Genomic DNA, 72,089 nt, shown 5'->3' with positions numbered 1-72,089 from the left:
TTTGAACTAATATTATATTGAGAACCATTCGACCACGTCTGTTTATTTTTATTTTTATTTTTATTTTTCGTAAGCGAAGTTTGGGCTTCATGTTTCCTTCAGGGTTTGGTAGTGAAATGACTTCGTGAAGGAGACAGCTGCTATTCACGAAGCTGCAGAAGAGATAGCGGTCCAAGTCTTCCGTTTTTTTTTTTTTTTTTTTTTTTTTGATAACAAGTCTTCCGTATTTTTTGAGTTTTTTTCTTCTTTGTGTTATATATAGGTTGATTCTACGTTAAATCAAAGTTAGATTTATATTTTGGATTAAATTGTAATTTACACTCTTAAAGTTTCAAATTATTTAAATTTTGTCTCACTAAAATTTCAAAAATTCGATCCGTACCCCCTAATGTTACCTAACATTTGTGGGGGGGGGGGGGGGGGGAATCCTTCCATGGCTATACCGTTAACAAGTTGGCTAGTTTTAACACTAATATTACAGTTATTTTGAGCCCATTAAAGCCTCGTCCAATTAAAATATATTTATTTAAAATACACACCTATAAATAAATAAAAATTAGCATTTATCAAAAAAGAGAAGGAAAAAAAACCCAAAAAAAAAAAAATTCATTCTCTCTCATTTTACTCGTGCAGCAATGTTAAGAGAGTGAAGCATGAATTATGCAACAGCAAATGACAATAGAATGGGGTGAATAGGCTCCATTGTGAAAAGAGGTTGAATTCAACTAGAAATGAGGTTTTTTTATTTATATTTTGAGCTTGAATTGGTGCTAGCTAGGTTGTTATGGTTTGGTTTTTAAGGTATTTTCATGGTTGAAACTCATTTATTGATTTTAGAGGATGAAAGTATGTTCAACCATGTGAGATTCATGGAGATGAGCCTTTTTGTTTTTGTTTCTCTTTTTTTTTTGTTTTTTTTTTTTTTTTTTTTTAATATGAGTTTTAGGTATGTGAGCAAATACTTGTTTGATTTTCTTGGAAATGAGATAAAAAAAAAAAAATTTACAAGAAAATAAAATAAAATGTTGAATTATTTTTTTATTGATTGGGACAAAATGACATGGTGTACATTAAAACTACATCGTTTTGGGATGAGTTAGCATTTGATGGAGAACTCATCAATGGATATGAACAGAAGGATATACTTCCCAACGATAGGTAATTTTTGGGCTATGAATCAAAAAATTAACATTTTAAGAGGAAAATTCAAAATTACCCCAAATTTCAAGAGTGTAAATTTCAATTTAGACTAATTTTTGCTTATATTGTAATTTTTTTATTACATATTTCTCTAGACCAAAATGATGGTATAGGCCATAAGCCTCATAGCCTAGTGGCATTATGCTTTTTGTTATGAGAAAAACTAGGGTTTGAATCCTCTTCCCTATTATTCTAACTATCAAATATATATATATATATATATATTTAAATGATGATATAGGATCGATCTAGTCTAAGTATATCCATATGGCATATATGAGTACAAAATCTTGAAAGCATAATTGAATTATGTAAACTCTACTTATTTCAAATAAGTCAAACTTTTAGAAGGGATAGTATTGAAACTTAAAAAAAAAAAAAAAAAAAAAAAAAAAAAAAAAAACCAAGATATAATACTATCTAAAAATAAAAATAAAAACAAACTAGTAATTTATGAAGAAATTATATAATCCTCATGGTAGATCATGTCACTTGTCTATCATTCTATTAAAAAACTCTCACATGCTTAAATTTGTTAAGTCAACTTATGATAAATAAATAAAAAAATTAGATCGTTTTAGCAATTTTAAACAAATGAGAATCTTTTAATAAAATGGTAAACAAATAATGTGGTCCATCATGAGAACCATATAATTTTTCTAATTTATGAAAGACTTGTAAGGTTGTCGATAAGAGACTTGATTCAAATTTTACCCTTATTAAAATGAACCTCATTTGGTGCTTTGGCCTAAAACTAAAAAAAATAAATAAATAAAAAACTTGGCCTTCTTTAGAGATTGATCAGCTTAATTAATAGTACAATAAAACATATTTAAGTATGATTAAAAACAGGGACGGAGTCAGGACTTGGAGTTAGGGGGGGCGACTCTGCTGCTAGTTTTGTGCGGTAGTTTCAGTCTTTGAGTCTACTACTTTACTACTAAGGATTTTTGTTTAAAATTTTTTAAATGACCAAGTTGCTTGTTTTGGGTAAAATAGATTGATTGGACTTAACTTTTTTAGTTTTATTATAGGTGATTTTTGTTATTGGGCTAATTTTTTTGGGTTTGTATATTTTGTTTTAGATTTAATCTATTAATTTTTTATGTCCTTTAAAAGGTGAAAAATGCTAAAATTGCAAAAATTTTACAAATTGCTAATGTGGTGAGTAGTTATTGATAAGTAAAAAGTGATGCAAGTGTACAAACCAATAAGAATTTGCTACCTCAATAGTTTGTATAAACATTGTAAAAATGTTTGTGACTATAACATTACTTTCAAAAGAATTGATGGTATTATTAAGGGAGGCAAAGTGTAATTTTGTTGAACAAAATTGTTAAAGTTAATACCTATTAATATAGTAATATTAAAAAAAAAAATTGGGGGGGGGGGGGGGGGGGCAATAGCCCAATNCACAAAGTCTGCCGTATCTGCTCAATAATTTATTCTAAAAATATCATATCTTCAAAATAGACCAAGTTTGACTACATATGTATTGCTTCCGCTAAAAAGATTAACTAAATTACATATTTTAAAAATCTAACTATTTTTTACAATTAGTTAACTGTTTTGGATTTTCTAGAAATTTTGTAAATATAAAAATATAAAAATAAAATGTAATTCAATAATAAATTTGTTAAAATTCACATAAAAAAAAATATTGAGTGAAGTTGTAATTTTATACTACAACTAAGTTTGTAATTAAACTTTGTCCCTTGAAAATTATATGTGTGTATATTTTAATTAAAATCATCTTTTAAACTAATGAGTTTACATTATTAATTATATAAAATCATGTTATAAAAGTATAATTTCTTTATTCTACCAAACTTAAAATTGTATCTAAAAAACGGTTTTAGAAGTACATGACATTCTCAAACGACTTCAACACTTTATTGTTTGTTACTAAGTTTTTTTTTTTTTTTTTAAGAAGATTTTTTGCTACTAAGTTAATTAGTTCCTGACTTTTTATAAAATATAAAATAAGTTAATAATAATAATAATAATAATAATAATAATAATAATAATAATAAGGCAAAAGTCTCAGTTTGCTCCTAATAACAAAACGTGAAGAGACGTGCATGCATATTCATTTTTGCCCAAATACACTAAAAAATTGGTGGCGTTTACCCCATCCAGAGGTTGTAAAGCCAGGGATGAACTACAAGAGTACAGTTGTATAATAGCTTGTCCAGCACTTTAGGATTCTTTTTTTCTTCTTTGTGTTATATATAGGTTGATTCTACGTTAAATCAAAGTTAGATTTATATTTTGGATTAAATTGTAATTTACACTCTTAAAGTTTCAAATTATTTAAATTTTGTCTCACTAAAATTTCAAAAATTCGATCCGTACCCCCTAATGTTACCTAACATTTGTGGGGGGGGGGGGGGGGGGGAATCCTTCCATGGCTATACCCGTTAACAAGTTGGCTAGTTTTAACACTAATATTACAGTTATTTTGAGCCCATTAAAGCCTCGTCCAATTAAAATATATTTATTTAAAATACACACCTATAAATAAATAAAAATTAGCATTTATCAAAAAAGAGAAGAAAAAAAACCCAAAAAAAAAAAAATTCATTCTCTCTCATTTTACTCGTGCAGCAATGTTAAGAGAGTGAAGCATGAATTATGCAACAGCAAATGACAATAGAATGGGGTGAATAGGCTCCATTGTGAAAAGAGGTTGAATTCAACTAGAAATGAGGTTTTTTTATTTATATTTTGAGCTTGAATTGGTGCTAGCTAGGTTGTTATGGTTTGGTTTTTAAGGTATTTTCATGGTTGAAACTCATTTATTGATTTTAGAGGATGAAAGTATGTTCAACCATGTGAGATTCATGGAGATGAGCCTTTTTTTTTTTTTTCTCTTTTTTTTTTGTTTTTTTTTTTTTTTTTTTTTAATATGAGTTTTAGGTATGTGAGCAAATACTTGTTTGATTTTCTTGGAACATGAGATAAAAAAAAAAATTTACAAGAAAATAAAATAAAATGTTGAATTATTTTTTTATTGATTGGGACAAAATGACATGGTGTACATTGGGGGGGGGGTGGCAATAGCCCAATAACAGCTCCGTCAATGATTGAAAAGAAAAATATTATGATAATTATGGGATCCTTACCCTAAAAAATGAAAATATACCATAGAATTCTTTTTATAAAAAAAAAAAATTACATAAATATAGGTAAGGTTCAAGTTATACATGATATAACTTTAAAAATTGTTACCTTACTCAATATATATTTTATTAGATATGAATTTTGAAAATTTTCTTCTTATATCAATATTGTTTGCAAAATTTCAATATGATCAGAAATCACTAACCTTTTTAGCCATAAATTTCAAGTTTTGGTTTTTTGTTTTTAAACTATGCATAAAAGATGACTTAATAAATCGAATAGTAAATAATATTTAATTGGCACAAGATTCAATATGTGTGTTAAGAACAAATAAAGCATGCAATCTAATGAGGGAATTTTCAAAATATTAATTCAGCAAAAAGTATTACCATGGTATAGTACTGTATTACTTAGTTGTTAGTATTTTTTTCATGAATATTGTGTGTGTATATATATAAACACAAACTATATAATTTATATTTAAAAAATTATTAATGGATTAAATTATTATTTTATTTGTAGAAACTTCTATAAATATTAAATGATCATTAGAAAGGTTTTCAAGTGCTAACTGCTAAGCAGGTTCTCTATAAGAATATAATGAACGGCATTAACTAAAGAGACGGAAAATATATTTTTTTCCAAATTAGGTGAATCTTTGATTTGTCTAAAATTTGAACACTGTTCAATAATTATAGAGACGGCAAAGTATAATTTATTTGCCGGTGTGCTACCGAACTCCATTTTTGGAGAAAATCTAGAAAGAAACTGATGTTTGAGAAGAGTGCCGATTAAGGTCTTCTTTAGGATTCAAAAGTCAAAATTATACAAAAGTTGGTGAATAGAACAATAGCCTCAAAACAAAGAAATTTGTAGAAAATAAGAAAATCAATTTTGTGGTGAAAGAACAAGTCAAGACAGACATATATATATATAAGGAGTGAAAGAGAAACAAAGTGTAAACAAAAGAAGAAAAAAAAAAATGAAATGCGTGACTTTCACATGTAGCTTTCATTTCTCTTTTTTTAATGTTCTTATATTTTTTTGGTGAAGTATTTTGTGGGGTTAAGACCTATCCAGTATGCTGATATGAAAGACTCTTAAGAAGCTTCTATTTGGAAGTGAATTTTAGATTTCTCAAGTCCTTGACAAATGGCTCTTTATCTTTTACACTTAGAGTTTTAAGAAAACCAAAGGGTTCTTTTTCAATACACTATTGAAACTACACATCCTCTTGGAGACATTATAATTTCTATTCCAAGGATCTCTCCTTAACGAATCCTCTGATTCCTTCTTATTTTTAATTGGATGTGCGATACATGAATTTTATTTATTTATTTATTTAAATGTCACATATGACATATCTTACATTTAAATAAAAATTAAGGGATTTAATTAGAGGAGATATTATTCCAAAAAGATATTATCTTCTTTTTTTTTTTTTTTTTTTGAATGGTCCAAAAAGATATTATCAACTTGCACTCAAAGTTAATGTACATTATAAATTTAAAAATTTTTACTTAAGAGTTAAAGACCATAAACTTTTTAAACCAATTCTGTGGGGGGAAAAGGGTCCAGTACAACATAATGGGCCGAGAGCCCATGTGAGAGCTATTTTGCGACCGAGAAGAAGGAGATGGTAAGGGCAGGGCTCATCTGGAAGTGGGACCCTTAGAAGGAAGAATTATTTCAATCCGAAGAGGATATCTCCTGTCCGAAGAGGTTGTAATCCTCTGACACAAATATTATAAATCAATTGAGGGTGTAAAGGGTCAAAATGACCTTCTGAGGACTCCACCCGATCAAGATAAGTTCTAAGTATGCTGGGAAACGATAAGATGGAGAAATATCTAAAGGGAAAGCTGCTACCACCGTATTTAATAATCTGCAGCAACTTTTCTGGCCGCATTTATGTGGAGAAGACTCCTGAACAGTGCATCCTAACCTACCGCCACTCACACAAAGCTAAAAGAAGATGTTTGATGTGACGCATACTGAAGTAAACTCAGGGATGAGGAACAAGTGGACAATGGAGATGAAGAGAAGGAGGGCTATATAAAGGAAGGAGGCTCCTAACGAAAAAAAAAAAAAAGTGGAGAGAACTTGACTGTAACCCTAAGATCTTTGTTCATCATATAATCAATAACATAGCTCTTCGGATATTCACTCTTTACGTGTAGTTCCATGTTAGCTTGTGCTTGAAAGCTGTGATTTGTTGTTGTTAATCCCATATTTAACCTAGCTCTTTCACCCATACTCTACAAGTTTATTGTTTTGGGCTTGGGCCACAAATCCAAACCCTACAATTTCAATTCATGAGCTAAGCAAGTCACAACTCACAATTAACTTAGATCTACGATGTCCATTCTTAATGATAACTCTTTATCATTAAATCAAGACATCAATCAATTTTTGATGTAGGCAAGGATTGAACCTAGATCTTTTATTTAACCATAAAAATTTTTATTAGTTGAGTTAACTAAAATCACACTCTGATATTATTTAAAAATAATCATTTAATTGTTTTCAATTTTCACTGCAAAAGTAACTAATAGTAATAAAATTAATATTATAGAAGTTCATATCCAAATCATATCTTATCATTATACTATAAAATAAACATTGTACTGTGCTACTGGCTGTGATTGCACCAAAGCATTCAAACATCTTCTCTCTCTTTCTTCTTTTTTTTTCTTTTTTTTTTTTATCCTATATCATGTTGCACAGTATAAATACACTAAAATAATAAACATAGCTACTCTAAATGAAACTCTATAGTAAATATTTCAGTTTAAGAATACTAATCTGATTAAAATTTCATCACCAAGAGTTTCTAGCTATTTTTCAACCAAAAATATATCATTATTTAATTTATACTCTTTTAATAATCCACTTGTAAGGACTAGGAAAACTGGCGGCCCAGGCCCACTTAGAATAGTGGCTAGATTAGTTCAACCACGGCCCAAAAAAATGAATTTGTAAGAGAGGGAAATAAACAACAAGAGGGAGGATTTGCCTAAGGATAAAAATAAGGAAGAAAAAGAAGATATAAATAAATAGATAAGCTGATTTCTCAATATAAGCTGGCTCGAGGAGGCCACAATTATACAAGAAATGTTACTGTTCCCTCTCTTCTCTCAGTGTTCTTCTTTTATATATCTTGATACTTGTGTCTGGATGCCTCTTCTCTATAAACCCTCTTTCTCTTATATATTTTTTCTTCCCTCATATCTCAACCTTCCATCTTTACCTAACAAACATCCCCTCCTAACACTTGTCTCTTTTTACATCTAAAGAAGGTGGTGGAAGGAGTTTGCTTAGCTGTGACTTATACTGTTCAAGTTACTTTCTCATCAATGCAACTAATAAAGTTGTTCTCCACCATTTAATGCGAAGGCAATAGGCTACTCCAAACTAGAAACTTCTTCTATGATCACTGATTCTCTCTCATTAAATCCCTCTTCCCATTTGGAACGTCTCAGAGTCCTTTTGACTCATCCCTCCCTCTTCTCGGGCCTGTGGCTCGTGGCATCCCCACACCAATACTGCAACTCTTCAACTTCATCATCGGTCCTCGGGCACCCACACCACTATAATTTTTTTAATAATAAAATTGATCTTGCACAATGTGCATTCATCATATAACTTAATCTTCTTCTTCTTTTTTATTATGTAATTTTATTTTATTTTTTTTTATTTTTTTTTTTTTGCCATTGTATTATACATTGTACAACATATTTTTTTTGCCATTGGACACACCATAAGTGTGTTAATAGTATAGACATAATTTGTTCTAAGTAAAATGTTATCTAAAATTTTTTGAGTTTAAAATATTATCGTTATTCAAATTCAAGTAAAGTTATCTCAACTGGTAAAGTTTCCGATAGTTAAATAAAAGATTTGGGATTCAATCCTTGCCTACACCAAAAGCCGATTGGTGTCTTGGTTTAATAATAAAAAGCTATTATTAAGAGCATACGTCATAGGTTGAAACTCTCTTTCTCTCTAAAATTTAAAAAAAATAAAATAAAATAAAATAAAAAAAGTAAAGTTTTCAAGAAATGTAAAATAAATGTATTTTTTTTTTTATTTAGTATTTAGTATTTACTACCTATCTTATATTGTTCAGTTTCAATTATATTATCAATATAAATTTTTTAGTTTAGCATAATTCTAGCTCTTTCTAAACTTTCCTATCATGGACTCATGGTCATGAGCACGACCGATTTCAGACCTGCCTGTGTCGGCATAGCTCGGTCTGTAATTACTTTCTTGGCGGAGCTATAGTCTTTTCCGATTAAAAGCAAAGAGAGAAATAAATACATAATAAGTGAACTATTTTCCAACTTCTAGAATTACTGTTTCGTTTGATTCATCGAAAGTTGTTTGTTGTGATTGTCTTACCTTGAAGCTTCGTTTCAATAATGCAATCCTATGCATCACGTGTTGGACATATATTACAGTCATATGGTTTAGCTTATTCAGTTGCCAACACAGTGAGTCATTAATTGTTGTCAATTGTCAAAGTGGGTATGCCATATGGCCATAATGAGAAGATGAGAGATCGATGCAAAAGTCAAACACGACAATGTTTTAGCCAACTTGATATAATTGCTACATTTTTTTTTTGAAAACGAAACAGAATTTTTATAATCCTAATAATAAATGAGCCAGATCAAAATACAAAGTCTCCATAGCAGGAAGTGAAGAATCCTCAATCCAAAATACATCAAAAGGAACATGTTTAGCATAACGAGTTAGAATATGAGCCACAAAGTTGGCATCAAGTCAAACACTAAATATGGAGAACTAATAGAAATTGACAATCAATGTCTAGATGCACATGCTCATTAAATGTAGTTGAAATTATACCAAAATGGTATTGTCAGAAAAATATGAAATATGAGAAAGATGCATATGAGGATGGGTTATGTTTTTGCCACAACTCGCCCACGTGGCGAGTTGTGAATGGTAGAGGGGTGTCCCCACATGGGCGAATTGTGTCACCTCTCTACCATTCACAACTAGGGATGGCAATTTAAGCCCAACCCACAAGTACCCGACCCAATCCGACCGTAATGGGTCGGGTTTTACCCGGTCCGATAAAGAATAGGCTGGGTTTGGGTTTAAAAAAAAAAACTCGAAACAGGTCCAAGTTTTTGCAAAAACCCAGCCTGAACCTGGACCCGACTTAACCCGATTAGCTTAAATATAAAATTACAAAAAAACCTACCTATATATATATATCACAACCCTAACCTAAAACTTATTTCTCTCAACTCAATCGTCTCTCTCCTTTCTCTCTCAACTCAGCTGCCTCCCTCACTGACTCTCACTCTTTAATCAGCTCCACCAAGACTCTCAAAGTCACAAATCAAGTTCAAACACTCACATCTCATCCACACCCTTAGTTTTCCATGGATTTTCTTCCATCTCACGTGTGACTTGTTAAAGTTAGAAATACTGAATAATTGTATTGTATTTCTCAGTGAAAGAATATACATGAGTGTCTTTATATAGGAGGCATATGAGTGCAGTACAAGTAAGAGCGTAGTACAAAAATGTGTGATATACAAGTAATCTAGTTGGGCCTAAAACCCACAACACTATACACGTTAACAGCCCCCCTCAAACTCAAGGTGGATGTGAGACCAATTTGAGGTTGTCAACCAAAGTACGAAGGCGTCCCTTAGGATGTGACTTGGTGAAGATATCTGCAAGTTAATCTTTAGAGGAGACTGAAATCAGCTTGAGAGCACCATGGACAAGATGATAACGGATAAAATGACAATAAATCTCGATGTGTTTAGTCCGTTCATGGAAGACATCATTGTGAACAATATGAATGGCACTCTGGTTGTCACAATAAAGAGGAGTAACAGATGATGTAGACACACTTAAATCTTTGAGAAGCCATCGTAGTCAAAGGAGCTCAAATGTGGTATCAGCAAGGGCACGATATTCTGCTTCAATATTGGAATGGGCCACATGAGTTTGTTTCTTACTTCGCCAAGAAACCAGAAAAGAACCAAGAAGAAAGCAATAACCAGTGGTGGGCCTGCGATCAGTGGGATCTCCTGCCCAATCAGCATCAGAAAATGCACGGAGAATAAGAGGAGACTGAGTAAAGTAGAAAAAACCATGGAAGATAGTGCCCTTTAGGTATCAAAGAATGCGCAGAATAGTAGCATAGTGAGTCGATCGTGGAGCAGACAGATACTGGCTCACCTGATGAACAATATAGGAAATTTCTGGACAAGTGACAGTGAGATAAACTAGGCTGCCAACCAAGCGTCTGTAAAGAGAGGGATTAGACAATGGTTTCCCCCCTGAGGGAGTCAGATGCGCATTAAGCTCAACTAGAGTGTCAACAGTCTTGCTATCAGTGAGTCCAGCTCGAGACAAGAGTTTAGAGGCATATTTGGCTTGAGTAATATAAAGTTCATCTATAGAATGAGTGATTTCAAGACCCAAGAAGTAGCTAAGATGTCCAAGATCTTTCATCTCAAACTGCTGACTGAGAAAAGTCTTAAGTTCTTTAATGCCACTAAGGTCATCACCAGTTATGATCATATCATCCACATACAGGAGAAGTAAAATAGTGCCTTTGTCAGTGCAACGAAGAAACTCAAGCGAGAGATAATAGAGCTGAATTTGGCAAACCAAGCTCGTGGAGCTTGTTTAAGGCCATAAAATGCATGTCGAAGGTAACAAACCTTGTTTGAGTCAACAGAGAGACTAGGAGGAGGTTGCATATACACTTCTTGACTTAAATCCCCATTAAGGAATGCATTTTTGACATCCATCTGAAAAATGTTCCATTTACTGGCAGCAACAACAGCTAAGAGGGCACGAACATATGAGATACGAGTAACCAGAGCAAAGGTCTCTTTATAATCAATCTCATACTCCTGTATAAAACATTTTGCAACAAGACGAGCTTTGTAGTGCTTAATGGACCCATCAGAGCGAGTCTTAATCTTGTAGATCCACTTACAACCAACCACAGATTTCCCCGGGATGAGTGTCACCAAATCTCAAGTATGGTTTTTAGATAATGCATCAAGTTCCTTTTTCATTGCAATTTGCCACAAAAGGTCAGTGGAAGCCTCATGATAAGTGTAAGGCTCGTGTAGTGTAGCAAAGGCAGTGTAACAATGATAGTCAAGTAAATGTGCAGGAATAAATCTTAACCGAGTTGAGTGAGGAGGTGGAATATCTTGTGCAAGATCTTCAAGCAGAGCAGGAGTAGGGGACCCAAGCTCAAGGTTGGGGTTGGGTAACTCGTCTTCAACCTGTTTACCTTCCACGTATTCATTAAACGGTGAACTAGGAAAAGGATCAATGATATCTGGTGGTTGGACAGAGCCACTGCTCTAACCTTTTCTTAGCAGTCTTGTCTTTATTGGTGTCACTATATTCTCAACATCGCTTTTGCCGTCACAACCGCTGCCGCAGCCTTTCACTGTAGAACCTCTGACGCCTTTCCGCCGTCATCCTTGGGTTCTAGACCTGCAGCCACCATCGTTGAGGAGCCTCGCACCACACAAACCACTGCACTTATCGTCTTCGCCGTGCATCTTGCTCCGATAAGTATTTTTCAAGTACCACAGTGATTGTCTCGGCCCAATCTACTCAATCGTGGAAACCTCACTGTCATCAGAGCTTGCACGCGCCTTCACATGCCTCACAAAGATTTTGTGGACAAGATCATGCGCTCCACACACTAACATGTGCCAACAGTCTTATTCACGCGCCACCACGCATCGCCAATCCTCTTCACATGCCGCCACACACCTACATGCACTTATACGTGCCAATTCTGCACCTGCTAACGTCAACCCTAGGTGACGTCATCTCTGCCACGTTATCTGTTGACATCATCGTCCACTCATCTGTTGACGTCACCCGCCACGTCAGCTGACGTCATTGTTGACCAAGCCATTTACCTATGTTGACCGATTGTTGACTTTGACCAAACGTTGACTTTAACCGTTGAGTTTTTCCAGGGTTGACCTTTGCAGTCCAGGTGCTCATTATCGAGTTTTTTGCGTAGATTTTATTTTTACAGTCCATTTTTGCATATTTTTCTTCTAAATGAAGAATAAGGATATTTCTTCTTCTTGTTGCAATAATCGTAGCCGACAATCCATCAAACATTTTTGCAAACGTTTTGGCCACAATATTGAGGCTTGCAATCGTCACAACTAATTAGTTGTTTCAATTTCTACTACTACTGTTGCTAACACTGAGAGTGCCCAGCCAATGGCTCCCGTCTCTGCATTGTCTAAATCTTCATGACGCACTTTCACCATGTCCACAAATGACCTTAAAAACATCATCGTCAATGTCATTCGTATGGTTGGTAATGCATCTTATTCCTCTTCTCTCTCAACTTTATCTGGTATGTCTCCTTCCTCTTGGCTTATGGATTCCGCTTGTTGCAATCACATGACACCTCACTCGTCATTATTTTCTGAACTCAAACCTACACCACACCCTCTTAATATTCGCACAGCAAATGGTTCACAATGTCTGGTCAAAATATAGGTTCTGTTTCAACCTCCAACCTTTCGGTTCCTAGGGACTTTAATATTCCTGACCTTTCTTACAATTTATTTTCTATGGGACAATTAGCTAAGTTGCGTTATCGCATTATATTTGATTATTCTAGGTGTATTGTGCAGGATCTAAGAACGAGATAGGAGCTTGGGACTGGTCCCAGAGTTGGGCGTATGTTTCCCATGAACAACCTTCGTCTTCCACTTGTTGCTCCTGTTTCTATTGCTGCAACTACTACAGTTTCTTCAATTCCTTCTCTTGCACTTTGGCATGCTCGACTTAGTCACGCATCTTCCTCTCGGGTACAACAATTGGCTTCTAGAGGTTTGTTAGGTTCAGTGTTTACAGAAAATTTTGATTGTGTTTCATGTCAGTTAGGAAAACAACCAGTGTTTCCTTTCAATACTAGTGAATCAATATCCACTGATATCTTTGACCTTATTCGTTCTGATGTTTGGGGGCCTTCATCTGTCTCTAGTATTGGTGAGTCTCGATATTTTGTTGTCTTTATTAATTATTACTTTCACTATAGCTGGATTTTTAATATGAAACATCGTTTGGAATTATTGGAAGTATATTCTAATTTTGCAAAAATGGTTGAAAATCAATTTTTCAAACGCATCAAAATTTTTCGATCTGATAATGCTCTTGAATACACTTAATATGCTTTCCAAGCTGTTTTGCATTCCTATGGCACTGTTCATCAACTAAATTGTCTAGGTACCTCTTAGTAAAATGGTAAAACCGAACGAAAACTTCGTCATATTCTTGACGCTCTTCGTGCTCTCCTTCTCTCTGCTAAAGTTCCTGCTCCTTTTTGAGTTGAAGTTGTTCTTCATGCTATTCATACTATTAATCGCATTTCGAGTCCTGTTATCCAAAATCAAACTCCATACGAGTGCCTTTTTGGGTCACCTCTAGACTATCACCACCTTCGCTCTTTCGGTTCTACTTGTTTCATTCTTCTTCAGCCACATGAGCATAACAAACTTGAGCCTTGGTCAAGATTTTGTTGTTTTCTTGGCTATGGCGAAACTCAAAAGGGGTATCAGTGTTATGATCCTGTCTCTCATCGTCTTCGTATCTCTCGCAATGTTGTCTTTTAGGAACATCACCTCTTTGTCGAGCTCTCTCACTTCCGTGCCTCCCTGTCTTCTTCCTTTGTCTTAAATCTTTTTTCAGATAAGCCACATATTCCTTCTATAGTTGCTTCTGATCCTCTTGTAGTTGCTCCTGATTCCCTTGTAGACTTCTCTGTCCAACCACCAAATATCACTGATCCCTTTCCTAGTTTACCCTTTAATGAACATGTGGAAGATGAATAGGTTGAAGACGAGCTACCCAACCCCTACCTTGAGCTTGGGTCCCCTACTCCTGCTCCGCTTGAAGATCTTGCACAAGACATTCCACCTCGTCACTCAACTCTGGTAAAATCTATTCCTACACATTTACTTGACTATCATTGTTACACTGCCCTTATTACATCACACGAGCCTCACACCTATCATGAGGCTTCCACTGACCCTTTATGGCAGATTGCAATGAAAGAGGAACTTGGTGCATTATCTAAAAACCATACTTGGGATTTGGTGACACTCCCCCTTGGAAAATCTGTGGTTGGTTGTAAGTGGATCTATAAGATTAAGACTCGCTCTGATGGGTCCATTGAGTGCTACAAAGTTCGTCTTGTTGCAAAAGGTTTTACACAGGAGTATGAGATTTATTATGAAGAGACCTTTACTCCGGTTGCTCGTATCTCATCTATTTATACCCTCTTAGTTGTTGTTGCTGCCAATAAATGAGACATTTTTCAGATGGATGTCAAAAATGCATTCCTTAATGGGGATTTAAGTGAAGAAGTGTATATGCAACCTCCTCCTGATCTCTCTGTTGACTCAAACAAGGTTTGTCACATTCGACGCGCACTTTATGGCCTTAAACAAGCTCCACGAGCTTGGTTTGCCAAATTCAGCTCTACCATCTCTCGCACTGACAAATGCACTATTTTACTTTTCCTGTATGTAAATGATATAATCATAACTAGTGATGACCTTAGTGGCATTCAAGAACTCAAGGATTTTCTCAGTCAACAGTTTGAGATGAAAGATCTTGGACATCTCAGCTACTTCTTGGGTCTTGAAATCACTCATTCTACACTCAAGCCAAGTATGCCTCTGAACTCTTGTCTCGAGCTGGACTCACTGATAGTAAGACTATTGACATTCCAGTTGAACTTAATGCACATCTGACTCCCTCAAGAGGAAAACCATTGTCTAATCCCTCTCTTTACAAATGCTTGGTTGGCAGCTTAGTTTATCTCACTATCACTCGTCCAGACATTTCCTGTGCTGTTCACCAGGTGAGCTAGTATCTGTCTGCACCACAATCGGCTCACTATGCTGCTGTTCAGTGCATTCTTCGATACCTAAAGGGTACTCTCTTCCATGATCTTTTCTACTCTGATCAGTCTCCTCTTATTCTCTGTGCATTTTCTGATGCTAATTGGGCAGGAGATCCCACTGATCACAGGTCCACCACTAGTTATTGCTTTCTTCTTGGTTCTTCTTTGATTTCTTGGCGAAGCAAGAATCAAACCCATGTGGCCCGCTCCAGTACTGAAGCAAAATATCGTGCCCTTGTTGATACACATCTGAGCTCCTTTGGCTACAATGACTTCTCAAAAACTTAGGTGTGTCTACATCCTCTGCTACTTCTCTTTATTGTGACAACTAGAGTGTCATTTATATTGCTCACAATGATGTCTTTCATGAATGGACTAAACACATCGAAATCGATTGTCATTTTATCCGTTATCATCTTATCCATAGTGCTCTTAAGCTGATCTCAATCTCCTCTAAAGATCAACTTGCAAATATCTTCACCAAGTCACATCCTAAAGGACACCTTCGTACTTTGGTTGACAACCTCAAGTTGGTCTCACATCCACCTTGAGTTTGAGGGGGGCTGTTAACGTATATAGTGTTGTGGGCTTTAACATGGTATCAGAGTAACTACAAGAGGATCAGAAGTAGCTACAGAAGGAATATGTGCCTCATCTGGAAAAAGTTCTAAGATAGAAGAGGAAGACAAGGAGGCACGGAAGTGAGAGAGCTCGAAAAAGAGGCGATGTTCCCAAAATACAACATTGTGGGAGATACGAAGACAATAAGAGACAGGATCATAGCACCGATACCCCTTTTGAGTTTTGCCATAGCCAAGAAAACAACAAAGCCTTGACCAAGGCTCAAGTTTGTTATGCTCATGTGGCTAAAGAAGAACGAAACAAGCAGAACCGAAGGAATGAATGTCGTGATAGTCTAGAGGTGACCCAAAAAGGCGCTCTATGGAGTTTGATTTTGGATAACAGGACTCAAAATGCGATTAATAGTATGAACAACATGAAGAGTAGCTTCACCCCAAAAAGGAGCAGGAACTTTGGCAGAGAGAAGGAGAGCACGAACAGTGTCAAGAATATGACGAAGTTTTCGTTCGGCTCTACCATTTTGCTGAGAGATACCTAGACAAGTTAGTTGATGAACAGTGCCATAGGAATGCAAAACAGCTTGGAAAGCATAATGAGTGTATTCAAGAGCATTATCAGAACAAAAAATTTTGATGCGTCTGGAAAACTTAGTTTCAACCATTTTTGCAAAATTAGAATATACTTCCAATAATACAAAACGATATTTCATATTAAAAATCCAGATATAGCGAGAGTAATCATCAACAAAGACAACAAAATATCGAAACCCACCAATACTAGAGACAGAAGAATGCCTCCAAACATCAAAATAAATAAGGTCAAAGATATCAATGGATATGAATTCACTAATATTGAAAGACAACGCTGGTTGTTTTCCTAACTGACATGAAATACAATCAAAATTTTCTGTAGACACCAAATCTAACAAACCTCTAGAGGCCAATTGTTATACCTGAGAGGAAGATGCGTGACCAAGTCGGGCATGCCAAAGTGCAAGGGAAGGAATTGAAGAAACTGTAGCAGTTGCAGCAATAGAAACAGGAGCAATAAGTGGAAGACAAAGGTTGTCCATGAGAAACATACGCCCAACTCTGGGACCGGTCCCAAGCTCCTGTCCCATCCTCGGATCCTGCACAATACACCCAGAATAATCAAATATAATGTGATAACCCAACTCAACTAATTGTCCCACAGAAAATAAATTGTAAGAAGGGTCAGGAACATTAAAGACCTCAAGAACTGAGAGGTTGGAGGTCGAAACAGAACCTATATTATTGCCAGACATTGTGGAATCATTTGCTGTGCAAATATTAAGAGGGTGTAGTACAGGTTTGAGTTCAAAAAATGAGGACGAGTGAGGTGTCATGTGATTGCAACAAGCGGAATCCATAAGCCAAGAGGAAGGAGATATTCCAGATAAAGCTGGGAGAGAAGAGAAATAAGATGCATTACCAACCATACGAATGACATTGGCGATGATATTTTTAAGGTCATCTATGGACATGGTGAAAAAGCGTCCTGAAGATTTAGACTGTGTAGAGACGGGAGCCATTGGTTGGACACTCTCAATGTTAGCAATAGTAGCAGCAGAAATTGAAACAGCTGATTTGTTGTGACGATAGCAAGTCTCAATATTGTGGCAAAAACATTTGCAAAAATTGCAAAAACATTTGTTGCATTGTCAGCTACTATTATTGCAACAAGAAGAAGACATGTCCTTATTCTTCATTTAGAAGTAAAATATGCAAAAACGAACTGCAAAAATGAAATCTACGTCAAAAACTGGGTAAGGAGTACCTGGACTACCAAAAAAAAAAGTCAACTCTAGCAAAGTCAACGGTCAAAGTCAACAGTCAACGGTGCGGTCAACTAACTAGGATGACGTCAGCAAGATTACGTAAGCAACTGATGTTTTCTGACATAAGAGGCTAACTGGTGATAACGTGGATTGATGACGTAAGCAATGACGTAGAGTGATGATGTCAACTAGGGCTAATGTGGCAGTGATGACGTCAGCGATGACATCAACAGGTGACCCAGTGGCGCGTGGATAAATATGCGAAAACTTTGGCCGGTGCATGAGGGCGCTTGGGGCCTCTGATGGTGGTCTGGTTTTCACTGAATGGTAGATTGGCGGAGGACGATCTTAGTGATGCCTGCAAAAACAGAATCGAAGCAGGGATCACGACGGCAATGGTATAGCAATGGTCTTGAGACTCTAAATGATAACGGCTGCAAGTCCGAACTAGAGATGATGATTGAGATGCGTCAGAGGTTTAACGGCGAATGGCTGCAACAGCAGTTGTAACAGCAGAAGCAATTGCGAGTCTGGAATAACACCAATAGAGACAAGACTGCAATGAACAAGTAAGAGCGATGGCTTTGATACCAAGTTAGAAATACTGAATAATTCTATTGTATTTCTCACTGAAAGAATATACATGAGTGCCTTTATATAGGAGGCATATAAGGGCAGTAAAAGTAAGAGTGTAGTACAAAAATGTGTACTATACAAGTAATCTAGTTAGGCCTAAAGCCCACAACACTATACACATTAACAGTTGAACAGTGTCATTGGTTTTGTTTCTAAAAGGAGAACTTGTAGAATCTTGTGGTGGTTGCCATTTTTGTCACAGAGGAGGCCATGATTGTTAGATCGAAGAAAGATCTAGTGGTCTGAGTTCTTTTTTTTTTTTTTTTGTGAGGTTTAACGGCGAATGGCTGCAACAGCAGTTGTAACAGCAGAAGCAATTGCGAGTCTGGAATAACACCAATAGAGACAAGACTGCAATGAACAAGTAAGAGCGATGGCTTTGATACCAAGTTAGAAATACTGAATAATTCTATTGTATTTCTCACTGAAAGAATATACATGAGTGCCTTTATATAGGAGGCATATAAGGGCAGTAAAAGTAAGAGTGTAGTACAAAAATGTGTACTATACAAGTAATCTAGTTAGGCCTAAAGCCCACAACACTATACACATTAACAGTTGAACAGTGTCATTGGTTTTGTTTCTAAAAGGAGAACTTGTAGAATCTTGTGGTGGTTGCCATTTTTGTCACAGAGGAGGCCATGATTGTTAGATCGAAGAAAGATCTAGTGGTCTGAGTTCTTTTTTTTTTTTTTTTGGTTCATTTCCTCTCTTAGTAGTTTTTGTTTTTGGATATTTGTTTGAGGATTTAATATGTAAAAATCTGTCCATAAATGATAAATGGAGTTTTTTTCCTCTCTCAATAGTTTTTGTTTTTGGGTATTTTTTTGAGGATTCAATATGTGAAAGTCGAAGTGAATGTTGTGTTGATGTAAACATTTGTCCTTAAATGTAAAAATTGGAGTTTTGTTTCTTCCATAAATGATAAATGGAGTTTGAGGATTTAACTGATAACAATGTTGATTGATTTGTGTTTTTATTATTATTATTATTATTATTATTATTATTATTATTATTAAATAAGATTGGGTTGGATTGGGCTGCTATAGAATAGGCCTAAAAGTGGCTGGACAGGCCTGCAGGGCCCACGGAGATCCGACAGGCCGGGTTTGGGGCTAAAAAAAAGACATGTTTATTAAACGGGCCAGGTCTAGGTAACAAGGGAGGACCTGTGGGTCGAGTCTGAGTATCTAAAAACCCAACCCAAACTCAATCCGTTGCCATTCCTATTCACAACTCCTCATGTGGGTGAGTTGTGCCACTTTATGTGGCACAAACAATTCTCTATGAGGATAGCGAATAAATTATGATTGATGCTCTTGTAGAGTGACTCGCAATGATGATGAGATCGAGAGAATCTTGATCTAACCAATTTAAGGATATCAACTAATAGAGGCCACATGAGCGTGTGATGAGTCAGGATATTCTAATGGCGTTGAGGGTGCTCTTCAGAATTTTTTTTCTTCTTATAATGAGGGGTTTAGTGCGACAAGGAGGGAGGCACAGAAGATAAGATAAAATGAAGTATGTGGAAGACTTGGCGAAAACACATGGTGCAAAGATCTTGCACTATATATGTAAATAATAGACTAGTGCATGTATCTACAAATAGGAGCTGCAGACAAAGATGCTCAACAATTTATATATATATATATATATATATATATATTTGCCATAAAACCCTGAAGCATGACTCTAACCATGCAATAATACCATTACATATAGCATAACATTAGTGGCTAAATAAACCCCTAGTTACATCTGTGGGGATCTCAAATTGTTTTTGCATCTTTTCATCACATAAACCAAGTAATCCACCAATTTCTTATGGAGTCATCACGATCGACCTCTTCACCTTTTTAGATCATGCTTCTCCCCGGCCAGCAACTCCCACATCCTTGCACCATTAGTTGCCTACCAATAAATAAGGTAGACCGTAGACCAATTATGCTTTTTTTTTTTTTGGTGCGAATGTAACCGAGTACTGTCTTGGTATTGTGAGGAAATAAATAAACCTATATATTTTTAAAATTATGAGAAGAGAAGAAAATATGTGATGATTGGTAGGATTTGTTTGGTTTTTAATACCATGTTAAAATATAATTTAAAAAATAATAATAATGTAGACTAACAAAGCAATAGATTTGGCTTGATGGCTTACATTTACATAGCTATATCTTTATTATTTTTTTTTTTGGGTTGCCTGCCACGGTATCCGGGGCTTCGCCCCGACTAATCCGTTGGTCGACCCGGGTCGCACACCTGGCTGTGGTGGGTGAGTCTCCCAACAGGGTATTCTGCATACACAAGGTCTCGAACCCGAGACCTTGCTTAAGCGACACAAGCTGCTTACCACTTGAGCCAACCCATGTTGGTATATCTTTATTATTAAGCCCCATATGTTATAATGAATCCATTGCGGGTATTTATGGAAGCCTAATTCTAAAAATACAAGGTTACAACACTTGCAACTCAAGCAGGACCATGATTGGGCCTTGGGCCTTAATATCTTTAATAATGGCTTTACTAAAATTTGACAAATCTAATGCTACTGTTAATGATAGTGGGTCAAAGGTATATTTTTATAAACGGGTGATGTTAGAAGGATGGAACTATATACAGTAAAGATGTCTGGTGAATCTGAACATATAGTTCTAGCCAAAGGTCCAGATATCTGCCAAAAGAAGAAAAAACTTTCAGCATAACCAAGGCTAACCAAGAAGGTTGACCAAAGGTGCTCTAATGGTTAAGTTAATATAAGGGAATTGAGTATGTAAAATAACCAGGAAACAGTAGCCAAAGATGGAATACCTTGGTCAGTAGGGGGATGTGTTGTTTATAGAGTATGAGGGCTTTTGGTTGGCTTGGCTGAGAGGTGAGTGCGACTCAAGACAAGGGCTCACCAAACTACTAGTGTGAGGGGATTGGTTTAATCAGGCCCACGACTGAAGAATTCCTAGAAATATGACAACTGTATATAGCCCATTTAATCAGGCCTACCGATCATGGTAACTGTAAGAGAATCTCCAACAACTATTCAATCCCCTTTTTCCCCCCTAAATTCACCTGGCTTTTCTCCAAAACTCTTTTCAAACTTGCTAAATAGAGGCTAATTATTATATAAAAAAGCATAATAGAAAAGTCAAATGTGGCTAGCCATTGTTACTTCAACAACATATTTCTCATTATTTTATATGTTCTTCTATCTATCATACACACTCAAGCAAGAAACGAGAAAAATATTTAAATGGCATAGAGAGTTGGTTTAGGAGTGTATTTGAAAAATGAAAATATGGTTAAAGATTTGAAGATTTTTCAGAGATGTTCCAAGCTTGTCATGTGCAATTGTGCATCCATTTTTTGTTATTATCTTTGGAGAGAAAGAGAGAGATGCCGCACACTACCAATACGTTTGAAAATTTAGAGTGAAAGGAGAATAATGGGTAGGGAGAAGACAATAAAAGGAAAGGATTCCTCTTATTTGTATGTTTTAAAAATTAAGCAAGAGGAAGGGAAATAAATATACCTTCCATTTGTGCATGTTTAAAAAAATTAAGGGGAGAAGAGAAAAGGAGAATGGTCATATAAATTGACAATTATGATTAGTATTAGCTAATTTTGAATAAATTGACGTTATAAAGACAAATTGGCACTTTTAATTTTATTAATATACGTGCAACTCCTCCCCTCGGCATTCTAGTTTCCCCCTCTTAGGTAAATAAATTGAAGGGTTTAGAAGGGAAAGATACCCTTCAAATCACCCCAAACCTTTCTTTTTCCTTTAAAATATTCCAAATAAGGTTCATTAAACTCTCCTCATCATTTTTCTTTAATCCCCTATCCTCTCCCTCCATCCAAATGCATTGTATACAATTTTACATTTCTTTCCTAGCATGAATCGTGGTTCAATCGTGCAAGATTGGGACAACCTTAAGCTAGGCAAGTTGTACCCATGAACCCATGCAAAATTTACAAAAATAATATTATTTTAATAATTATTATTTAAATTGACATTGTTTTGAAATTTTTAGGAAACTAAACCTTTTTTTCTTTTTCTTTTTCTTTTTTTAATTAGTGTTTTGGAAACATGATCTTGAAATTGTATTTTCAAAACATAATTTCACTTAAAATTTTGATGAAATCTTGTTTTTAAAACACAATTAAAAAAATATATTGGACATTCAAATAACTTTAAAACAGTGTCAACTTAAATAATTAATTTTAAATATATAATATTTTATAAATTTTACCCAGAAGCCCAACTTAAAAATATTCTATCCAACCCAGAAAGTCTTCTTCCACCCGAGTAGCACGTGGCCCTATAGTTTCTCTCACTCCTGACTAAATTCCTCATTTTCTTGAAAAATGTGCCAAAAATGGCCTATGCCATGCATGATGCGGCAAGCCTTGTAACAAGCCAGAGTAATTTGTGGCCTAGTTTTCCTTATCTTCTCCCCCCATCCAAACATATGGTACACAATCTGACATTTCTTTCCTAGCATGTATCGTGGTTCGATCCTGCAAGATTGGGACAACCTTAAGCAGGGACGGACCTAGCTTAGGGCTCCCCCAAGATTTTTGAAAAATTATAAATAGTATATATATCTCTACAAAAATTTTTAAATTTTGCCCCTGAAATATATATTCTTGCCCCTCCACCCTCAAAAAGTTTACATTATAGTGACCCATAAAAGCCAAAAATATTATCTGGCATCCCTTTTGTCCAAGTGCCCAAAAACATTATAAAAATAAAAATAAATAAACCTTTAGACTATCCAACATATCAAAAAAATAATTCACGTATCTAGAATTCAAGATAACAAGAAAAACCATTAGACAAAGCAAAAATACCAACTAAAAAAATAAAAAATCCGGTCAATAACAAAAACAAAATACTAACAAGACAATTACAAATCACTAATCCCTAGCAAAATAAATTTCAAAACCCTTTTCCACCAAAAAATAAATAAAATAAATTTCAAAACCCCATTGAATTTTTACCCAATTTTTCTCTTAGTCGAGTGGTCTCTATCTCTCTCAACTCTCATCTCTTCCTCCATGGCTTCACTCCACCAACACCCAATCACCGCCTCTACCATTGAACACTCCACACACCCTCATCAATTTGTTCCACTGTCCAAACTCACACATGAATTGAAATCGGCTAAGGCATGGTCTCTCTCCCGCTCTTTCTTTCTCTCTCTCATTGTTGTGGAGTGTATTATTTTGTTTTATTAATTAAGTTGTCTTTTGTTTTTTCTTTTTAACACAAGTTGTGGCATTTTTTTCTATTAATTGCTAAAATGATGGTAAAAAAGTTTATTTCTGGCTCTTGTTAAATTGATGGAAATTTTTTTTTTTTTTTATTCAAACAACTTGCCCAATTTATTTTTTCAAACTTGCAACATTTGAAGAATCTCACCTCTTATACATTTCACCAATAGATGTTAATGTCTCACCGTTTTTTTTTTTTTGCTAAACATTAATGCTTCATCGTTAATTAGCCATTATTTTAGTGGTTGTATAAATTTAGTAGTTGACATGGGTTTAAATTTTTACCTATTGTTATTGATAGAATATAGCAGTATCAAGAATTGTGTATAGAATAGTTTGAATAGAACAAATAAATTGATCTAAAATTTTTAATGTGGAAACAATAACGCCAAATATTTATGAATTTATAATATTAATTAAATGCTTATAATATTTATGATGTCTTTGATTCAATCATCGTTCTGTAGATCTTGGTCGGACCAAAAAACATAAAAAGAAATCTCTTTTTTTATTCTTTATCCAATTTGATTTTAAAAACCATGATAAATCTCTTTAATAAATATAATTTGAAAATTATGGGAAAGTCAACTACAACATTTAAATTTTTTCAAAAGAAAAAAATATAAATGCCTACTTCTAACTTCTAAACTAATTTTAAAAAATACTTAGACACAAAACTTTGGCCCCTAAGTTTGAATTCTAGTTATATCCCTGCCTTAAGCTAGGCAAGATGTACCCATGAACCCAAGCAAAATTTACAAAAAAATATTATTTAATAATAATTATTTAAATTGGCATTGATTTGAAATTTTTTGAAATCTATCTTTTTTTCCTCTTTTTTAATCGTGTTTTAGAAACACAGTCTTTAAGTTGAAATTGTGATTTCAAAACACGATTTCATTTAAAATTTTGTCGAACTCTTGTTTTGAAAGCACAAATTTTAAGTGTTCAAATCATATTTTTAAAACACAATTAAAATATAATTAATACCGTGCCAACTTAATTTTATATAAATATATATATATATATATATTATACAAGATAAAAATTTTTTTTAAAACACAATTAAAATATAATTAATACCGTGCCAACTTAATTTTATATAAATATATATATATATATATATTATACAAGATAAAAATTCTACTCTAGCATAATCTAAGTGTATATTTGTGTGAAACTTCCTCCTAGAGATTTGAACATTGACCCTTACCCCCCATACCTTACAAGCACTTATACTAATTAATATTAAAAATAAGGTCATGTTAACAGATATCATTAACCCTCGTTTGAGAAGAGGGAATGAAATGGAAAGGAAATGAATGAAAAAAAATAATTTTATAATATTCTTCCCTTCCTTTGTTTGAGAGTTCTAATGGAGTGAATAGAAAGTCAATTCCCTTATTTGGGAGTTTAAGTGAGAGGGGATGGAATAGGTAAGAGGGAACAAAATCAGTAGGAAGGAACACGCATTCCTCTCTATTTTCTTAAATGACAAAATTTAGTTACAAAATTGGTTATAGCATTAAGCTACAACCTAACTTAATAAAATAAACATTACTATATATTTTGAAAATCTAACTTTTGAATTTCATATTCTTTACGCTATTAATACACATATCAAATTTTGTGTCAATCGGATATTATTTACTATATGATCTATAAGTTCATATTTTATGCATAACTTTAAACAACAAAAACTTGTAATTTAAACAATTTATTAATGACATAGCTATTGATCTTTAATTTTCTAGAAATGTTTCAAGTATGAAAAATATAAGAAGAATATGTCATCCAATGATGAATTTGTCAAAATTCACCTCTTATAAAAAGATATTGAATAAGGTTGTAACCTAAGACTACAACCAATTTTGTAACTAAACTTTGTCCTTCCTTAAAAACTCAAATTTTTATTTTCCCGAAAATTGAGAAGAATGGAAGAGAATGGAATTAGATTGGATGAATTTTTTACTAAAACTCCCAAAATACCCCTATATATTCAACCATTTATTTTAAAATAGGGGTCTAATAGTAATATTGTTATAAAATAATTTCATTCCATTCCCTCTATGTTACTTCCAAACAAAATTGCTTACATTCCATTCATTTTCATTCTTTTATTTTAAAACATCCAATCAAAGTTACTTAATTCTATTTTATTCCATTCTTTTCCATTTATTTCCCTTACTTAAATACATTTCATTCCATTTCATTCACTTATGAACTTTCAAACGAAACCTTAGGGCAATTGTTAATAAACTATAATAAGAAAGTTTGAATACCACTTTCATGGAAAATTTAAAAAACTATCAACAACATTTCTTATTTTATCATTCTCCTCATAAAATGTTTTCTTAAAATAGCTCCTAAATCAATGTCCTTAAGGCATTGGTTAACATTTCCTTTTAAAATAAGGGTCAAGTTAATATGTACCCTAAAGCATACATTAATCATTCATTTTTAAAAAGTTTTTATTAAAAATTAAAAAAAAAAAAAGGGTCAAAAAAAAAAAGTTAATCTAAGTTAATATGTACCCTAAAGCATACATTAATCATTCATTTTTAAAAAGTTTTTATTAAAAATTAAAAAAAAAAAAAGGGTCAAAAAAAAAAAGTTAATCACTTTTTATTTTTCTATAAAAAAACTTTATAAAATAGTTTACAAACGTCAGCATTATTAGTAAAATCCAAAATATAATATTTAATAAATTTTACCCATGAGGCCAAGACCATAAGATATTCTATCCAACCTAGGAAGTCTCCCTTTGAGCACATGAGTAGCGCGTGGCCCTATGAATTCTCTCACTCCTGTCTAAATTCCCTGTTTTCTTGAAAAATGTACCAAAATGGCCTATACCATGCATGATGCGGCAAGCCTCGCACCAAGGCCGACCAATTTGTAGTTTATTTTTTTTTTTTTTTTATATAGATTATAGACAGCTTTGTTTGTTGAAGTTAAAAGGTGTGACAAGAATAGAAATTTGACTAGTTCCCTCAAATCGTAGAAAGTGCTGTCTAGTGGTCTTTTCTTTTTTTGTTGCTAATATGCTGTCTAGTAGTGTTTGTCTTCCTAGTTCCAGTTGGTATCATAACCATAATAAAACTATTATTCCATGCCAATTCCTAGGGTTACTTGGAATATTTTATGTTAACGTATACACGTGTGTGTTGAGTGATTAGATCCCACCTCAAGTTATAATTACAAGACTTATTAGTAATTGATATGATATTGTTAAGTTGAAATCCATGAAGTTTATTCTCACCATAACGTGGGTGACACTGACAACTTGAATAAATGCACTAGGACAATTTGAAGTAAAGTCATTGTATATCTCACTATTTCATCATTTTTTTTCATTGTATAAACACTCCTCATCCAAATATAAAAATTTCTCTAAAGTGATTGAATCCCAAAAATGCACCAAGAGGCCTTCTGTCTGTGTTATTTGTTGTATCAAATGCTATTATATCACCAAATCTCTAGTCAGTGATCATCCTTTTATATTCAACCCCTCACTATCCAACTGAACAACATAAAAACATGAAGGATTTTCCTTTAATTGATGATTAAAATATCTTTTCAAGTTAGCAACTCATATCTTTCGTAAATAATTCTTGTAATCTTTCTTGGTAAAACCAAGGATGTCATATCCACCAACTTGCTCACCCATAAGTTGATAAGACTCCTCTAATTTTAATCTTGATTCATATGCCAAATTCATTTCAATAGCTTGATTTATAGACACTTTCCATTGTGATGGCATCATGTGTATGAATTTGGATCCTCTCCATTTCACAAGAGGGTTCGAATCCCTTGCAGGATAGATGCTTCTTGGCACTTGAGTAAAGCCTCATAAGGAAACAAGAACTCAAACAGTTGATGTGGTGATTAATTAATAACTTCAACTGCACTCAAAAATATTTACAACCCTTGGTGCCCATATAAGGCCTTCAAAAGGAACAGAACTTCAGCAACTTATGTGATAATTAATAATTTCAAGATGAAGACTTAGACCTTGAGAACAAACAAATATTGAGAAAGTCCACTAATCATTCCAAGACTCGCAATTAAAGGATATACGGCCCTAGGAATGATTTAGAACTAACATATTTATATTTGAGCAGTTGACAAAGCTCTATGTAGAGAAAAGTATCTTTTACATGATTCTTCTTGAGAGTGGCAAATGGCTTAATCATGAAAGGTTTGGCAGGCCACAACCTATAAAGAATAACATAACAAACGAATCCATTAGAGAAAGAGTCGTGTTAAACAGGCTTCTATAATATAGTATGACCATGTAAGTCAACAAGCTTGCAAATTATGTAACGAGGAGATTAGCGAAGTACTATATACATCTATGTGTGTTTATTACTCCCTTATTCGTTAGCAGCTGGGGACTTTAGACCTAATCACACTGATGGGAAAAGCAGGCAGATGGATTAGAAACATTTTGGAGGGCAAAAGGGTGGAGAAATACAATGATGAAACTTCTTTTCCTATTGAGTGTTTGAATACCAAATCAAGGAGCCAACCAGGGACCTCTAAAGTGAAGCAAAGATGGCCTTTGGGAAAAGCAGCTAACAAAGAGGCATCCCAAAAATTTTCTATATCACTTGACTCTATTGACACTAACAAATTGGAGAAATGCAAGAAGAATGATCTTCCTTTTTCTGTTGAGTGCATGGCTACCAAATCAAGGAGTCAACCAGGAACACCTAGAATGAAGAGAAGATGGAGTTTGGGAAAAGTAGCAGCTAACAACCATAAAGTTTCTAAATCACCTGACTCAATTGACACCACCAAACTTCCAACGCAGGCCATGGCAGAAGATGAGAGTCGGCAAAATCATGCCAATGCAGAATCTGTGGTACAGCAGTATTGGGCCATGGCAATGGCAGTTAAAGATGCTGAGAATGCAGCTGCCACAAAGATTCAAGCCGTCTTTCGCTCTTATTTGGTATAAGCTTCCAGCCACAACCTTTATATTTTCAATTCTAACAACATTGCCAGCGCATAAAAGCTCTAGTTAATCCTAATGTTGGCTTGACATCATAAATAAAATTTATACCGTCCATGCTGAAAGAAATAATTGAATATAAAAATGGGAATCACTATGTTCATTTTCATGATCTGCCTATGTTGTTTCAGGCAAGGAGAGCACTGCAAGCTTTAAAGGGACTAGTCAAGTTACAGGCACTAGTTAAGGGTCATCTTGTAAGGAAACAAACAAGTGCTATTATGCGGCGCATGCATGCAATGATGGCTATTCAAGTTAGAGCTCGAGTTCAGAGAATCCAGATGGCAGAGGAAGCACATCCTGCTGTCAAAAGGCAACCGCCCATTCACAGGAATTTCACTCAGGACAATGGATCCAGAAGAATGCATAAAGTAAGTCTTATTTTGCGCGCAGTTATAGCATTTTTCCCATGACATGTTACTTCATAAATCAAAGAGGAATGGTTTAAAAAAAGAATAATTTCTACCATTCCTTCTGGTTTTCTGGCAAGACTAGGGATAAGAAAACACAACCAAGCAAGGATGGAAATTTTTCAGTACTACAGCTTTGCATACAAGAGTTTATTTGTTTGGAATTAAAAAGAAAAAAATCCTTCTAGGTCCCAATTTCATTTTCTTCTAAGCAAACTAAACAAGTGCTAAGCTCCAGGGAAGCTCATTACCTGCTGCCCTGTAACAGAAGGGTATGATCTGAAATTTTCAATCACCGTTTCTCAAATGGCCTTCTTTTTGTAGGAAAAAATTGATAAGAATCTCAATGAAATTCGGGGAGTTTCAAAGAGCAAAAGTGGCTATCTGAATCTTTCACAAAGTGAGAGGATAGAACAGGGTTTCACAACATATTATTCTGGACATCATTCAATCTCAAGGCGAGAAGATCCATATGGGAACCCAACACAAGCCTCTTTCACTTTTCAAAGTGCTGATTTTATAGAACATGTGTCACATGACTATCCATTCTTACCAAGTTACATGGCCAACACAGAATCTTCAAGGGCTAAAGCCAGGTCACAGAGTGAACCAAAGCAACGCCCAAATGGGAGAACGAGGCAGAAAAGTAAGCAAATGGAGTTAACAAATGGAATGAGTGTCCCAGTAAATTATCAATTTCAACACTCATCTTCACACTTGAAACACAATGGCCATGACCCCTGGTTTATCAAGCTCTACCAGTCAATGAGATCATCAAACAGTAAGTTTGATTCAACGAGCACAACGAGCAGTCATTCCAACCACTACCGATATCTTGATGCATATGATGTAAGAAGTCATCTGGGGCTTCGCTAAATTCTACTGACTTCAACTTGTTTTCTTTTTTTCATTTTGTCTAATTTCTTTCATTAATGAATGCAGCCCCATATGACTCTGTTCTAGCAATTGATCATCATATGGTAGACAAATGATTCAAGCTTCAACTACTGAATGATTAGGCTGCAACATAAATGAAAGGAGGAGACATTGGATTATGCCAGTCATAAGAAAACCACAAAGGAGCATGGAATTTAATCCTTATACTAATTTTCATTCATTTTTTTTTTCTCGACTGCTCGCATTTGATCGTGTTCCTGTCATACAATGAAGAACCTAAAAAGCTACAAGTATATGCACAGGCTCAAGTGAATTTCAAGAAACAAATATTGATTGAAATGGATCTCTTTCTTGCAAAAAGAAACTATAGAGGCATTTGGTTTGTCAAAACCAAATCATTTGTCATCAGAGATTGTGTAACAAGATCATATATATCTCTTCAGCCTCAGACACTGCCATCATTTCCCTCCTTGTTAGTAACTTATTATCTTGCATTCGTTTATTCTTTTAGCAGTCTCGTCTTTGCATTGCCTCCAGCTTAAATCAAGTAACTAGCATCTAGACATTAGGTGCCAGCAAGTTCATGCTTTCAATAATATATGATCAAATTATGCCAACATTATGAAAGAGCCAGTTCATTAACACCACAAGTTTGCTGCCTCATATAAACGGAAAATTTGAAGTTCTATCTGATCTGACGCCTAAAAATCTAATTTGAGATTTCCACCAGTACATCACACTAGGTTGAACCAGTCTTGAAGTAAACAGCAATATGATTATCTTATTTTGCTAACAATACGATTATCATTGATACGAACATTCACCTTCAAACCACCGGCAGAAAAATCTGCAGAAACTTCCCATAAAAGCTTTGAACTTCTCTAACAGTTAGCAGGCCATAAAATACCGCACTTAGCCCTTTTTTTAATATAGGTAAAAAGAAATTTCAATAAACCAAAAAAATCATACAAAGGGAACCAGTGAGTATACTGGACATGTACCCAAAGGTTCCTTAATCGAGATCACAAACTTTGATGTGAATCTCTCTTCAGGTATCTCCTGGTCCTCAAACATCCTGAGATTCCTCTAGCTCCATACATGGCAACATTGAAATAATCCTTTCACCATTTTAGGCATCACCCACTTCATTCCAAAGACAATAAATATAAAATTCCACAACTCTGTAGCTACCAGAACATGCAATAGCAGATGATCCAGAATTTCTTCACTATTCTTACACATGATACACCTATTCACCATCACCATTCCTCTTTTCATAAGATTACCACTACCAATACTTTTTTGATGGGATTATCCAGCGTAAGAATTTTCCCCCAAGCTGCAGTCCACACAAAGAAAGATATCTTCATAGGAGTTTTTGTCATCCATGCTGCCTTCCAAGGAAAATCTAAAAACACCACCTATCAGCACCTCATAAGAAGTAAGAACACTGAAACAACCATATTATTCAATATCCATCTTACCATGTCTTCCATACCCACACGAACTTAACCAAGTACAACAGTTCTATGGAGTTTACAAACATTTTCATCTCCTAATCCTGAGCAGGCCTCAAAAAAAAAAAATAGGATTCCAATGAACTCCACCATTACATCCTGCCAAGCAATCACCCACCATAACATCTTTATGGTCATTAACTAAAATAGTTCAAAGGACAAAATGACAAAGATGCTAGGTTCCTATCAGCACACGAAGTATCATTCCAAAATCTTATCCACCTTGCATCACCAACACTACATTTAACAAATTAGGGAAACGAGTCCCACCTGGCTCTAATCACCTTCTTAAACCAAAAACCACATGAGTGGCACACAGTAAGCGAAGATCAATTCCACACAACATTCCCAATATTTTAACCTCACCAATCTCCTCCATAACTTGCCAGTCTCTTGAGTGAATCTTCATAGCCACATCCCCAATAAGGCCTGGTTAGAGCACACTAAATATGAGCAGAGTTAGTGCCATTAAGCTGAATTAAACTGTACCTAGGGTATTTTCTTTTATTCAATCCAAGGCCCTAAAAAACTCAAATTCAAAGCATTTCAATTTTGAATGCATACCTAGTGTGCGTTTGGATACTGCATATTTTGCTGAAAACTGAAAACAATAAAAAAAATATATCTATATTTTCAAATTACTGTTCACAAGAAAAACATTGTTCACTTGCTTTCTTGCACTGTTCATGTCCCATGAACAGTGCAAGAGGCGCTAGGTTAGTTAAAAAAAAAGGGCTGAAACGCAAAACGCATCTAACGCAAACGCAAACCAAACAAACACCTAGTGCAGTAATAAAATATCTAAGACATTATCAAGAGATCCCAGATTTGTACATATATGAAGAAGTATCTATACGCATAAATGTTTGTACTTGTGTTTACATACTTATGTGCATGTGTGCATGCAAACATTTGCAAGAATCTGTTGTCCTATAAAAATGGTAAATCCAAATCAGATATCCTAATAGAATCTGAAATGTTATGTTGGATCTTAAAGTCAAATCTTTGCCTAAAAAAAAATTTGGGGGAAAAAAATGAATGCATCTGCTATAAGCCTACAATGAGTCCTAGGACATGTTTTCCTCAATAAAGTTTACTTATCCCCTACGTCATCTCCCTTTATTTTATAAGGAAAAAAAATACAGTTCGTTCTCTTTTTTTACTTTGACCTGAGTTGTTTTGTGAGGTGAACACAGGTGCCTCTGACTTCCACTCACTCAGGTGCTATATTTGTAGTAGAAAGATAGGTATAGGTTGTCTTTTTAGTTTCTCGTTTTTTCCTGCTTCCTTAACCTAATTCGCTTGCAATTCTTGAGGAGAAGGCCTGATATGACCGAAGTGCGTAAATAGTGCTTTTCCACATCGCTAAAAATGGGTACATTTCGTTGGGGCCAAACTCAATCATCAAAAAATAAAATAAAATGGTTGCATTTTGGCTCCAAGCAAACTAGGTTTTGAATATTGAATAATTACATTACACTCTATACAGGATCTGATTGGTAAAACCATGCCCCCTAGAAGATTAATAACAGAAACATAAAGATTGGTTCTGATTCTGCACAGAGATCTTACCCTCTGGTAGTATTGTGCAGCAAACCACTGAAAGTCTTGGCTAAGCTAGCCATGCACCAGGCATAAATGATCAGTTGAAGCAACAGAAAGTACCTGAATGTTCGTCAACCACAAGAAAGAAAGTCTGGACCATAACAACAGAAAGAAGAAAATAATAAACAAGCAAGAAAAATACATCTTCATGAATCTTTAAGACATTGTGCCAGTACAAAGCCATTGATATGGCGGAATTGAAACAATACAGTAAGAAACGTTTGTACATATCAGAATACTTCTGTTACCTCATTAAGTGCGTAAATAGTGCTTTTCCACATCGCTAAAAATGGGTACATTTCGTTGGGGCCAAACTCAATCATCAAAAAATAAAATAAAATGGTTGCATTTTGGCTCCAAGCAAACTAGGTTTTGAATATTGAATAATTACATTACACTCTATACAGGATCTGATTGGTAAAACCATGCCCCCTAGAAGATTAATAACAGAAACATAAAGATTGGTTCTGATTCTGCACAGAGATCTTACCCTCTGGTAGTATTGTGCAGCAAACCACTGAAAGTCTTGGCTAAGCTAGCCATGCACCAGGCATAAATGATCAGTTGAAGCAACAGAAAGTACCTGAATGTTCGTCAACCACAAGAAAGAAAGTCTGGACCATAACAACAGAAAGAAGAAAATAATAAACAAGCAAGAAAAATACATCTTCATGAATCTTTAAGACATTGTGCCAGTACAAAGCCATTGATATGGCGGAATTGAAACAATACAGTAAGAAACGTTTGTACATATCAGAATACTTCTGTTACCTCATCTAATTTGTTAAGCTACAATACAAATCCATGACAGATGATACCTAATTACCATCTCAATGAAAGTCTTAAAATTGAAACATTGATGAACATCGAAGAGGCATGAAAATCTATCAAAAACCTATGATATCAGCATCTGCCTAAGCTCCTAGTGCCTCTATATGTCAAACAAAATAGAGCCGACTCTACAAATTGTTAGAGCTAGATTTATAGTACATGTGGCAGCATTTCATTAATACCATCTTCCTGCTTGAGATTATTCTCCTTGATGCTCTTAGTCAACCAGATAGCAGTTTCCCTAGGGGATACCTTCCCAGGCCCAAATGGCTTCAGCAACACCCCAAGCTCATCATACCTTTCCTGTTGCAGCAACCTTGCACTAAATTCAAGCAAACCTTCCAAGGCTTCTGCTCTTTGCTGGTATGATGATGTGTCAAACCGGCGTTGGCGAGAATCTGATGAAGTACGGCTTGATGCCCCAGCAGTTGCATTTTGATCAGAGCATTCATCACTTCCATCCTTTCCATCTGCTTGAAACAGGCTGCGTTGAATTCCCTGCCATGCATCTGGGAAACTGGGCTTGGCAGAAGCTCTATCTGTCTCTATTGTACATTTGTCCTTGGTGATGGAACGATCATTGTACTGCGGGGACCCAGAGGAGCCTTGTACCGAGGTTGTTGAAGTTTTATGGACAGGAAAGAACGGGTCTTCATAAGAGGCTAAAGGGAATTCCACCATCCTGTCCATACGAGGGGAATTGACAGAAACATCTGGAGATTTTAAACAGTGAAGGATACCAATATTGGGCCTGCAAGGAGACTGTTGACTTGCACCTCTTGTCGACAATGGCAAAGATGCTCTTCGAGCTGTTGTGATAGTTCTTGGAGTGGATGAAACAGGAAACTGCAAAAATGAAATTCAAGAACTCAAACTTCTAATACAAGTAAATATTGCAAAAGAAAATTTGCAACATGCAATGTAAAAGTCAGCCACTGAAAAGTGATTATTCAAGTTTGAGCTTGTTGGTTGGAGAAACTTACATGCGACCATCATCCAATGTATGCGCGCACGCGCGCGCGCACACACACACACACACAGACTTCTAATAAATCTTACCGATTCACTGCTTTTAGGAGGGCCACCAGCTCTTGCTGGAGTACGTCTTGAAGATTTAGAAATATCTGAAGCTTTGGCAACAACTGTCTTAGAAATGGCTGTCTCTTCGATGATGCCTCGAACAGACAGCTCTTGTAATCTTTGAGTCAGATAACTTGGGTTATCATGAATTTCTAAAGTAGAGCACAGAGAATCTTGCTCGGCTCCAGATATGCTTGGATTCAAAGTCCTATCATTGCTGAATGAACGGCGCTTTTCCCTGTAAGTAGAATAAGGAACATCTTTTGGCTCCGAAAATCTGGTTTTCTTCATGTAAGTGGTTTCAGGCCAGTGGGCAGGTAAACTACCTCTTCGGGGGCTGTTGATCTTAAGGTGAATCTTAAGAACATAAGCCTGAAGGTGGGAATGCCTAAGTAGGGCTGTGGCCTGCCATAATAAATAAACTTGATATGAGAGGAAAATCCTCAGTGCCTCTAAACACAGTATAAATGAATAAATTCAAGAAACAGCATACTACCAAAATTTCTCGACAAGTGTTGGTCATATTGCGATCACAAGATTCTTGCCATCATAAAACTGAATGGAAGATTTCTAGGCTCATTTGTATATCCTTTCTAAAGATACTTCAATGGCAAAGGTCATGACACATTTTGGATATCCTTTTTGAAATACTTCAAACTAGCAGGAAAAGTGACTTTCCTTTTTTATTTTTTCAACTTATTTTATTTTCTTGCTGCAAAGTGGGACTAAGAAAACACTTCAGCAAAAAGCTAAGTAATGACATTTTTGGTAAAGAAGCGAGAGAGACTGTGCAGGAATGAGGGTGACATAAATAACAACATTGGTCATGAGCAAAATGGTGATTGCTGTGCCAATCTATCAAACATTAATTAATTTGAAAATGAATAAATAGATTATAACCTCCTAGTAAAATATTAATAAATTAAAATTTTCATTCATCTTTAGAATCTACATGAAAAATTATGTGGGAAAACGACTGGTTGGAGAAAGAAAGTCATTTGGAAAAAGTCAACAATCAATCTATGTAGAGAGAAAGGGGATGAAGAGAGATAAGTTAGTAATGAGTTTTTTGTGGTGTGGAGTGTATTTGTGTAAGTCTATTGAAAATGTTACGTAATAGCGAAAAACGTTTTCCACAACTCCACTCTGGACTTTTTTTCCACCGAAACAAACAAAGCATTAACACAACACAGGATGTGAGACCCAATTTTTATGATATAACTTATTTTATATTAGATATGAAACACAATGATTTTCCAGCTAACTTTAATTTTGAAATACATAGTCATGACATCCCACATGCCAAGATTATTACTATCATGCAGCCCACCAATTAGAGCAACACTGCCACTGCCTACAACACCTCTACCATCAAAAGACCATCTCTCTACCATCACGGCTTGCCTCCACCATCTAGGGCATCACATTTGACATTTCCACTACGGCTATAAATATTTAACACGGTGACATGCCGCCACCAAGGAGATATAGGGCGATGGGGCAACAGCAATATGGGCTAGCATTTAATGAAAATTTACTTGAATTGTCCCCAAAAATCTTCAAGGTTTTTCATTAGTTCAGCATAAAGGCAATTTAAGTGGTATCCCTCAACCAACATGTGGCAGATTTTAGTGAACATGCTAAAATATAGCATTAATGACTAAGAAAATGAAGTATAGAATGACTAAATCTTTTGTATACTTTGTAAATCATCGGCCACGTGGGCCAGTTATCCTATATTAATATAGATATATTTCACATATTTGTATAAGATGTAAATCAAAGAATAATTATACATACACTTGGTCTAAGTTTTGGGTTTTTCCGCAGCATGCTTTTAACAAGACCTCGACTGAAAACAGAAATAAGCAATATGGTTAGAACAACAGCACTTGCCAACTAAAAGTTAAGATACATATACAAATAAAAATTTATTTTTAACTTTACAAGTGAACCTTAGGAAATTATTGGTAATCACAATCTAGCTCATTGCCAAATGCATATCTTGGATGTCTTTAGGTAGTAGATTTTGTAATAAACCAAGCAGAAAGGTAAGATGAGGACTGGCATGAACAGCCAAAAAAATTATACAAAGAAAAGCATAAGACTTACAATGCACCAGAATATTTTGTTGGAAGTGGAGAAACTATAGACTTATTTATTTTGTTGATCAGTGCTTGCATGTCCTGCTCAATAAAAAGAAAGTAAACTTTAAAATAATGAGAAACAACAATTGCTATACATGCAGGAGAAAGCGTAAAAGCATAGATGTTGCAAGGAAGCCTTGCAGTGTTAACCATGGTGAAAACGTTATCTGATAAAAGAAAGGTACAGTGGAACCTTTATAAGTTTTTATTGAATAAATGGAATCTTCATAAACTTGGGAGACCAAATCCAGACCATATAAACTCACACGCACACAGGCAGGGAGCAACATGACAATGCATTACAGAAATGAATTTAAAGATTTTTTTTTTTTTTGGTATAAGTTCTGCCAAAGTTTACAAACAACATCCTAAATATCTCAAACTAATTTCATAACAAATCTATATAAAAAACTCTATATTTGAGATATATAGAGAGAATGAGTGTGCATGCATTGCATGCGTTTATTACATTCATATTCCTCTTCTTTTTTCTTTTTTTGGGTAACCAATGAATGCATTAAGGATCTGGAGAAAACAGTTCAAGTCCTGTCTGAAAAATTAAAATACAAATGGGGAATAGTATAATCAGCAGGCAGACAAACTACAAATCCAGTTGTTGAGCGCATCCCATTTTGCTAGAGCATCGGCACAAATATTTGTTTCCTTGTAAATATGCTAAACTCAATGGTGTTTGATCCACATCAGAAACCACCTCCACTCATTCACAATGGACCTAAGAAAGAAATTATGAAATTTTAAAGAGCTCAATAATTGAACCACTGTAAAAGCATCAAGCTCAACATCTAAATGAGTAGTCGCAATCCCGCAATGCCCAGCTTTGGCACTCCTCATAATTCCAATGGACCAAGGGTACCCTTTCATCCGAGATCACTCTCAAGTGAGCGCCCCCACCCCCCCCCCTCCCCCCCCCCCCCCCCCCCCTCTCCCCAAACAAAAAAACCTGAATTACCCATCAAGGATCTGTCAGAATTTAGCTTGTGCCATTTTATGGTCAGTGAAAGGGGAGGTTAAACAGCTTTGGGTTTCCTTCTCCAAGGAAAAAACTAGATCTTTTTTTTTTTTGATAAATAAGGAAAAAACTAGATCTCAACAGGGTCAAACTTGGATGAAGGATCCTTAAAGTCCAATTTATTTCTAAACAACCTGGGAGACCAGACGCCCAAAGGAAAGACAATTTGCCAAGGGATAGACTGCATGCAGTACGTAACACTAGAGCAACAGACGATGTTTAACCAATGTTCCATGAAAGGAAAAAAGAGTGGATGAAATGGCGAATTGGTCACTTGGCATTCCCTAAGGAGTGAATCCAAGGAGGTTTGAAGACACAGGGCAAAACAGTAGAAACTTTGGACCTCAGTTCACAAAAGTTTCCAGAACACTACCATATGCAACATAACCACATGAAGAACTGAACCTTGGAGAAGGATTTTATTTTTCAAATCCAATCACATGAGTTTCTACATTCATGTTCAATATCTTCAATATGGCTGTTTTATGTATTAGGCTTAACAAAATTAGATTCTTAGCATTTGACCATTCACATCTATGCTGATGAAATTTTGAAGTATCAGAGTGGCCTACTTACACTTACACATATAAACTATTTTTAGCATATAAAATAACAAAGCATGATGATTGATGCCCACACATTCTACATGATCCTCCTAGTACAAGTATTTCCTTGAAACTCAGAGAGAAGGAAATGCAGCAATCTACCTTTTTTTTATTGCTAAACGCAATCTACCTCTATGTATGCCTTAAAATGAAAAGGATAAGGTCCAAAAACTTACAAATGCTTTAAATGCAGGCCTATGAGCAGTCATTTCATACATACAGCATCCTGGATAACAGAATTTCACAAAACATAAACACTTTCAGCGAAACAACTATAAAATTAATCAATGCCAAATAATTTTCACACACTCACACAAAATGCTTACCCAAAGACCAAATATCTGACTTTGAACCATAAGGTATATCAGCAAGAAGCTCAGGACACATATAGCTTGGAGTTCCCACAACCTGATTTACAAGATGAGAATTATCATCAATGATAAATATAATAAATCATTCATGAGTTGACCAATATAAAGATATTGCATTACTTACAGAAGAAGCAAGATCATCTGAAGTCAACATTTTGGCAAGTCCAAAATCACCTGCTCCATCATTGATCTATTGTTAGCAAAACTATGATCACCTTTGAGAGAACTATAGAAATTATAGAATCACTTACCAAGACGTATGTCTTGATCTTTTGTCAAGAATATATTTGAACACTGGAGGAATCATGGAAGAGTGTCAGTATAAATTAGCATCAGAGTATATGGATGGAGAAAGAAGCACCACTAACCTTGACATCACGATGAAGAATATGATTCATGTGCAAGTAGTCGAGTGCCATCAGAAGTTGAACAAGCCACTTACAGAGCTTCTGATAAAAGTATCTTTAATAATCAGATGCAAAGACTCTGAGAATGATAAACTACTTAAGCACATGATAGTTGAATACTGTGCAAGGAATGTAAAATCAAAATCAACTTTTGCAGCAAAAGGATAAAGAAAACAAAAACAAAAAACAAAATAAATAAAAACCTCTTCAGAGAAAAGAAGACCGTTAGCTTTCTTTATAGCTTCTGCCCTGTACCACACAGAAAAAAGTAGTATGGATGATCTGAAGTTATACAATTCCTTAAGACAAAGAAAATTCTTCCATTTCTCAAATCCTACTTCAACGAGAAAGAAAACTCACATGTCACCTCCTTCACAATAACCAATAACAATGCAGACATAGCAACCCTGAGGGCAAAGGCATCAATATGAACCAATGTTAGGCTATAGCAAGTTAGCGAGGTTGCTATATTTGATTAGCAAAAACACACAAATTGGGAAAAAGACAAATTCAGAAACAAAAGTAATAATAATAATAAATTTTAAATGAGGTCAGATATCCTAAAGAACCAATTGTGCAACAATAGAGCACTCCATGTGGGATCAAAGGTGTTCACCACTGACTTGACACCATGCATCAAAGCTGTAGATAAGGCCATCAAAAATCTTGAATGATTTTCTTGATTTTAGACCATGTCCAACCCCATCCATAGATGGCTACTGATTTTGAATCAAATTAGTGGAATGATTATTTATGAAAAAAAAGAAACTTGTTTGAACAATTCACATTGCTGACTCGACTCAACTCAGCTATCGATAGCCTTACTCCAGTTATGGTTGAAAATGAATCAATGATCAAAACCAACACAAGAAGTATCTCACAAACTTGTAATTCAAGAATATCCTTAATGTCCAAGAAGCTCAGCAAGAGAGCAATCTAAAACCTAAGAATTAAGACATATTTTGCAATTTCATATAGTTTGGTACATTCTCTATAAATTTAAAATTTTCAAAAAAAACATTTTAACAAGCACCAACAGCAGAGAATCTGGACACATTTCAGCTTTAAGGGAAGAAGAAAAACAAAAGTTCCATCAAACCAATCAGGCAGCAGAAAAATGGAAATAGTATACCAATTCAGAACAAACACAAATACGACAGATATATATATATATATATATATTTTTTGGGATAAGTAAATAGGCAATATATAATTACAGGAACAATATACCTTCTCTACCCAGGAATCCTTGTACTCCACAATAAAGGGATTTCGTAGTTTAGAAATAAGCTCCATCTACAGAAAACCAAGAAGAGGATCAAATCCAGAAAGTCACATAAATCCAATATAATTCAACAAAAAAGGCTCAAATGTAGCCCAATTAGCTACCATATTTTCTACTACAATCCAGTCCAGCACACGTGTTTTATTAAGTAATTTGAAAAGAAAAGAAGGCAGGAGGAGGCCCGTAAACTAAGTCCGAAACCCACTCCATAGTCCATACTATCCATCATGTTTTTTTAGTATGTAATGCACAAATGTATCATCCATTTCAAGGTCTAAAAAATCTTAAATTCATCTACTGCCTCATGTGCAGCAGCTGTTAACATATTTTAAAAACTTAGTCAACTATGTTCACCATTTCTCACAAGATATACAAAGCACAGAACTTTTCCTTTTCTTTCTTTTCCTAATTTTTGTTTTCATGAATTCCCTTGGTATGTTAGTCCTCAAGAACCTCAAACAAAAAAATTCAGGACTAATGTGGCATAAACATATAAAAGAGAGATAACATATATGGAAAATTTAATCATGCCAACAAGAATGGAGAACCAACCTCCTGGTGTGCAGATCTACGAGACCTATCAGTCTGGCGGGCAAGACGAATCTTTTTCAACACATACCTTAATATATCAACACAAAAAAAGAAAAGAAGCCAAATTAGAACTCAAAGCACAATCAGAAATAACCATTATACTATACATCAATAAATTCTCAATGCTCTTAAGTAAACACAGACAAAAAAAAAAAAACCGAGAGTGTGATTTTTCATTCTCACTTCTTCTTCTCATGCTTATGCCTCACAAGAAGAGCAGCACCAAAAGCTCCTTTACCAATTTGCTCCAGAATCTCGTATTGCTCCATGTGATTGATAGCCTCTATATTCCTCTTCTTCTGGGCATATGCCAAAACACTTCAAAATTCCCACTACATATTCACAACACCATGGATCATTCTTCAAAAGACGATTCTTGGAATGTACTGAAGTTTGAAAGTGAAATGAATGCAGCAAAGTAAAAACAAAGGAAAGCTACACTAATCTGCCAAGTTACTCAATAATCCCATATGCTTATAAAGTAAAATTCTTTCTTCTTTTTTTTTTCAAAATTCCCACTACATATTCACAACACCATGGATCATTCTTCAAAAGACGATTCTTGGAATGTACTGAAGTTTGAAAGTGAAATGAATGCAGCAAAGTAAAAACAAAGGAAAGCTACACTAATCTGCCAAGTTACTCAATAATCCCATATGCTTATAAAGTAAAATTCTTTCTTCTTTTTTTTCCTTTTTTCTTGTGAAACAAATAACCGCATTGTAACAAATAAGATACTTCTCACTTTAAAGAGATAATGTTAGAAATTAAAGAGACCCTTCAAAGCCAAAATCACTTATTTCTTTATTTTTTTTTTAAATACAAAGCAAAAGATTTAACTTTTAAAGCTCGCTATGAAACCACATTGGTCAAAAATATCATTTGACGAAATAGTGAAATGAATAAATACTCAATAAAGTTTGAATTTTTATGCAAAAACCAACCCAGTAAGCCAAAGGGTCTCAAATATTTATTCCAAAAAAATAAACTAGATAGTTTACATTCTAACATTTTCTCAGAAACCAAACACTGTCTACATCATGAAAAAGGTAAAATATCTAGATAGAAAAGCAATCTCAGACCACAAATTCCTCAGAAGCCCAAACAAAGATCCAATGTGTACACAGAATGCATCACACGCACACACGCACGAGCACACACACATACACACACACACACGCACACACATACATAAATACATACATACATGTATACAAGAAAAGGGTGAGTGAATCTGTGAGCAAAACCCAGAAATGGGGAAATGCACCTTGAAAGGGAATGTGGGGTGTGGGTTGGAGATAAAAGTGAATCAGAGAGGAGAGATCACAATGAGAGCGGAAGAGACAAAGAGAAAAAGAAGGAGAAGCAGCAGAGTTCGAGGCTCTACATTGGAAGAAGCAGAGCAAGTTGAAGAAGAAGACGACAGAGTTGCAAGACAGGTAACAACAGTGGAGGAAGTCGCACTGCCTCTTTCGCCATTCCCTTTCTACACACAAACTGACAAACTTAAAGAGAGAGAAAGAGAGAGATATTACGTTGCTTTTTTTAATGATAATAATAAAAAAAGAGAAATGTTATAAAACTACAAATTTACAATGTATAAAGGTTTTTTCTTTTTCTTTTGGTAGACACAATGTATAAGTTTAACATATATTTTATATTTTAGCAAAAGAAAAGAGAGAGAAAGACAGAGAGACTGATGGGTCAAAATGGGAATGAGAGAGAGAGAGAGAGGAGTGGGTTAATATATGCTTTTCAGTTTCTGTGTTGTGAAAAGGAGTGAAAATGAGATTGTTGGATTGTGGGGGGGGTGGATAGGGAATACTTGAAGAATCTAGAGTCAAGAACTGGTGCATCTTCTTGTACATGCCTACATGGATAGCGGTTAAAGTCTGCAGAAAAGAGAGAAATTAGTGCAATGCGGTCTCTCCCAGTACAATTGTCAGCTTTTTAGTGGGGTTTTACATAATTTCCTCTCTTTCTCTTTTTTTTTTTTTTTTTTTTTTTCCTTCTTATTTTATATTCTTAGTATTTAGATAGGTGCCTTTCTCTTTTCCTCTTTTTCGGTTGTGTTGTTTGAACTTTGAATGCCACTTTATTTTCCCCCTTCTTTTCATATTCTTATATTTTAGGTAATTAAAGGTTGTCTAAACAATCAACCGTTCATAAAAAAAATAAAAAATAAAACAATCAACTAATCTCAAAAAAAAAAAAAAAAAAACCTAATCTGATCCGCCCATCCTATTGGAATTAATGGATTCATTTTGGTCAGTTTCAATTAGGACTTAAGTTAGTATTGAATTTCACATCGTTAACTAGTTAAGTTAGGTTTAGGTTAAGTCAAAACTCAACTATCGATTTCGATTAACCAATTATATCTCATTGTTGAAAGTCAAATCTAATAAGTCTCATCCTCTACTACTACCACCAAATTGTGATCATGAGAAATGCCTTGGGTGCCTAGTTCTCTCTCTCTCTCTCTCTCAATGTTGTTTAGTTAGTTGTTGCCCTTATTGTGATCATTGTTATCATCAACAAGTAGACCCTTTTAAAACAAAATGATTCCAATTGAAAGCTCAAGAAGGATGTGAGTTTGATCCATTTCGGATGGTATCAATTCAAAGCTTTGAAACCCAATTTGATCAAATCAAAAATGGTTTGTTCATGCTCAAAACCCAAATGCTACACCAATTGGCCAAAAGTAAGTGTGTTCACAACTAATTCGAGACCAACCCACTTAGTTGATTTTGCACCAATCTAGCCACTACAAAGAGATTCGACAGTGACTAGGGTGGCTTAGATTTTTAACTTCAGCCAATACAGTGGCTAGTTGCCATTTCAAAATTCTAACAACTAACCACACCACAGACCACCATCAACTCAGTTTTTTCATAACACACACACTTCTCTCTTAACCCACAACCCAAATCTACTCACACCACAAACCTGTTTAACCTCTCTCTCTCTCTCTCTCTCTCATCCTTATTTACTCTGATTGCTACTAGATTTGCTCTCTTTAGGTTCTAGTTGTGGGTTTCAAAACTAGGTTATGGGTTTCAAAATTTGATCGACTGTACTAACAAAAGGAAAAAAGAAAAGCCTCCAACGTTGCTAAAAAGCCAACATCAGCAGCGCGATAACGATTCCAATTCTAAGAACTTCAATCTTAGCAATGCTACTAAAAAACCACCCCAAAACTAGCCGAACTGAATTGTGTTCTCTCCTAGTTAAAAAGGTAAAAATCATTGGCAATTAAGGGGGTGTTTGGTAAGGGTATTTAAACAACAATTTTCATTGTTTAAATAATACAACACGTATTTCCACAACATTCTTTTACCAACACGTATTTTCACAATACTTAAACAACCTTACTAGAATAACATTACCAAACGGGTCCTTAAATGTTTATGTTATTTGTGATCATATCATCCCTTTCATTTGCTTATATAAATATGTAATGCAATTTCTTTTATTTTATTTTTTATACCAATAATTGATGTCAAAAGTTTTGGAACTCAATGGTGTAGATGTGTAGTTGAGTTCTTTCAAAGAATTTAACTTCAATATCTTTTTCCTTGCTTTTTGTTAAATATATTTACTAATGTTGTCAAATTTAATTGGTATTGAGGGTTATAAATCAAACCCAACTGGGAACTGCTTGATATTGTCTTGAAAGGGTTGTTTATATCACCTTTTTTTTTTAGTAAAGGTTGTTTAAAACTTTAAATAACCTAATATAACTTAACCCGAAAGACAACAAACTAGGCTTGATGAACATGCTACTTGGCTCTCCTTGACACTAACTTTCAAAGAAACCAAGCTTACATGAGGTCAACTTTCAATCAAATTCGTTTTAAGTGCTTGTTCGAGATAATGTAAAACAAACAAACCAAGTTTAAGCAACCTAATGCTAAACTCAACTTGACTGTCATATTTTGACTACTGATTTAGCATGCCTAATATTTTGACTATTGATTTAATATTAGTACCCTATAAATTACATCTCATTATCAAAAAAGTTGGCTTTTTCATATTAAGACAAACTACTTTGTAATTTATAGATACGTTCCCTTTTTGCTTGCTATTTTTATTTTTATTTCTTTTGAGAAGATGCTTTCTAACTATTTTGAGAGAAAATAAAGAGAAGAAAATTAAATTTATAAAAGTGGGTCTAACTGTCAGAAAACCCTAAAAATTACACCAAGTATGTATTAGTATATAGATGTTAGGAATTGGCTCGAGATAGCTCGGATCCAAATGAAAATACATTGTATATGAAGGGGTCAAGAATTATTTATCCAATGGACCCAACAAACTACTATAATTTATCATATTTATTTACTACTATATACTACCAAAAATAATAATTAAAATTTTTTTTTTTTTTTTTTGGTCAAGCTGCATTAAGTCATGGATGAAAAAAGACCAAACAAGAGAAACAAATGGACCCCGGACCATCTCCCCACGACCCCCCTGATTTGCAACCAACTGTCCCCCAATCACGAGGCTCATCATCTGGTGCTATTTTGTTCACTCGAAATGACCAATATACCCTTCATATTTGCCAAAATTGTCGAGCATTAATATGGTCTTAAGTCTTAACTGGTACAAAATAATATGAGGAATGCTAAAGTCGAAATTTTTTACAATATTTTTATAAATTGTTGTAGTGACCAACTTCTTACTGGTTCTCATTTGGACCCACTAATAACATTACTTTTTTATCTACCATTACTCACTCGCCACATCAGCAATTTGTAAAAAATTTTGTAAAAAAAAAGTTTACATCTCTAGCATTTTTCAAATAATATACTAATCATAGACCTATGCGATACATGAAAATATATAATTATTTTGTAATTATGATGGGGAATTCAAAAACACAACACCAAAATGTATTAACCCACAATAGAGTTATAAAAAAACAAAAATTCATCAACTTAAAATAGAGTTGCAAGAAAGAATAATAAATATGTGAGAGTGAGAGAGAGAGAGAGAGAGTAATCAAATTTTCATGAGAGAATTTATTCAAGCTATGCTTTGTAACATTTTTTGTGTGAGAAAAATATGCATAGAATGAGATAGAAAATGACTAATTTATAGTAAGAGGAAGATAATAAGAAGAGCCAAAAAATAAAAGAAGATAAAAGTATAGAGAAAGAGTAACATTAAGGTAGAGGGTAGTGGGAAGATGAAAAGATAAAATGGAAAAATTGGAGAAAACGTAACAATAAATTAAAAAATTAATGAGAGGAAGAAAAGTTAAAAATAAGGTAAAGAGGGTTCAAAATAGGTGAATGATGGCACAATAAGAGAGTAGCAAAATTCATTGCTACGCTATGACTTTTAGTTATAATATAGATATAGATATAAATGAGAGAGATCATGGTAGACAGTCTTACTCCCAATTTATTATCATACTCGAAACTGAAATCAATCACTTTTGGTAGAATACACTTGTGATTGCAACAAAACTTGACTTTTGGAGAAAATACTATAGTAATTTTTTTTTTTTTCATTCCTCAATGAGAAAAGGTAGGAGAAGTAAATTAAATATAACTTTCTCATTTGAGCGTGATCATAATAGCATTGTAGATATTCCAACTCTATTAAAGTATGGTGGGTTTCAGTTAACTTAACTAGTAAAGTCTTTGATAGTTGTATAAGAGATCCGAGATTCGATCTTTGCTTACACCAAAAACTAATTAATATGTTCGTCTGATGATAAAAAACTATTATCAGGAGTGAACGCCATAAGTTGAGATTCTCTAAAAAAAAAAAAAACTCCATTAAAGTGTCGATGAGCACTAAAACAGTGTTCCACCAACGCTTCTCACTGTTGAAGTCGAACCCAAAGCCCACAATTATGTTTGGTGTAGTTTTTTTTTTTTTTTGAGAAATGTTTGGCGTAGTTGTATTAACATTTTTATTTTATTTTTTGCATAAAGTATTATTAACTTTATATATTCAAATTTTTGACATTTTTGTGGGAAAAAAAAATTATGAAATATATTATGAGTAGATGTTAAATTTATTGTTTAATGTTTAATAAAAGGTTGCAGGCTTGCAGCCATTTTTGTGGACGTGCTACGTCGTCTGAGTCTGTATTCTGTAGGTCCCGCAGAAGATAGGCCGTTTGGCAAGTGAATTATTGCACCCCACTAACAGGCTAAGCGCGTGCCTCAACCGCATTAGAATATGATATCCTAGCATTAATTTCAAATGAGTAATAAAAAAGAAAGGCTTTGATTTTTTTTGTCCTCACTAGCTATGCAGCATGGCTTTGATTTTCTCTCTCTTTTTAGACTTTGATGCAGTTCAGCCTAGGAGGAACATGCAAAGAATGTTAAATCATTTTGAAGGAAAATGAAAAAGTTGAAAATCATGATTCATGACCGCCTAAACTCATGGGAAACACTTTGGCAAAGTCAAAAAAGTGAATCAAGGACAAAAAAAACTTTGAAAATTATAGCTTGATGCCTTGATCCCACTGCATATAAAGCCCAAAGATCATTAATGTCAACCATTTTTTTTTTTGTCCAAAGAGATCAATGAATTTTAGTTTATGGCCATTCATGAAAGATTTGCCTAGTGGATTAATGGCTTGATTAGTTTGGTATCCTTAATTAATAGCAATTTCATTCTCACCTGTTCATGATGAGGATGATGATTAACTTTTTTTTGTTGAGCCGAATGCCAACATCATAGCTTTTTTCTTATTTTCTTTTTGACCTTTTGGCATGTGTATCATGATTTGTTCATTAGCAAGAAGGTTCATGTAGACATTCTGGTACTCACTAACCCGCCTTTCTTTCCAAATAATGATTGATATAGCACCGTCTTAGAATGAATCTAGAAGCATGTGCATACAATTTCTTTCATGATGAGGATGATGATTAACTTTTTTTTGTTGAGCCGAATGCCAACATCATAGCTTTTTTCTTATTTTCTTTTTGACCTTTTGGCATGTGTATCATGATTTGTTCATTAGCAAGAAGGTTCATGTAGACATTCTGGTACTCACTAACCCGCCTTTCTTTCCAAATAATGATTGATATAGCACCGTCTTAGAATGAATCTAGAAGCATGTGCATACAATTTCGCAATTTGTTAATTTGTGCAACTGTAAATGTTTGATATTTTTTGCTCACTAGTGACTTGTGTAACCCATCATTTTCAATCGATCATTCACAATCACACAAGTCAACAAGTTGTGAAATTTAGTTTAGAAGTGATTGTGTCTTTGAGTATTTTGTCAATTTTATTAAACTGCAGGACTTTATTTTAGTTCCTCTTTGAGCAAAAAAAATTCACGTGGTGGGAGCTAGATATGGACTTGGGGGCCAATGCCTCCCAATTTTTTTTTAAAAAATATATTAGTATATTAATAGGTACTAATTTTAGTAATTTTGTTTAATAAAATGACACTTTGCCCCTCTTAACAATGTTATCGATTCTTTTAAGAGTAATGTTATAACCCCAAACTTTTCTATAAAATCAATACAAACTGTTGAGGTAGAAAATTCTTAATAGTTACTACACTTATATCATTTTTTTACTTATCAATAACCACTTACTACAATAACAATTTGTAAAAAAAATAAGTAAATAAATAACTTTAGTATTTTCCACTTTTTAAAGGCCATAAAAAAATTAATAGGTTAAATCTAAAACAAAATTTACAAATCCAAAAAAATTAGCCCAATAACAAAAATTATCAATAATAAAACTAAAAAAAAAAACCCAGTCAGTCTATTTTACCCCAAACAAACTACTTGTCTTTTTAAAAAGTTTTAAAAATAATAATTTTTTTCCTCATCCAGCACGCATGCAACAAAGACCAAAAAAAAAAAAAATCTTCAGTGGTTAGTCCGAGGCCGAAGCAGCCGCAACAAGCAGCAGAACTGCCCCTCCTATAACTCCAAGTCTCGTGCCCGTCCCTTTTTACACATTATGGTCTAACTGAAGAATGGTTTGATGATATGAACGAGAAACACAGGAAATCCGTGGTACTTCTGCCGTTTGCATTAAGGTAGACACGTTCTTGGTTGTTCAACAGTTCAGCTTTTCAACTAACAGTGATTGATGAAAGCACCTATTATCATAAAGTGGATCAGCTGCCATGCTTTATTCCCCACAATATTGTAATACAATATTGTAAATACATGTACGACTAGTACTCAGGGTGGTTCCAAACGATAAGGTGTGGCATTGATTAAACGAAAGATATAGCAAAGAAAAACTGGAAGTGGCGATTACCATGATTACTTGGTAGCTTGCCATTACTGCCATTATCACTTGGTATCTTACTGTTGTTAGCCCATGCTAGCTTAATGCAATGGAATTCCTATATAATCGGAAGTGTATCGAGTTAATATGTATCTAATTTCTCATCTTTGAGAGGATGATTTGCTTTACAATACAGTTGTGTTGTTTGATGATGTGTTGCAACCTTTGAGAAATGATACAACTCTTCAAAGAGCCGTGAAAATATTGCGTACTTATCATTGCTGGCCATTTCTAAACATCAAATCCTCTCAATCAATATTGGCATATATGATCGATTCCTTTATAGGACCGGTACCATCCTTATTATTAAGACCAACGATATAAACATCTAAATAAGTAGATCCTCTATCCATAGATGTATCATTTCTCAAGCCTTGTCAAACAACTTTGTTCTTCCTATATTTTCCTTCATTCTTCTTTGTACTTTAATTAGTGAAAGCATCTTTTATATGATAACTGTCTAATGACAAGCACGCTAGTCTAGTCTTGGGTTCGTTTGTATGTCATGAGTACTTATTTTGATTAGTTTGATTCAAATAAATTAGTTTGAATTATGATGAATCGGATTAATTAGATCAAGACGAGTTTTGATTGTTTTATTGATAAATTAAAGGAAGTTGCAGTTTAGTTTTAGCTAATTGAAAATTCATATATAAATTTAGATGTAGACAATGAATAAAGACAATCATAAAGCAGAGTTTACCAACAATTATGTCCCAATTTTCTTATAATCCTACAGTGCACTTCAATTGAGAGAACAAAGCACTTCTTAAGAACACCAGAAATGTAGGAAAGTTTCTTTGTCACACGTTGAAGTAGATTGATTCGGTGTTTTATGGCGATGTTACATTGTTACTACTTCCTACCACTAAAAGTATACACCTTTTAAACCTAATAAAAAGGTGCAAAGGCATCCAAAACCTTTTCCTTTAATTCAATTTTCATGGAAAAAATTAAGTAATTTGTGCAATATATCATGAGACTCCAAAGCAAGATATCGTGAAAAAGTACATTTTTCATTGGGTGAAATGTAATGTTCTATTAAATAGCCACACAATTGCACAACTGCTACTTAAAAAGTTATCACTCATGGAGTGTACATGAAAACTGAACTTTTATTAGTTTGCTTAGGTCTATTGCAACAACTTGGAGTATGGAAGATGAGGCAGGATTTAATTTGCAACAAACAAGGGATAAGAAAGTAGGTAAGAAGATTCCATTCACTACAAAGAACTTAGATTTGTTTCGACCCATTTTTCTCGAGGGTTCACTAACAAATATCGATACATACTCCAACATTGATATGTGGGTGTAAGCATTATTAGACTTATTCCGACTCTGAGTGTCATTAAATCTCTCAAAATAAGTCAAAATAACCCTCAAAATACATGTTAAGGGGAAAAAAAAAAGGATGGGCTTGCTTATATGAGTTTTGGCTCTTGAGGCAACATTCTTCAACATCATGATGAAGGTATCCCCAAATTGAGGCAACCTTTTCAACTCTCACAAACCCACGAAAATAGACCACCCCCTACCACCCCTAGAAAAAGACCAGAAAACAAAAACTCTCACAATTTTGTTTTAGGATATTAAGAGTATTTAGAGCATCTCCAATGGTGTATGTAAAAGCAAAATATTCTCTATTATAGAGAATGAGACCAAAAAAAAAACCACTCCAATGGATTCTCTAAATTCTAAATTTTTTTTTACTCATGAACAGTAGCTCATCAAATCTGATGGGCTACTGTTCATTCTTCAAATATTTTTTTCTATTATATTAATCAAGTGTTGAATAAAAAAATATTGGAAGATATATAATTGTTAAAAAAAGAATAAATAATGAATGAAGAAATAATATTTAAATGAGATAGAGAATCTGTTGGAAAGTGTATTTGAAAAAGTTGGTAGATAAAAGAAAAAATCACTGTTCATTCTCCAAACAGTACAAAAATTTGATGAATTTGCTGGAGATGCTCTTAGGTCCTCCCTCTCAAAAGGTTCCAAGGTTTCATTGGCAAGGGCTCTCTCTCTCTCTCTCTCTCTCTCTCTCTCTCTCTCTCTCTCTCTCTCTCTCTCTCTCTCTCTCTCTCTCTCTCTCTCTCTCTCTCTCATGTTTTTATTAGTTCATCAGAAATAGGATTTTAATTCTCTTTACTACCATATTTTTGTGAATTTTTTTTCTCTTCTCTATGGCAGCAGGTACTAGTTTGAGTTCAACAAGTAAATGAAATCATTGAATAGTTATTTTGTTTTGAGGTACTTGTTTATCATGATAGGTACTTTGTGAGAAATTTAAAACAGCAAAAGAAAACAAAGCATACCTTCAACTATTGTTGTTCAAGTGATTTATAGAGAAAAAAACTTAATTTAAAATAATGAATAAAAAAAATTTCTAGTCTATGGCATTCTCTTTAGAAACCCTTTGATGGAGAAAACAAGTTTTTTAATGCTTGACTAGGGACCTCTTTAATTTAACATTGGCTCTCTTATTTATATTCATTCCATCTAGGAGTATGTATCTTCACCAAAAGACGTTTATTTACCAAATAATGTTATAAGTGTTTGCTCACAAAGGAAAAAAAAAACTCATAATAGTAGAGGATCTTTATCTATCACTCTTATTATTTAAATAAATACAATAAATTATAATAAATTAGAATTAAAATAAATTGTATGTGGACCAAATTATATCTTCTAATGGAGATAATCTTACATTTGGGACTATTGTGGACTTGCTTATACATAGTCTTTTGTTATTTTGTTTTGATGTATTTAATTTATCATGTTATAATTTTGGAACTAATGTGGACTTGATAATATATGGTCTTTTGAGATATATATATATATATATATATGTATGTTGTGGAGACCATTTTTGGAGATGGGCAGAGGCTTGGCCTTGCTCCCATTCCTCAGAATCCCACATCGAAAAAAAAAAAAAAAAAAAAAACCCTATGAAATCAAGGGAGTAGTGTACCATTAGTCTTCAGATCTGATGGGTAGATGCTTGGTCTTGCCCTTTTATTGTGGAGACCATTTCTGAAGACTAATGGTACACTACTCCCTTAACTTTACAGCTTATAAGGCAGCAAGTAGGGAGATTTTCTTTCAATGTGAAACTCTGAGGAATTATGGTACACATTGAAATTGATTTGGACAAGTTATATATATAAAATGTATTTGATTTGAATTATACATGTATAATTGTGGTGGATATTGAAATGATTTGAACCATTGTGTTTTGGAATTTGATTTGAATCAGGTTATGAAATATAGTGTTTTAGAATATTTTTTATTGACATGAGATATGGTCATGAAGAAAGGGAAAAAAATAATAATAATAACTTACTTTGAGGTTTTGAAGGTTTGGTAACCATTGAAACAATTTTTTTTTTTTTTTTTTTGATACGCCATTGAAACAATATTAAAGTATACGTTTCGACGATTAATAACCCTAAGTACTTTAATTGAGCGTAATATGCATCTGAATTTTGACCATTTTTGAGATATTTATCAAGAGTTTTTTTTTTTTCAACAGCTAGTAACCCTGATAAAAATGAAAAACTTATTTCAAGAGTCAGAAAGACCGTTGAAACTTTTTTTTTTTTTTTCAACTTGACTGTTTTCAAAATAACTTTACAATAATTTTCATAACATACTTTACAATTGTGACAAGTTCTTAATTGTAATTGATAAACAATAAATGATATTATTCTCAAAAAAAAAAAAAAAAACAATAAAGGATATTAGAGATGGATCAATTTGAAAATCAATAACTTGCCAACTTAATAATTTTGAAAATTATTATGGCTAGCTATAGTACTACTCAAAACAATATGCTCTAGATATTAGAGATATTAACCATATCTTCAGGAACCATTATTTGATTTTATTATTAGTACGATATTTTTCATCTAACTTTCCAAGGTATCAACCATATTTTAAGAATATTTTGTTTCGTACAAACCATGAAACCGAGTTTTGCACGGTACATCTGTCATAAACTATGATTTCCAGCTGGTATACAACTCCTCCTCAAATGAGGAAAAAAAAAAACCAGGGCGATATCAGTATGTTTGTGTGTGTGTGTGTGTGAGGGAGAGAGAGAGAGAGAGAGAGAGAGAGAAGTCAGATGAGAAAAAGTCAGGAAAATAATTTCAATCTTTATTTCTTCTCATATTTCCTTGTTTGTAATAAGCATATATATATTTGCTGGCAACTAAAGCCTACATGGTGGGATGTTACATATACATATAACATACCCTACAAAGTTAAGAAGAAAAAAAGTGATAGAAGAGAGAACACCGAAAGTGCTACCCATATTCACATGTCTGTCAACTTCATATTTCTGATCCAGTTGGCTATTTTAATTACAAAGATTCACAAGTACTATAGGCCTAGCTAAGCTAGGCCTGTTTGAGATATTTTATGGCGATACTTCAATTCATAGGTGAAGGACCAAGTTGGAATACTAAAATTGTATGATTATGGTAACCTTGCTTCTCAATAGTCTTGTGGTTCAGTGTAGCAGTGTCTAGTCTATTCAAACGAGAATTTAAATTCTGAATCCTGTAGTAATCTCCTCCCATTTGTTGTGAACAGGAAAAATAAAAATTATGGTCTTCCTGCTCATTAGGAAAGAGGCAAAGCGTACTTAAATATAAAGAAATGGGATGCATCATAGAGAGTTATTGTGCAAATTGGCTATGGTCTTATAATACCATTTCCTTCATGTGATGCAGGTCCAATATTCGAATCATATATATGGATCCTGCTAAATTATTTGAATGATAGTGTAGAATATGATAATTAACTTTAGATGAAACAAATTATTTGTTTATTTGATTGGGATTAAAACATTTTTTTTTCTTATACATGATAGAAATTTTATTTTAACATAATTTAAATGTATATGTGTGTAAAGTTTCTTCTCAAAAACTTGAATATTGACTCTTGCTCCCTCTACTCACAAAAATTTTGTATTTGTGGAGTGACCATCACGCCAATAGTGCGTGGTGGTAATTGGGATTAACACTTAGTTGAATTGAGTTGTATCATTGAATGAAGGTATTGCTTTGTTATTAGTTATAAGTGTTGTAATATACGTATCAAAAAAAAAAAGTGTCGTAATATAAGTAGTGCTAACAGCCTTATTTAGTTTCTAATTTTATTTTATTTGGTTTGCAATAAAATCCCACCATACATGGTAGATCAAATGACTTTAGCCATATATGTTACTGCCTCATAAAAGAAAATATGAAATATATACTACAATTCAATTTTTAATACTTCTATCTCAATATATATATTTCTCCTCAAAAGCTTACAGATATCCAAGAAATTCTAACTTAATTATGATGCTAAATCATGAAACTTGGGTTCAAAAAATGACAACTACAAAATAGAAAAAGGAATAGAAGAAATGCTGTACAAAACGAAGCCTAGTGGGACACTGAGCATATTCCCACAGAAAAGCTTCTCTGAATCCCTGACTAGTCAAATGCTGTAGACAACGTGCCAGAGTCTCAATAGACCATACATATGAAAGGGAAAAGAGAGGTTTGGTATTACTTTCTTTGCTACGTGGTTGACATGTTGGGGTGGATATGTGAATTGTGAAGAGGCATTAGGCACTATAGTACATATACAGGGACACTGAAACTGATATGTGAGGTTGGCTCACATGTTGATGCAAGAAATAGAAGACTTGCAGCGGAATTTACACAATCGGTCTTTCGGCATACGTCTTTTGGCTTAAACTGACGATCACACAGGAGTTTTGAGATTATTCTACGCTGTCTAGAGTCAACCTTTATGCAAACCAGCTATCTAAACACATTTTGAATTTTAGTTTGTGTAACCCACGAACCAAAAACGTTTCTTCGACGATGTTGCACACTACTAGAGTGATGCAAACATAACCCACAACCTAAAAATCTCACAACACTCTGTGTACACTATTAAAAATGCAGAATTTGTTCCACTATTCAATGGGTTCCACTCTTGGTATTTATATACACACCACTTCATTAATATTGAGTGGGATAATGGACTTTAGTAGAGTAAAGTAACGGTCCAAACCATTACTCTATAACTCTTGAATGTTACAATCATTATGAAGCAAATAGAGGGACATGTTTACTTTGGATGTCTGTCCATATTCTTTCAGTTTCTAATAGTTGAGTACCAAAGATGGAAGAATTGGCATATGAGATTGGAGAGTCGTGAGGCATATTTCTTTCTCACTTATATCCATATATGGAAGAACAAAACTAAGTTCTACACTTCTGTTTGCAATAATTGATGGAAATATGGAATGGCATTCTCTTTTTTTTTTTTTTAGCAAAGTAAAACACAAAGCAATCTGTACAGTTCATTTTGTTTTGAAAATTGATCAACTAAATATAATGAATAGTTGTGATTTGAACTATGCAGATCGATCACTTACACTATAACTGTGAGCTGTTTTCATACAAGTGGTGTTGGTATTGCATGCATATCTTAGTTTTGATGAATTGAGGGTGTGCTAGGGAGCACAATCGGGCTCGATTTGACACATCATCACAAAACCCAACAAGTAATAACATTATCCAATTGATAGTCACAACATTGACTAAGATGCAAGTACTTGTCGACTATTAAGCAACACTTGTATAAAAGAGCACATGCATGCCTGAATCTTGCTAATTAAAGTGATTAATAGTTAAAAGTGTGGACAAGTTACATTTGAAATTCTATAATTTGCAGGGCGTAACAAAAATAAAAAATAAAAAATGAATAATGAATAAACTTTTATTTATATTAAACCATATACCGTTTATTCCTACTTAAATAAAATAAAGTTTAATTTATTACTTTTTGAAAATTCGGAGTTTAATCCATCACTTTTGAAATTATATGATTTAATTTGTTACAACTCTAATTTGTAGGGTTTAAAATATAGTTTTCCCTAAGGTCTATGAGAATTTGAGAAGAAACAAAAATAGGGAAGCTAATATGAAAAATGACATAATATAGAGAGATCTTGTAAGAATAGACCAACTGGGTATTGGGCTTTCCAACCTTTAAATGTCTCATTTAAAGCCCACCATGTAGGTTGAAAACTTGTTGGGCCTAGCCCTCAACCTCAACTTTATAGAATTAGTTTTACTCAAGGTTTTTTTCCCTCGGTAGCGTGGATTGCACCAATAAGTCGGTGCTGTAGTTCAACATGGTTACACTTACACATGGGTGACGCGCAAGAAGCCTCAATAGAAAGCTACTGCCTCCAAAAAAATATTAATTTATTATAGCCTACATTTATGACCATGTACATAGAAGATGGAGAAGTCGTTCACGTTACCTCGTACGAAAATTTTTGCCTATTTTATTCCAAGAACGTACTTTTCCTATTTAATATATTCACTTTTTAAAATATTTTATATCATATTATCTATTTTATATTATATTTTATTAAAATATTAATTTTTTTAATTTTTTTCTTTATTCACACGTAACAATTACCATTCACTCTTTTTCTTTATCATCCAAATACATAAAGAAATAATAAATAACTAAATACAAAATAAATAGTGTTAATGTAAATTTACACAGTTACTGTGACAAATTTGTAATTTTACACAATTATATACAGACTAATGTAAATAATTTTTAAACAAAATTGTGTAAATTCTACACATTTTTCTATTATACAAAGACTGATGTGAAGCTCTAAGTGCTCCTATACTACTATGTAAGAGCATTCGCATCAATCAGTCTAAAATTTTCCGTCTATTTTAGTATAAAAACCTACTTTCTCCTATTTTACATGGCAACTTTTCCAAAACACTTACATCAGATTATCTATTTTACACACTATTCTATTTAAATAATAGTTTTTCTTTAATTTTTATGTTTGTCATTACCTCTCTATCTTTTTTTATTTTCTCCTTATCTCATTAATCTCTCAAACTCAGATTCTCAAACCAAACAAGCACCGATCTCCACCATCGTTCCACCGATCCATTTCTGTTGATCCATAAACGCTAATCTCCGCTACCAATCCACAACCATCAATACTAATCCATTGATTCACAAGCCACTAGTGCTATCTATCTCTGTTGGTTTGTGCATGTAAGTGTGTTTGAGTTTAAATAAGGAAAAATAAAATAAGAGAGGAGAGAAGAAGTTTGAGTTCGTTTTATAGAAGGAGAAGAAAGAGGGAGAGAGAAAAAAAAGGAGCGAAATTGTGAAATTAATAAAATAATAAAATACAAAGTTATAGTAATTATTTACACAATTACCATAACAAATGTGTAAATATACACATTTTTAAAATGCACAACAACTTTGAACCAATTGGAGGAAGTTCTAAAGCACTTCAATACAATTTTTGGGTGTGGAAAGTTATGGGGCTTAGAGCAACCACATCAGCTCATCTATAATCTTCTAAAATAGGAAAAAAGTACAAATTTTACACATTTTAAGTCAAAAAACACTCACATCAGTGGATGTAAAAATTTGTAAAGATGTGTAAATATTTCCATGAGCTACAGTAACCATGTATATTTACACAATTATTGTAGCTCATCTATCTATTAATTTATTATTTGTTTCTCTCTCCTTTTTAGCTTCTACTCCGACCTCTCTCTCCGGTCCCTCAATCCCTCAGTCCAACCTCCTTCATTCCCTGAGAGCGAAGCCTTCCTCAAGCTCCATCTCCATTGGAGGGGGCGAAATTGAACCGTCCGATCCAGGAAACCCTCCATTGAAGTCCTCACCGATCACTTCATCGGTGTAGATCTTCGAGACTGGCTACGACACGAACGTGTCATCTCCGGCGGAGAAAGAGGTGTCGTTGTTGTTATGATTTTTGTTGTGGAAGATCGGTGAATCAATGGCTGAGTCCTTGAGTGGTCAGAGTTGGCGAAATGAGTTCCAACGAACAAGTCGAATCGCTGGGAGGGTTTGATTATTGGGTTGTTTGATTGGTGTCCTTTAGTGAGTTAGTGTCGTTTTTGTTTGATGTCGTTGATGGTGGCTGGGTGTGTGTGAGTTTGGGTTTGTGTTGGGTCTGTAGCTCGACAGAGAAGATGGTGGCTGGCTGGGTGTCGGTGATTTTGTTAAAGGATAGGTGTGGGTGTGGCTCGACGGATTTTGTTGAAGGGTGACTGGCTAGGTATGGGTGTGGCTTAATGGAGAAAACAAGTTTGTAAGTTTGTTCCAGAGAGAAGAGGGAATAAAATAATAAAAAAATGTAAAAAGAATGAATATTTTATTGAATAAATTTGTAAAATAGATAAACTGATGTGGTTGTTTTGTAGAAGTAAATGTGTAAAATAAAAAAAAATAAAAAAAAAGTAAGTTTTTTCTTACAAAATAGACAAAAAATTTGCACAAACTGATGTGGTTACTCTTGGATGAGAAAGTTTCTCATCTTTTTGTGTTATACAAGGTCAGGTGGGATGTTTTAACTGTATGGAGAACAATGCAAATATGCCCCATCATATGTACGTAGAATCTAAACATTATGACATCGTGTAGGCCAAACTACTCTATGTCAAACTTTTACCCAGACCTCAATGTAAATTCCCACACGTAAATAAACAAAGGGTAAAGTCAAATAGTAGAGATATCATCATATCATCATCAGAACTCTCATCAACAAGTTGACATTCCAGGTGTCCAAAAAAAGACCGTTTGATTATTAGGCACCACAGATGCACGTGCACCTAGTTACTGTTTCTGGACACATGTACACAGAGATGTGCAGACCATCACATGTGAAGCTGATGTGTAGCAGTGCATCAACGGTGCCCCACACTGCAAAGCAAAGCAAAGGCTTTTTGTTTTTTTGTTTATAACAAAAAATAATTTTTGAAAAAAAAAAAGAGAGAGGTGGGACCCACAAGAAGACTCAGAGTCAGAGGGAACACATTGTTTGTTGCTACTAGGAGACAAAAGCTTCATTTGGAGGCATTCACTGTATAGAAATAAGGTCCCACCCTGGCCTCCAGTGGGGGCATGTGGTAGGACCCACATACCCTAAACAAGCACATTATTTCAATGCTTTTGTGTTGTCATTGTATTGAATAGTATGCTTGTACGTTGTTGTGTTGTGCCGTGGTGGTAATACAAACAAACAAAAAGAGAGAAAAAAAAAAGGCTCATGACTTCATCTCCATCTGTCTATATCTCTACTCTTAACTTCTATTATTTATTATTCTCCTTCATTTGAAAATTCATTTTTTTATAATAAAAAAAGAAAGAAAGAAAATAGTGCTATAGAGCAATAATGATGCAAAGATTTGAAATGATGTGTTCCATAAAAATTTAAGGATTTGGAATGGAAAGGAATCATAATTATCAATGTCAATTTTTGTTATCAAATAGACTTTTTATGAACAAATTTGTACCCTTTAATTTCAACCCCCCCCCCCTTTCTTTCTTTCTATCAAATACTCAACCAAGCACATTATAAATTGAACATATCAAATAAAAAATGAAAATTGCAATAGAAGTACCAATCACCAAAGAATTGTATATTTTGTCAAACTCTTAGTAGTTGGTGAAGCAACCATACAAGCTCTCCTTTCTTAGCTGAAAGGATTCTTAGAATTCTTCCATCTTTGTTTTATGTTATTTGGTAACAACAGAGGATGGGATATAAAGAATGTTCTTCCACAAACAGCAAAAAAAAAAAATTATATTGAAAAGAAATTTAATAGCATAAATAGATATTATAAAAATGAGACTACGTACCTAGAGGGGTCATAGACTCGAAACTTTTTTCTTACTCAAACTGTCGGTGCCCTTTAATATATACAAACTTAGGCTTATGTCCTACATAAAACTTTCTTGAAAACAAAATGCTGAAAAGACAAAAAATAAGTACTGCTAATTTGTTTATAATTGAAACAAAAAAATCTACCGCTTATTAATATTATTATCATTTAATTAACAATACAATAACACACAATGCATAATTAGAATTCAAATTCAAAAGATGGTACTTGAGCATTAATTTTTTCACCTTCAGCAACATGCATAGTTGAATTACTAGACACACCTTGAGAAGAATTATCAATGTGGCCGACTTCCGGTAAAGCTGAGCAGTTTTCAGGTTCAATCAAGCGGTTTTCAGGCCCTTCGGAAGGTGCTACAAGTGTTCCTTGATTGTACAAAGTACTTAACTGATGAAAATAAGGGCATGTCCGAGAATCAAGAGACCTCTTCTTGTTAACATCCTTGGTTTTCCTGAAGTACTTATTAATGTTCTCCCATTTCTCTTTGCACCTCTTTGCACTTCTTTTGTAACCCAGTTCTAACATCCCTTGTGAGATTCTCTCCCATAGAGGAGCCTTGGTTCCTTCCTTGTCCTCACCATTACCATAGAGACTGCATCTCAGGTTTATAAGAGCCAAAACTTCATCTCTTGGCCATCTCCTTCCAAGGTCATCTTTGGCATTGGTTATAGGGTTTGGGGAGGCTTTCTGTGTGGAAATTGAAGTGGGTGTCAATGAATTGTTTTGGGTATTGAGGGAATTAGGGTCTTGGGAAGCTATGGCAAGAGTAGATGAGGTGGGTACTTTTGGAGTGTTTGGAGAAAGTGTTGAAGTAGGGTTTTGAGGTGCTAGGGTTTTGGAAATAATTAGAGTGGGTGTAATTGAGTCTCCTTGGGAGGAACGAAAGCAAGAATTTTGAACTTGAGTTATTGTAGATGAAGGGAGTGCTTCGACTGTGTTTTGGTTATTAACATCACAAGTAGGATTAGGGTTTTGTGCTTCAATTGAGGAAGAAGAAGAGGGAGTGTGTGAATTTGAACTCTTTGGTACCTTAAGAGAATTCTGTACATGTCTCTCTTCAAAGCAAATTGCAAAAGCACTTGATGTGAATTGCTTCAAGAACTCTATGATTGTAGCCTGTCTATCACCAGCAATAGCTTGCTCTTGTGCCATAATTTCAAGCTCCTTATTCATCCTATCCATCTCTTGCTTCTTCCAAGCTTCTTCTTTAGCAACCTTTTCTTCATCTCTCTTCACCATATCTTCAAGAAGCCTGTTATGCATTTCCTCTTGTTGAGCCATCATCTTGCTCACAATTTTCTCACACAAACCTTTGAGCATCTCAAAATTCTTCTGCCTCTTTCTCTTCTTAATATTGCTCTTTGATTTTCCCTCCACAAGATCAGTTTCATTATTCTCATCATGAATTTGCTTTTCATTAACTGTTCCATCTCCTGGTGACTTTACTTCCAAACTCGGCCCCAACTTGTCTTCTTCTCCTTGTTGATCGCTTGGCTTTTCCACCCTTTGGTTCTTTTCGGCTGACTCAACCTGATGACGGTTTTGTTCATTATGATATATCTCTTCAAGCTCACTTAAAAACCTGTAGTTCTTGCTGTAGTTAATGTTGCTATTGAAATATCTACTTTCCTCTTCAAACTTATCCTTGCATTTCTCAGCACTCCTTCTGAAACCAAGCTCTGCTAACTTCCTGCACCCACCATAAATATAAAACTAACACCACCCCCTGTGTAAGACTAGCATTTATTTCCTTTATTTTTACTCTTCAATCAAACATATGTACAAACTGCATTCTTTAAACCCCCCCGGACCACCCCCATAAAACCCGTTTCTTTTTTGTGTGTATAAAATTATGATATGAGTGAATTACTATAGCTATAACCTCATTGATCAAGGATCACCTTTAGCTCAATTCATATGTATATTAGATTTCCAAGATTTATAAGAAAAACCCTAGTCACCTTATTGCAATTTAAAACAAATAGTCAATATATATTATATAGAGGAAGCCTTAAAAGAAAGGTATACCTTGAGACATGTTCCCAAGTGAACTCAGGGAACCAATTCTCCATGCTAGATCTGATTCTCAAAAGTGCAAGCACTTCTTCATTAATCCATACTGGATCCATTGGCTCTGGTATTGATCTATCTCTTTCCATCTCTAAATTCATAGGCACCAAGTTATTTTCTTCTTTCTCTTCATGTTTTTGCGTTGGAGGTTGGTGTTGCAATTGGTGCAAAAGGTTTGGTTGGAGGGGTACTTGGTGAGAAGGGTTGTAAGGATCATAGGGAGGGAAGGTAGTAGGAGGGGGTGAAGAGGCATGGATAGGAAAAGAGAGAGAAGGAGGGAGGGGGAGTGTTGTTCTTGAGGCTGCTATGAATTGGTGAAACTGGTCTGATACTCCATCAAACATTGTGTTTGTGACTGTGTTTTTCTCTCTTCTTTACCTCTCTCTCTCTCTCTCTCCCTTTGCTAACACTGTGAACTGGAAAATTGCTTGGAACAACACTACAAAAATACCAACCTACCTGGCTCTCTCTCACCAACCTCTCTCTCTATCTCTCTCTCTCTCATTTATCAAGGACTTTGTCCTGTCATGGAATAGAAAAGATAGCCCACCACACCCTTTTAGAAGAAAGTGAAGACACCTCAATGATAAGAAATTATTCAATGCAGAGGCTATACAGCCTATACATGGTGCAACGAGTTAATCTCATCATCTTGCAAGCAGAGTCATCTTTTTGGCTTATTAGAGATTATCAAAATATGAATAATACACATATTAAGTTCCATTTATTAAAAGAATTATTATTATTATTATTATTATTATTATTATTGTTTTGGATAATCTGATAGTTGGGTATAGTTATTAAACTTTTTTTTTTGGGTGGTGATAGGACATAGTTGCTAGCCTCATTCTAAGAGGTGGTGGGTCATTGGTCGAATAGTTGATAGAATTCAAACATAAATATAATTTTCAAATAAAATTAATCACATTAATTATTAATAGATGCTCCTTACTTAGATTTGTCTCTTTTTTTTTTCTTTCTTTTTTTTCTTTTTTTTCTTTTTTCTTAGATTTGTCTACAAACACAAAGAATAAACTATTAGCATCACCAATTTAGCTTTTTTTTTTTCTCCAAAAAAAAAAAAAAACTTAGCTCTTTTAAATCTATATCTAACCTCATTCCAACCTTTAATTGTTTTATGCATCATGCTATTAACTTGTAATTAATATTTACATGCATGTAAATATCCTTAAAAAGTAAGTAAATAAATGCTTTTTTTTTTTTGAGGAAGAAGTAAATAAATGCTAAACATTCAAAATGAAGTTAATCTTAGTTCGACCAACTACTATCATTAAGAATCTCATCTTTAGACCCAAAAAAAAGGCTAGTGTGAAATACCATGAATAGAAAATATACCTAATTAAAAAGCAGCTTTTGTATCTAGCACATGTAACATGTCACTTGGTATGAAAGATAAATAATTTCAATATGAGAATTAACAACCAATCAAGTTGCCCTATTTGAATACAAACTATGTTACAAACTTAGGCACAAACCTACCATATAATTGCTAGAAATTGAACAATGAATATTTCTTTGTGTAAGCCCATTGACTCAATTGGTATAATACATCACTAAACCTAAAATTTTATACTTGTGAGTTTAAACCCATCATTATTTTGATAAATCACTAAACTTTCATCATTTACACTCGATTTGAGATGTAATCACTCAATCATGTGTATGATTTGATCTTCATGCAAATTCAATCACATTGGACATCCAATTCTCTCTCATGATTGAGGCATATATGATCACGCCCTTAAGATGAGAGTGAGGAAGGGTATGCCAAACGGGCCGGAAAATGATACTTGAAATAGTTTTTTGGTATCATATGGTCTCTTTAGAATCCAATGCAGAGGGTGATGCTGATGATGGTGTAATTAACGGCAATAGGATGGCAGGACACGTGAAAACATGCAGAGACTGGGACCAATTATTTATGGAGTGGGCCTTTTCACAAGGTACATTGCTATACAGTAACTATAGTACAACCTCATTCGGAGACCTTCCATTTGAGGATTATCTTGTCAAGATCACATCAAATTATTATTGGTTAATTCACATTTCACACTCTCTTCTTTTAATATATATATATATATATAAATTAAAGCTCAACAGGAACTAAAATATGAATTTTTGCGGATCTAGTACTTAGCAACATGAACCAAGAGAATATTTCCATTTGGGGACTCAACTTCTTATGCTAATGTCCCAACCCATTATTGAAAAAGTGTGAAAATTTGATTTGATTCCATTTTTTCCTGAATTATTTGTTTGTTCTTTGCACATTTTTTTATATAAAGTTTTTTGGCTTATTTTCTAGATATTTTCTAATTTATATTTATTAATCTTCTTCTTTTTATACCCATATATATTGGTGGAAAAGGTTTTGAACTAAGTGTTTTGAAATGAAGAAACATGATTTCTTCTATTTGGATTATATATAAGTATAATTTTTTTTTATAACAAAAGTGGGAAAGCATATATTTTGTACTATTGCTTTGAATCAGCTTGATATATTTATAAGAGATTCAAAATCTTTTGCTCAAAGCAGAATGATACTAAAATACTAGTACCATATACATAGTGACACTATTGCACTTTCAATATCATTCACGTGCTTAGGAGGCCTATATTTTGCATGAATTTCTTTATCTAGCACCTTCTAAAGGCTAAGAAATAAAGGTACCTATCAAACCGGTTGATACATAGCCTTGGATGATGGGTACAAAAGTGATAATGTGAACCGCGAAGTATGTTTCATGTAGTCCACCTTTATTCCTGAGGCACCACAGAACCTAGCTAGGAATTGTTTTCTCATCAACTTTTGTACTTTCCACAAGGCTTAAGATTCTTTGGTTTTGCAATTATTAGCTATAGATTGAGGAAGATTAGTCAAAGTGTTTGTGTTAGGATCAAAATAAAATAAGGGGGAAAAAACCTTTGCACTTACCCCACCAAAGAAATAAAGAAAGCTTGTGGTTCATGTCTTCATGACCATTTTAGCTTTCTGATTTAAAACTATACTAGCATGGGTTGGGCTTTGCACAAGGTTCGAACTTAGGCTTGAGTTGGATTCTTAAGCTGACCAAACCCAATAATTTTTTTGGTCAAACTTTTAGAATTTCTCTTGGTAGATATATCATTGGATCATCTACTTTCAAAGTTGCAATCAACGTTTCTATCTGCCAGTCTAGTATTTTTGATACACTGAAGCCAAGCACGAGCTCCACATTGTGGGGGCAAAATCTTAAATGGTCCTGCAAAATCTTGTCCAAGTTGCTATTATTTGCAGAAAGTGATGTTTCATATCCTCTAGCTGCTGCGACAGCAGCTCATTGTTTGAAGTTCATGCTCCTTAGGCCATTTTTCAACTAATATAATTAGCTTCAGAAAGTACATTACTTCTAGGCACATTATTCTTCAGATTCTCGTATAAAAGTGGATATCACATTTAAAACAACAATACTCTTTTTCTCTTATATTATATATTAATGTGGATATCACATAAGCACATGTGAAATTTGCAGTGAGATCTATTGATTATAGGATTCCTTTTATGAGTGTTGATTGATTATAAATAAATTCCTTTTATGAGTTTTGGATTAGTTTTAGTTTTATGGTTGGATAAAATTTAACTACAAAATTAATTGTAGCTTAAGATTTTTTTTATATAATAATATTAATGATATTGATTAAGGTTGTAGTCTTAAACAGTTAAACTACAACTAATTTTATAGCTAAACATTGTTCTTGTTGGTTATTAAAAAAATTAATAATAATAAAATCTTTCCAATGGATCAGAGTCTTGGGCTTGAGTTGCATTAGGATGTTTGGGTTGGGCTTTTCTTGAACCCAAGCATGATTCTAGGTTTTCAACTTCAAACAATACCACACTTGGGCTTGGAAAGGATTGGGCTCAGTTATCAAATTCAAGTGCATGAGTAAATCAATACATCTCTTGTCTTGTCCACCATTTTGTTTTGAAGATCTATAGAATATCAAACCTGCAAACCTCTTTCAGACATATAATCAGACACAAGTAGAATTTAATGCAATTTTCAAAAGAGTTTCTGTTACTATAAAATTTAGTTTAGCTTCCTTATATTAAGTTCATCATGTCTATTTGAAACTAAAAAATAAAAAGAAAAAAAAAAAAAACTATGAAGTTCATTAGAACAAAAAAGCATCTCATTCCAAGTAGTTTTAATATGTGATTAATTTTATTTTTATCAAAAAACCCATATTAGTTTTGAATTGCAAGTCTAGTAATATGTTCTTAAATCATACATTTAGATATATAAATTGTAATTAAAAATTTATTTGAACATTTTATCTATGAATTGAAACCTTTATATCACAAAATCTTTTTAAAGAAAGAAAAACATAACCTAGTAGGAGTATCTTACAAGATCATGGTCCGCTGGCAAATCTAAATGCAATTACTAAATTTGTCTCTTACATCACATGATTTCGCCTAAGATTCCTGTCAAGAGACACGTGCAAAATTATTCAATATTTCCAAAGGGAATACTAAGGTACATCAATCATGTATTAGATGAGAATTGTACTATTAGAGTAGGTAATTAGAGTGATTTCGTGAAGTTTGTGAGTAGTTCTTGTTATTCTTATGGTTTTTTTTTTTTGGGGGGGGTCTTGTTAAGTGTAAGTAAATTTATTAAATTGATCATTCTTAATAATGATCCAATTCAATGGGTATTTAGGGAAGTTGGTAAAGTTTGAATTTTGATTATTGAATGTCTCGCCAAATGCCTGAACTCGGAGTTATTTGCTGAGATTTTTTTTTTTCTTGGTAATTATATTTGATGAATATGTTCAATATGTAGACAGATTTGTTGTTAATCTGCTTAATTTTCCCATGTTATTTTCCTTTTGTTTTTAGTTAGTTGTAAATGAAATGTGGCTGGTATGAATGTTACAGTTGAAAATGGATGCAAGTAGAGAAACTAATGTGAAGCTGGAAATTAAATATTTTGGTATCAAGTATCAACATGGAGAATTTGGAGCACCTAGGACTTTGTGAAAGAATATTTATTGGAACAATAGAATAACGTGTTTGATTTTTTCTTTCAAGGGAAATGCTAACGAGTGCTCTTAGGGCATTAGTTAAGAATCCATTTTAGGAAAGTTTTGACATCACTTTTATGGGAAATAAAAAAAGTTATCAAAATATATTTTTTTTTTCCCCATAAAAACTTTCTTAAACTGGATTCTTAACCAATGCCCTAAGAACACTCGTTAGCATGACCCTTCTTTCAGTAACACCTGGACGAAGTAGAAATAGGACCATCGTTAGCAGACACACCTTCTGCTAGTAACTTTTCTGAAAACTAATTTTTTAAGATTTAATAGCCACTATATGTTTAAGTTAGTATATTCATCCTTTGATGATGAGGCCAATAGCCATATGGTTTAGTGGCATTCACCTCTTCTGTGATGTTTAGTTCTAGGCTCAAATTTTCCTGAACAAAAAAAAAATTGAGTTTTGTTTCCTTGTTTTTGTTGTATTGATGTGTGGATACTAACTTGAATTTTTCACGATGTAATTTTTGTATTGTAGGTGTCTTTTGTGCTTTTGGGCTAAGGCCCGTTCTGTTATGAGCTGAAGAGTTGGGCTTGACCCACTATTCTAGCAAGACCTTGCTAAAGGGCCAGTCTATGCACAAGACGAGCACTCCAAAAGAAAGACAATAAACAACAATAAATACATATATATTAATCTGCAAATATCAGTATGTATTTATAAATTTAAAAGTGAATATCTTATGGCAAAAAGATTAGTTAGAAAAGCAATTAACATAATTAGTGTAGGAGAATGTAACATGATGAGTTTTCAGCAGAAAGTGAACTAAAAAGAACCCAAACCCCAACTTGGACAACCTTGCTATTGGGCCAAGCCATCAAAGTAGTGCATTTCGGGGGATGGGTCTGGATAGCTACTTTCTGTTCCGTTGGGGTTACAAAGAGTGGGTTTACTGTAAAGGGAGGGAAAAGATTGTCTATTAATGTATGCATTTTCTACCATGTTCATTCTTTCTTTTTTCTCTCTTATTTCTCTTTTAGCCTTCTATGTTTCTTGCTTCCATTTATGGCTATTGTTCCTATTTATACTGGGTTAAGCCCATGGGATATCTCTATGTTACCCCTATTACTCACTAACCATTTTTGTCTACTATAAACACCTCTTCAAGACTGCCCACTAACCTATTAGTCGTTCAGCCTCCACTACATCTGGGCATGCTCAGTACTTTCTCTCTCTTCTACTACTCATTCCATGACAAATCCTTATCCATTTGGTTTTGTCGTGAGCCTTTCTCTCTCATTTCGACGGGTAAAGCTTTGGGTTTCTATCTACCTATCTCTCTGGCATGCATCAAGTCGTCCTAGCCATTTACTACCTATTTTGGGTAAAGATGCATTCCCATCAAAGCATCTCCCAAAAGAGGCCTTGGCTAGATATCAAAAATAGGTCATTTTCCCCTTCCACCAAACCACACCCTTTATAAATTGATTGATCGTAGGCACACCTCCCTAGCATTGGCAGGGTACAGATTGGTGGTGCTCTGGCCATAGCGTGGTTGTCTTATTACTTCCTACTTTTGTTACCACATTGTTTCTGCCGCTATTATCTAGCCTCATCTAGTCCTGAATTCCCCTTCGCCTATACTTGTCTTTTATGGAGAAAGGTATAGGCTTATTAAACTTGCCCTACTTTTGCCTTTTTTGGGCCTATGGGCCCGCTTGTTGCTATTTTCTGCTAGACTGACCCGTTGGGCCTTATTTCTTTCCCTTCTTTCTTTTGGGCTTTTATAGCCCTTTGTTTCTGCCATTACTTACTAATCTTTTCTTTCATTTCTCTTTTGCTTGTTATTGGGCTTTTCTGCTGTTGGGCTCTTTTTATCAAAAACGGGTATCAACATGTATTATGTACCCAAAAATCGCAAGCACTTGAAAAGTACTATTTTACTTCTTTGATAGTACTAACAACTTATTTACTTCTCTGGTATTCCTTAAAAAAAAAAAAATCTATGTTGTTTGGTAGGCTCTAAAGATATTTATAGTTAGTGAGACCAATTCCTTGGTATGAGAAGTCCTTAATCAAGCAAAAGCTTTATTTTATTTATTATTATTATTGAGAAACCACCCTAAACAGAGTAGGAAAAATTTTATTACATAATTTCAGAAAGATAGACATCAGCAATATCTAGTGGAACATCCTTCATCCAGACTTGAAAATTGGATGATAAATTGGCTATTCTAGCAAGTCCATGTGCAACTCTATAACCCTGTCTCCTGGTGTGGCAGAAGATGGAATTCTGGAAAGAGGAGGAAACTGACTTGATATCATTCAATATATGCCCAAATTGGAGGAGGAGAACTTGTTACTATTAAAAGCCTTAATAACAATATCTGAGTCGCCCTCACAGATTACTTGGGAGAAGTTCAATTTTTGTGTAGAAGCTTTATTGTATTGCTTGTTTCTTTTTATAATACTTACCTTAAAATAATTCCAAGTTTTATCTCGTTATATTTTGCAGTAATGATAACGAGTTTGAGATCTATATTTTTAATAAATTCAGATTTAGAATAGGTACTCTCAACCCAAATTTATCTTTTTCCATACTTAAGTAGGTGCATCGAAATAGAGTGAATGGACTAAAAAGGACCAAAATAGATCGAATTGGACTGAATCGACCAAAATGGACCTAAATGGACTAAAATGAATCAAAATGGACTGAATATACTAAATGGGCCGAATTGGACTGAAGTGAATTGGATGGACTGATGTGGACCAAATAGATCAAAATGAACTAAAGTGGACTGAATTGGACCAAATTAGACTAAAATTTACCAAACTAGACCCAAGTAGACCAAGACTAAAATGGACCAAAGTGGACCTAATATGATCTTTTTTAAAAAAATACAAGTGTATTGAAGCTATATGTGCTAGCATTAAACCCTTACAATGCATTGGTATATATTTAGAGCCGAGAAAATTCTTTTAATAGTAGGATAATGATTTTTTTTCTTTTTCTTTTGGAACTTGTAAGGGCTCAATTTGAATTGAGTGTTGGGTTTTCAGCCCAATAAGTCCAAACAATAAATTTATAGAGTATGGGTCCAAGAACTAGTACTGTTTTTCAGGAAAGGTTCTACTCATCAAGTAATAAGGGGTACTATTGATTCGCTCTTTGAGGAAAACTCTCCTCGGCTCTCATTTAGTTGGTCTCTTTGTCTTTCTTTTTTCTCTTTTTTCAAAAAGTCCTCCCTCTTTTCTCCGTTTCTATGTTATATACTCCGTTCTTCTTCTTGTTTCCTTCATACACGTGTAGTTCTTATCCTGTGAGCTCCTTTCTGTCCCATCCAGTACCTACCGGAACTTTCAGCTTAGTGGTCATAAAGCTGCTTAGTTACTATTCAGGAATCACCTCCACATTAATGCGGCCAGAGTATTAGCTGGAAAGCATTTAATGAGGAGGTAATAGACTTTAGAAGATACTTTATACCTTCTCCGACGCCTCTTTAAGCTATATCCAACTTCCAGTTCAGATACAACCTGGCGGAATCCTTCCGCCAGCACGAAGGTTACCTTCACCTCGGAATTTGGCGTCCTCGGACATGTGTTATACCACTGTATATAATACCTATTTATTTCTTTCATATCATCCCTATGACGTGAATAAAACTTCTTTAGACTGTCCTCGGACAACTGCGTGTTCTCGGATCGGGCCTTTGGGCCCTGAGCCCAATTCTGAGGACTACTATACCTTTTTAGTTAACAGGCCCCACAATAGCCCCTCAAAATCTCGTTTTTTGCCATCTCGGAAAAAAGGAGATTTTGATATCCAACCCTCATTTAATTCGTAGGTTTCTCCCGCTTTCAGAATGTCTTTTTGTTTGCCCAAGGCGCGCTCCTGACGCTTCGGCGTCATGGGCACGCCATTATTAAATGGTAACTGCTCTGTTGTCCCACACGTTCAACGACCTGATGCAAATCTAACGGTGGGGGATCCTTTGCATTTATGGGCGGGGCTTTTCCCGTTCCTTTTTTCTGTGCCCTCGTAAAGTGCCTTTCAAATCAAATCTTTCTTCAGTTACAAATTACTCTCTCTCAGCACGTATTCATTGAATCTGTCTTTCTCTCATTATTCTACACTCTCATAAATACCAAGAGTCCGTCCGAGGAGCTTATTTTCCACACCTATAAGTTTCTTTAACTCTCCCTACTTTTTCATTTTCTGTATCAATTTTTTCTATTGCTAGAAGATGGGTAGATTTAAGTATCTAGTCGATTCCGAGGAGCAAATGGAATCATTTAGGGCTAAGTACAAGATTCCCTCGACAGTGGGTATGAGATACGCTTCCTCCCAAGTCTGGCCGCGCGATAGAAAAACGGGGGAGGTAGTCATTCCCATGGTAGCATTTGTTGAAGGAGGGATGACTATCCCAATGGGTAATTTGACGAGAGATTACCTTAGGTTTTTCACGTTATCTCCCACACAGTGCGCCTCGAATATGTTCAGGGTGCTTGGGAGTATAGAGGCTTTAAACG

The 72,089-nt window shown here is 34.3% G+C and overlaps 4 protein-coding genes across 6 annotated transcripts; 1 reads left to right on the top strand and 3 right to left on the bottom strand.

Annotated features, from left to right (window-relative positions):
- Positions 1-10,245: 10,245 nt before the first annotated feature.
- Positions 10,246-10,896, bottom strand: LOC136061907 (uncharacterized mitochondrial protein AtMg00810-like). The gene is made up of 2 exons (XM_065760340.1): positions 10,552-10,896; positions 10,246-10,443 (listed from the first exon to the last, which is right to left on the bottom strand). The coding sequence occupies exons 1-2, from the start codon at positions 10,894-10,896 to the stop codon at positions 10,246-10,248; spliced, it is 543 nt and encodes a 180-aa protein (XP_065616412.1).
- A 17,097-nt stretch (positions 10,897-27,993) lies between these two features.
- LOC111988208 (protein IQ-DOMAIN 19) lies at positions 27,994-29,879 on the top strand. Its single transcript, XM_024019995.1, has 3 exons — positions 27,994-28,533; positions 28,725-28,964; positions 29,328-29,879. The coding sequence occupies exons 1-3, from the start codon at positions 27,994-27,996 to the stop codon at positions 29,877-29,879; spliced, it is 1,332 nt and encodes a 443-aa protein (XP_023875763.1).
- Positions 29,880-33,667: 3,788 nt separating this feature from the next.
- Positions 33,668-43,066, bottom strand: LOC111988205 (serine/threonine-protein kinase Nek2). Of its 3 annotated transcripts, none has more exons than XM_065760319.1 (15): positions 42,577-43,066; positions 41,553-41,701; positions 41,331-41,397; positions 40,724-40,789; positions 39,854-39,900; positions 39,697-39,742; positions 39,455-39,535; positions 39,338-39,380; positions 39,211-39,260; positions 39,042-39,123; positions 38,892-38,941; positions 37,046-37,119; positions 36,734-36,785; positions 34,913-35,338; positions 33,668-34,699 (listed from the first exon to the last, which is right to left on the bottom strand). In XM_065760319.1, exons 2-15 carry the CDS (start codon positions 41,636-41,638, stop codon positions 34,004-34,006), a joined length of 1,866 nt encoding a protein of 621 aa, XP_065616391.1. In that variant the 5' UTR covers positions 41,639-41,701; positions 42,577-43,066; the 3' UTR covers positions 33,668-34,003. The 3 variants fall into 3 exon arrangements, with proteins under 3 accessions (XP_065616391.1, XP_065616392.1, XP_065616393.1); XM_065760320.1 differs by having other exon boundaries at positions 42,637-43,066; XM_065760321.1 differs by having other exon boundaries at positions 42,757-43,066.
- A 17,261-nt stretch (positions 43,067-60,327) lies between these two features.
- LOC112024754 (trihelix transcription factor GTL2) lies at positions 60,328-63,065 on the bottom strand. The gene is made up of 2 exons (XM_024057386.2): positions 62,471-63,065; positions 60,328-62,132 (listed from the first exon to the last, which is right to left on the bottom strand). The coding sequence occupies exons 1-2, from the start codon at positions 62,854-62,856 to the stop codon at positions 60,623-60,625; spliced, it is 1,896 nt and encodes a 631-aa protein (XP_023913154.2). The 5' UTR covers positions 62,857-63,065; the 3' UTR covers positions 60,328-60,622.
- Positions 63,066-72,089: the final 9,024 nt, after the last annotated feature.

This window comes from Quercus suber, unplaced genomic scaffold (assembly GCF_002906115.3).
Source record: "Quercus suber isolate HL8 unplaced genomic scaffold, Cork oak 2.0 scaffold_362, whole genome shotgun sequence".
Taxonomy (NCBI): domain Eukaryota; kingdom Viridiplantae; phylum Streptophyta; class Magnoliopsida; order Fagales; family Fagaceae; genus Quercus; species Quercus suber.
This window is presented reverse-complemented; position numbering and strand designations above follow the sequence as displayed.

What these genes read in the sequence shown, in the direction of transcription:
- LOC136061907 (XM_065760340.1), bottom strand. Translation starts at nt 10,896, where the DNA reads ATGATCATAACTGGTGATGACCTTAGTGGCATTAAAGAACTTAAGACT. An exon ending in TTTCCTATATTGTTCATCAG is followed by an intron (nt 10,444 to 10,551) that starts GTGAGCCAGTAT and finishes TACTTTACTCAG; the next exon opens with TCTCCTCTTATTCTCCGTGC.
- LOC111988208 (XM_024019995.1), top strand. Translation starts at nt 27,994, where the DNA reads ATGGGAAAAGCAGGCAGATGGATTAGAAACATTTTGGAGGGCAAAAGG. An exon ending in CCGTCTTTCGCTCTTATTTG is followed by an intron (nt 28,534 to 28,724) that starts GTATAAGCTTCC and finishes ATGTTGTTTCAG; the next exon opens with GCAAGGAGAGCACTGCAAGC. An exon ending in GATCCAGAAGAATGCATAAA is followed by an intron (nt 28,965 to 29,327) that starts GTAAGTCTTATT and finishes TTCTTTTTGTAG; the next exon opens with GAAAAAATTGATAAGAATCT.
- LOC111988205 (XM_065760319.1), bottom strand. Translation starts at nt 41,638, where the DNA reads ATGGAGCAATACGAGATTCTGGAGCAAATTGGTAAAGGAGCTTTTGGT. An exon ending in CATAAGCATGAGAAGAAGAA is followed by an intron (nt 41,398 to 41,552) that starts GTGAGAATGAAA and finishes TGATATATTAAG; the next exon opens with GTATGTGTTGAAAAAGATTC. An exon ending in GTCAGATATTTGGTCTTTGG is followed by an intron (nt 38,942 to 39,041) that starts GTAAGCATTTTG and finishes TCTGTTATCCAG; the next exon opens with GATGCTGTATGTATGAAATG.
- LOC112024754 (XM_024057386.2), bottom strand. Translation starts at nt 62,856, where the DNA reads ATGTTTGATGGAGTATCAGACCAGTTTCACCAATTCATAGCAGCCTCA. An exon ending in ACTTGGGAACATGTCTCAAG is followed by an intron (nt 62,133 to 62,470) that starts GTATACCTTTCT and finishes TGGTGGGTGCAG; the next exon opens with GAAGTTAGCAGAGCTTGGTT.